General features: G+C 42.5%; 4 protein-coding genes across 6 annotated transcripts in view; 1 reads left to right on the top strand and 3 right to left on the bottom strand.

The window, feature by feature from the left end:
* l3mbtl2 (L3MBTL histone methyl-lysine binding protein 2) overlaps window positions 1-3,903 on the bottom strand; it is a 13,857-nt gene extending 9,954 nt beyond the window's left edge. Inside the window, exons 1-4 of one of the 2 annotated variants that reach the window (XM_080048749.1) lie at window positions 3,849-3,903; window positions 2,602-3,050; window positions 2,349-2,466; window positions 1,990-2,123 (exon numbers count right to left, since the gene is read on the bottom strand). In XM_080048749.1, coding sequence (XP_079904875.1) covers window positions 1,990-2,123; window positions 2,349-2,466; window positions 2,602-2,943 — 594 coding nt within the window. In that variant the 5' untranslated portion in view covers window positions 2,944-3,050; window positions 3,849-3,903. Of the gene's footprint in view, window positions 1-1,989; window positions 2,124-2,348; window positions 2,467-2,595; window positions 3,051-3,848 lie in introns of both variants that reach the window. The other variant, XM_080048748.1, reaches the window with a different exon arrangement.
* A 10,248-nt stretch (window positions 3,904-14,151) lies between these two features.
* ep300a (EP300 lysine acetyltransferase a) lies at window positions 14,152-37,882 on the top strand. Of its 2 annotated transcripts, none has more exons than XM_080049224.1 (31): window positions 14,152-14,407; window positions 16,566-17,218; window positions 18,827-19,006; window positions 19,908-20,238; window positions 20,774-20,893; window positions 21,237-21,476; window positions 21,742-21,838; window positions 21,993-22,118; window positions 22,754-22,871; window positions 23,186-23,327; window positions 23,687-23,761; window positions 24,013-24,098; window positions 24,316-24,468; window positions 24,719-25,204; window positions 25,884-26,319; window positions 26,476-26,594; window positions 26,989-27,052; window positions 27,218-27,393; window positions 28,143-28,231; window positions 29,419-29,499; window positions 29,869-29,925; window positions 30,038-30,115; window positions 30,208-30,275; window positions 31,553-31,703; window positions 31,989-32,135; window positions 32,249-32,362; window positions 32,500-32,665; window positions 32,901-33,068; window positions 33,190-33,351; window positions 33,550-33,831; window positions 33,991-37,882. In XM_080049224.1, the coding sequence occupies exons 1-31, from the start codon at window positions 14,314-14,316 to the stop codon at window positions 37,219-37,221; spliced, it is 8,490 nt and encodes a 2,829-aa protein (XP_079905350.1). In that variant the 5' UTR covers window positions 14,152-14,313; the 3' UTR covers window positions 37,222-37,882. The 2 variants fall into 2 exon arrangements, with proteins under 2 accessions (XP_079905350.1, XP_079905351.1); XM_080049225.1 differs by having other exon boundaries at window positions 20,774-20,887.
* Window positions 37,883-61,603: 23,721 nt separating this feature from the next.
* On the bottom strand, window positions 61,604-66,337 carry cbx7b (chromobox homolog 7b; the record flags this gene model as incomplete). Its single annotated transcript, XM_080048995.1, has 6 exons — window positions 61,604-61,794; window positions 62,942-63,278; window positions 63,474-63,540; window positions 64,434-64,499; window positions 64,752-64,795; window positions 66,269-66,337. The coding sequence occupies 6 exons, from the start codon at window positions 66,335-66,337 to the stop codon at window positions 61,604-61,606; spliced, it is 774 nt and encodes a 257-aa protein (XP_079905121.1).
* A 1,187-nt stretch (window positions 66,338-67,524) lies between these two features.
* Window positions 67,525-72,089, bottom strand: part of josd1 (Josephin domain containing 1) — a 7,695-nt gene continuing 3,130 nt past the window's right edge. The window contains exon 4 of the mRNA XM_080049283.1: window positions 67,525-70,131. Within this exon, the coding sequence (XP_079905409.1) occupies window positions 70,032-70,131 (100 nt within the window). The 3' untranslated portion in view covers window positions 67,525-70,031. The remainder of the gene's footprint in view (window positions 70,132-72,089) is intronic.

Here is a 72,089-nt window from a genome sequence, read left to right on the forward strand (position 1 = left end):
CAGCCCGGGGCCTAGTGGCAGGTAAAGGCAGCCCTGCCTAGATGAAAAATATTAGGCCTACATTCAGTGAAAAAATTATAAGCTCCAGTTTTTTTTTAAATAAAACAAAAACAACCCACATCATCTGATGCTGCTGTGAATTAATTTTCAGCTAGCTGCTACAGGTTTTTAACATGAATCACTTAGGCCGATTGATTTAACTGTCTGATTGTAGGCTACTAGCTGAGTCTTCTCTTCACCATGCCGACCTACCAGTTGATTCGGATAAATGAGGCTGGCGGTGGGGTCACCTGTCACGGGTCTGTGCAGGGTGGGACTGGGAGTGGGGACGGCGGTGGGCTTGAGGAGGCGGCCCCGGCGAAGCGGTTGCTCCTGGGTGTCGCTGTAGTCGTCGGGCTGGAAGTGACTCTGACAGACGAACAGCCTGCCGAGGAAGTACCGCGGGGTGTTGACATCCATGTTCAGCGTAAACAGCCATTGCCTCAATCTGTCTGCGTCCCCGAGTGGAAAACGATGAAAGACGAGGTTCGGCCGTTTGACGTTCCCGCACCCATCTACGCAGCACTTGATGACCATTGGTGTCGTTTCGTTCAATGTTGCCTACAGACCTCTTATTATAATAGGTCCATGGTAAAGACGTGTCCGGTGAAGTGAAGAGCTACACGAGCCCGCACACAGCCTCTCAGTTGTTTTTAAGTCCAGCGCTCAATTCTTCTTTTCTCCCCTTTTTCAGCAATGGCGACGAGTTGACACGGCTTTTCGAAATACTGCCACCATTTGACCGCAATTAGAAATTATGGAAATTAAACTAGCCAGCCTACACCAACAAAAACGTTCAGTGTCGTGGTGCAGAGTATCTATAGGCTAACTATAACTAGCCAGCCTACTACAGCAATAATATTTCACTGAGTGAATAGGCCTACATCATTTAGCGCCAACCGAGGCCTAGCCATTGACATGTGGGGGGGACATATTTCCTGTTTTTAAATCAACAAGTGGAATACATGTTTTCCCCCAATAGTTTACAATATTTTCCATTTGTGCTATTTTCCCCTTCTTTTTCACTCTTTCATCATGCCTCTAGTATTTTGGCTGTAGTGATGTTATTATTGGTATGGTGTTACAATAATAAGTGTCCTGATAGCAACATTAACTCCTGCTTATTCAAACCACACGCATGCACAAACAGTAAAACTAGAGCCAGTTATAATAATGGTAATTTAAATTTACTTATATTTATGATCACATTTGATAATTATTTAGTTCTATGCACGCCTGTCGTAGCATAGCACATTTTTTTCCTTTCTTTTCTTTTTTTCTTGATATTTATTTTCATATCAATATATTTTGAGCAAATTTTAATAATTTGGGGGTAACTACCCCCCTATGTATATTATAAATATAGCCTTGGCAATACTACATCTGAAACATCTAGTGTGTTACAGCTGTTTGGGAACATACTTTATTTATTTTTATAATTTATCCTAAATTCCATTTAAATCTTATTAACATAATCTTTACCAAATCTCTCCGGGTGTTAGCTGACTCCTCAAACAAAACAAGCAATTGTAGGCATCACCTGTGGCTTTAAGGAAATTGTGATTTCAAAATTGTCACGTCAACAATAAAAAAAAAAAGCATGGAATAATATGATTCTTCCCACCATGAGTCTACTTAGAGGGAAACAACAGGGAAACTGGATATGCGTAAGGTAACCAAAGTGCCTAACCCCTAAAAAGTTAGCCTCACCAAAGAGAAAAACTGCCCAGTTGATGCTGCCTGTTGGTCAAAAGTACAAGACTAAGATTGTATCAGCAACAACATTTAGCTTAAGATAAAATTTGGGTTGAAAAATGAATCTCTTGAAAAGAAGTTAACTGAAACATTGCAAAGTTGTACAATCAAACACCAGGGGCTATGTATAAAGAGCTCCACTCCAAAATATGACATCTTCTATGTGAGGTGAGCTACATCAAATCTTTTTCTCACCTGCAGGCGAGCCAGTATGGAGGACCTCTTGGAGTTGGACGAATAGGATCGGGAGCAGGATATAGTGCAGAAACGCTTGGTCTTGGAGAAGAAGTTGCCTATCATGCCTGTAGTGCCGCACATCTCACACACCACTGGGAAGATTGATTGACACATACATTTAGTAGGCCTATAAAACATTATCTGATTCTATTAACAGTACCTGGCTAGAGCTTACACAGGTTTGATTTTTATTGGTTTCAAATGTTTTGTGGAGAAGTTCCATCATTCCTTTCGACACTCATAACAATTTAAACTTGGATTTACATGAAGCCAGAAAAGTTAAATTTTCCCAACCCTCCTTCTTCTCATTTACTCACTTGGTTGGTCGTCTGGTATAATTTCCATATGCTTCCTCCTTTTTCTTGGATTTTGTACTTCGTTACCTCCTCCGTCAGTATCAGTAAACTCAAGGAGTTCACTTTCATTGTGTTCTGCCTGCAAAAAAAAACAAAAAACTGAAGGTAAAGATAAGGCATGAATGCAATTTTGAAAAACCCAAGTGGCAGAAAGTCTTGCCTTCTATGCAATGCAACTGTCCCATTTTCCACAATAATAACTACTCACGCTTACGGTGTCTCTTGGCTCAGCTGCAATGCCCCGCTGTTGGATAGCAGGCAGGCACTTGCTACAACCCACTCCACTGCAGGTGGAGCAGTGCGGGCGGACGAACACTGTAGGAGCAGCTCCGGGCCTCAGCTTCATAGGCCCAGAGGGTGGTCTGGGCTCAAAGTACTCCCAGCCAAAATGATCGCTGCAGAGGTAAGCTTTCGGTGTAGCGGCCCACTTGGGCCGGGTGCGCTTGACCTGCTTCTCCCATATGCGAAACTCCTCAGCATCCCTGGGGAACTTGAACAGCGTCACATTATCTTCGGAAGTTTTGCCGCATCCGTAGGCTACGCAGTGATAAGGCATCCTGTGTTCTGCTCACGAGAGGAAGACCAATGCCTCGGGAGTACAGAGCAGCATCTACAGCTAGTGCATCCCTTCTTATTGTGATGCAGGGTGCCCTTTGATGAACTCTGCAGAAGAACATAAGGCAATGTTACAACAAGGAGACGATTTTCAAATGTTACAGAAGGAAATACATTCTGTTAAAATTTGTATTAGGTAACACCATTTTCTAGACACTAGGGGTCAGAAAACAGTTGGTCATCAGGGGTAAGCAGTGCACACTAGACAGAGCTAAATGATAGTTTATAGAATATCTATGCTGTCTCTTGGTCAAATATGTCTAAGTCTATGCTGCAATACATTTTAAGAGATAGTCATTCCTGGCTGATGAATAACGCTAGGTGTCTGAGTATTATATTCACAATAGTTTCTCTGCATCGTCTGAAATAAACAATTTGAAAATATTGTTTGATTGTTGTTGTTGCCATTAATTGGTGAGTCGATTTTGTCAATAACATCAAGCACTAAACACAGAGCCCATCTACAACAGACAAGGACAGGAAAAACTAAAACTTTAGAAACATTCGTTAAATGAGAGAATACAATGTATGTGCCATTACCATGCCTAGCATGTGCAAAAACGAACCCTTTCTAATCAATTGTGCTGTTAAACTCACTGTTAGGAGCAGTTTGATAAAATCTTACAGGTAAATAAGCAAGTATGTCAAAACATAAACAAAAGTGTGACTATTTCACATGCTACTGCAAGCTAATTGCTAAGGGTGCTAACAGCACGTTTGTCCAGCTATAAAGCAGCAGTTCACGTTGTTATCGCTTTACATTGCTACTTACAGATGATAATGACAATCAGCTACTCGTTTAAACGTTATACTACTTCAAAACTATTAGGAAATTAGTTTTCTCACTGTATCTTCGTTCCCCCCCTGGCACTGTATGGTGGGCTCCTACATTCGACGCACTTCTAACACGTATGAACAAGGCATTGTGGGAGTTGATGTTTGAGGAGATCTGTTAGGGAACTCCAGTCAATTATTCTCCTAATCTCACATCAAGTAGAGTAGACTAATGTACAGGATAAAATTGTTCATTTACTATAAATTGAAGTAGACGTTAGCAGGCTAGTAAAGGTTGTAGGTGGTAATACTTTGCATGTTTTCCATAAGATTCTTACAATATTGATTGATCATCTAGTTCTGCCATATAATTCTACTGTTTTAATTAGCAATTTTCTTCTCTATTGTTGTTTGCACAGTGATCGAAATTATGTAATAATTGCTTATTATAATGTTCTGTATACGTTTGTATGATTAAATATATACAGTATATTTTTGGCAGGCTATTTATTATTAATTTGCCGGGTCTATAAGAACAGAGGATGTCAAATGCTGTACAGATTGTTAAACTCCCTTGAGGCTAATTTGTATTTATGTTATTGGGCTACATACAAATAACTTGACTTTCTCTGCAATAATCCAGTCTGTTTCCTGTGCATCCATCATTCCCTGGTTTAGTTCAGTCACCGGTCACCAAACAGGACATGAACGGACAGTCAAGACTACGGGAAAAAATCATTGCTTCCCTCTATTCAGGACTTATACATCTTCAGTTTCAGAAAACAGGCATGTCACATGACTGCAGAACCATCACAACCTGTAGGAGTGGTGTGTGATGGAGCTGATATGATGTTAGGTATATAGACGCTACATAGCACTTTCCACTACAACAACCAGACACAAGAACAGTTTATTTCCACGCGCCACTAATGAACAGGAAATATGTAATATAGTGTCAATAACATAATAACACCAAACATCCCACTTAGCCAACCTACATGATATACTATGTATTGACAGTTTCAAATATGTACTGTGACTGAACATTTACATAGCATCCATCATTGTCAAGAATAAACCCTATACGCTACACGTGCTGTATAAAGTCATGTTTGCAGTAACTGTACATAACCCGCCCACTATAAACATTTTATTTTGATTCCCATTTGAATTTGAATGTGTTTTTACACTTGACTTGTACATTGACTTATTTCACATAATTATAGATGCTTAATACAATAGTTAAATGCTTACCCACTCAGCTTTATTTCCTCCGTTTTTGGCAGTATGTCTATTCTATCTTACTATAAAATGTTTCTGGAACTTTGTGTGATATTAAATACAACTTAAAACCCACTTTCTTGTATGATTGCACATAGTTGGCCAAGACAGCTGATATTCCCACATTGCTTGACAGATCTTTGAATATAGGTAACAACAGACAACTATAAATATATAATAATGTACCTTTACTGTTCAGTGCTATGTTAAAATCACTAATGTTGTCTAAATAGAAGAAACAATGTTGTATTGTTTTTAATCAAGTGCAAGTGAAAATTCTTAATTGTGTTGTTTTAATAAGAAATGATTGGCTCTGTTAATCAATTGTGAGCCAACATGCACAATATCAGAACTATGAAAGCTTCACCAGTTATATCATCAAAATGAATCATATTTTCACATAAGCATCAGTACAGTTACAAAAACAAGTTTGTGCAAACATATATGCTACAACTACACCCATACTTCAAACATACATGTACAGAGTACATTAACAGGTAATGCAAGGGAAATACAGGCACTGTGATTCACACTTCATTTGCAAGTGTGACATATTGAGCTAAACACAGTAATGTTTGCGCTTAAAGGTGCAACACAGCACAATGGGCATGTATTGAATGGACGGTTTAATTTTTGTATGAAAAAAAGATAGAAGCACAGGTGTTTCCACCTGCAAGACATTTCTGCCTGCTGCACCTCCGCCGGTGCCGATGAGCCAGCCGCAGGGTCGTCAGCTGGGAGCCACCCTTCATAGATGTTTCGCCCCTTTGATCTCAGTACATCTCTGGGTGGTGGGGCAGTGATAGGGACGTCTCCCTACCACTCCCTCCGACTGGCCCTAGGATCCTTGGTTCCCCCACTTGGGGTCTTTTCTTCTGAGCCACAGCCAGAAGCTCCCTTTCTCTGCTTCCTCAGCCAGTTCCCTGAGTGCCTTTCTTTGTTTGCTTCCAGTGATTCCCAGAGTTTTCAGCAGATGTTGGGTGGATTTTCCAATGAAGCCTCTGCATCCAACTTCAACAGGGTAGGTGAAAGCCTTCCACCCTGCTTCTCTGCACGCTGCAGCAAGCTCACTGTATTTGTCCTTTTTCCTCTCAAAGGCAGCCTCCATATTTTCCTCCCATGGTACTGTGAGTTCTGCCATGATGACAGTCATGGCAGGAGTGGACCACAGGATGATGTTGTTATCTCTGGGGGAAACTTAAGCTGCGGCTTTAGGTCAACCCTCATCTGCCACTCGCATCCATGTTTCAGTACAGACCACTCCCTCTGGATGATGTTTCCTGCTTCACCTCCTTGCCTGATGAAGGAAATGTGTTATTTTGTGGATGATGTTCTGGCTCTGTTAGCTTCTAGCCTGCGCTCTTCCACAACTTCTGCCAACTTCTGGAGAACTTGGTCGTGGCGCCATCCGTACCGGACTTGGGCCAACGCTGGTTTGCAGCCAGTGGGAATGTGCTTCAAGTTGGAATTTTGGACATCACAGACACTGCAGATTGTTTCTGTGCCGTACCAGAGATGTATGTTCTGGGGGCTTGAAAGGGTGTCATATGTGGACCTGATGAGGAAGCTAAGCCTTGCCTGTGGTATCGTCCACATGTCAGCCCATGTTATGGCTCTGGTTGTGACCGCCTCCCAGTTTGTCCACCTTCCCTGTTGCCTCTGGCTCACAGCTCTGATCGTGTATGTTTCATCCTCCATTCTGCTGACTTCGGAGACTACCAGCTCTTTCCTTTCTTTCCTTTTGGCTTTGGACCAAATCTGGTCCCCACCCCAGCCCTGTCTTTCCCTGCTGCAACCATCCTACTACCTCTTGATGCTCTAGCTGACTGATGGCCTGGTCAACTGCTTGTTCCATTTGCGTCCTGTTCGGACTGATGGTCTGGCTTGGCTTACAACTGGATCAGTTGAGTCTCTCAGCTCGAACACGAGCCTCACCTTTTCCAGCTTGTAGCCTAGGCTGATGGACTTCAGTGGTAGCTGGAGTGTGTTCCTACCAAATAAGGCAACATTGGAAAGGCAGCGAGGTAGACCTAGCCATTTTCGGATGTACTTGTTGGCTTTTTGGTCCATCCTCTGTAATGTTGACGCAGAGACCTCGGACAACTTCAGTGGCCACATCAGTCGATGATAAAGGGTGAATTGATAGCACCAGGTCTTGAATTTTCCTTGGAGGTGGCTTTCGTCTATCTTCACCAGGCCTTCTGAGAGTTGTGTTATGACAGAGTGAGCCATGTGTTTGTCTGAGAGGTCAGCGGTGTATTCTCTCCCAAGGCTTCTCACTGACTGCTCTGTCAGCAGTGGAATCTTCTCTCCGTCAACAGCGAAGACAATGTTGTCATTTCTAGATCCTTTCCGGATTGACAGGCTCCGAGATTTGGCTGGTTTGATTTTCATCCTCGCCCAGTTGAGGAGCTCCTCCAGTCTCTTTAACAGCCTTGATGTGCAGGCAGCAGTTTGTAGGAGTGAGGTGACATCATCCATATAGCTTCTGAGGGCTGGGAGGCGCTGTCCTGACTCAGATCTTACGCCTCTGACCATCTGTCTTGCGCCAATGAGGATGACTTCAAATGCTGCTGTGAACAAGATGGGTGAGATCGAGCAACCCATTGCTATACCTTTCTGGAGCTGCTCCCAACCGGTTGTGATTTCCTGGGTTGTGTAGAAGGCATATAAGTTATTGAAGTAGGCAGAGACAAGCTTTTTGATGCAGGTAGGTATGTGGAAAAAATTGAGAGCAAAGGTGATGAGCTAGTGTGGAACTGATCTGTATGCGTTTGCTAGGTCCAGCCAAACTACATGGAGATCTAGCTTCTTGCGCTTGGCTGTCTGGATTTGCTCCCAGTCCCAGATCATGGCTGAGTGCTCAATGCAACCAGGAAACCCTGGGACGCCTGACTTTTGGCAGATGGTGTCGATATAGTTGTTGGCCAGAAGATAGCTGGTCATGCGTCTAGCCATTACTGAAAAGAAAATGTTCCCTTCCACGTTGAGCAGGGAAATGCCTCGAAACTGGGTGATGTTATGGGAATCTATCTCTTTTGGGATGAAGGTGGTTGCAGCTGTACTCCATGCCGATGGGATGGATTGAGTTTTCCAGGCAGCTCTCATTAGTTTCCAGAGTAGTTTCAGCACCATAGGGCAGTTCTTAAATACCTTGTAGGGTACGCCGTTTGGTCCAGGTACTGATGCGGATCTTGCCTTTTGGACGACCTGGTTGATCTCTGCCCACCTGGTTGGTGTGGTGTCGAATTTGGTGCCAGTCTCTGGTGGGCAGGGCACATGACCTGGTGAGCCAAGGGGGGTGTTTTGGTTACTGTCGCCAAGCTGTTCCTTGATGTGAATTTCTAGCTCCTCTGCGGTGGTTTCAAGCTTTCCAGACTTCTTCTCTTCGAGCAGATCTCGGGCATACTTGAAGGGGTCTCGGAAGAAGCTAGTGCGTGCTTTCTGCTTTCTCCTTCCTGCTCCTGCGTTTCCGAATCCGCTCTGCTCTCCTGAGGTTGGCAAGTCTGGATTTCAGTTGATCCCAGAGACATTTTAGGGCCTCTTTTTCTAGATCTTGTGCTTTCCTCCATGCTTTCCGAAGAAGACGTCTTTCCTTGACTAACTGGAAGATTTCGCTCTCTCTCCTTCCTTTCTGCTTGGTAGGAGGCTTCTTTTTGGGCATTTCTCCAAAGCTCTGTCTGCCTTCCTCATAAATGATGTTCCCAAGGAGGTTGAGGTTGGAGGTTGTTTTTTGGCCACCTTACTTTGGCCTGGCGGGTTGGCTTCTCCCTTGGTGGTTTGCTAGTGGGTTGGCTACTTGCAGGTTCCAAGTGCATCCCTGGCATTGGGGCATGTTCTTGCTGTTGCTCTTCCTGCAGGGATGGCTGATGCGGCTCCTCTCTCTCTCCATCTACAATAGTGGACTCAGCAGCACTGTGGTGCTCAACCGGGCTTAGAGTCCTCCTTGTCTTATCTGCCGAAGCAGTGCAAGTTTGCAAATGGGTTCTCCCGCTGCACTTTGCCTTCCCTTGGTGAATGCACAGGCCCCGGTATGATGTCACTTTGGACCATCCGCAGCTGCATTTCCTAAGGATCTTGGAGTCATTAGTCGTTTTCGTTCCAGTCTTTTCCGTGTTATCCGTCCTATTTGGTCCATCTTCCATCCCGCCTCTCGGTGGACCGCCTTTGTATTGTGCTTGTAGTTTGGTTAGGGTGTCCATGGAGTGAGGAGATCACTTTGTGGGCATGTGGAGAAGGGTTACTAGCCCGTCCATCCCTGGTGCAGTCTTTCCTGTTGCCAGTCAGTCTTCCCTGACCGCCCTCCAGTCTTCCATGGATGCCAACTGCCCTATTCGCAGTAGTCACTGTTGTTACAGATACATTTATTTTATTTTATGATGAGTAGGTATGTCTTAAGAACGTTAGGCACAATTTGATACATTGTTGGCTAACCATACATGGGCCACTTAAGAACTGTAGACTTTGCCAATTGTGAACGTATCAGTCAAGCTCTTGAAAAAAAAATCTGAATTGTTTCTCCTCTTATGATTAAGCTGTTGGTATTCAAAGTAATACTAAATGTGCAGTACCACCGCCCACGGCTCACTAAATCTTCTTAAAAACATTCCTCTTTTTTCTTTTATTTATTTACAAAGTCTTGCATTCTCACAATGCACTAAATTGATTTACCTAATGCTAATATTTGCACAGATGAGCCTTTGGCTGATTTTGTCACCTGTAGGACTCAATACATTTTGCCTGTGTCTTAACAGCAATTGAAAATCATAAGAAATCGATAAAAATAAGTAGGATAGAAATGTTACGCTGGTTTTTGTGTTATTCTCTCTACTTTTTGCCTCTTTGAAAAGTAAAAAAAAAAAGCTTTTTACATCCAGGTTAGGTGTAAGGGAGATTATCAATTCTTGTAAAATGTAGATTTAATGTTTGTATTCTAACCAAAGTTTCAACAGTGGCTCCTGATTAAGGCAAGATTACTGACCCTTCCAGGGTTGGCAACTGCTGGTGGACCTCAAAGACCACATGGATCATTTGCAGTAACGACGAGCTTAAGTGGAAAACAAACAGTAGTAACAGACACAATAAAGTTGTGCTTAAATACTTTGTCATGTTTATGTTCAGTAAATACACTCACTACACTATGGTAACTTTGCTTTGCTACAAAGTAGGTAACACTCTCATCTGATCACTGGCAGAGTTGGGGGCATAGTAGATATTTGCCCCTGGGACCCCCTAGTGGCTTAATACTGCCATGTTCCTGCTCCTGTGACTGGGTAAGATACCTGTGTGCCAGGGTTTAACTCAACACATGCATTTATGGTATTGCCCTCAACTTTCATGGTTCACTGATGTGGTAATTAATAGCAAAGGTTTGATGAAGCTTTCGTATAGATTATTTCATGCAGAGGAATACCATTTTATTTGATAGCAATAAAGAAGTTCAGTGGATGGGACGGGCCAATAGCATACGGTCGCCTGCAGCAACACAGTTCAAGATTGGCTGGAAGATCGATGAGATTGTTTTGTGAGATATTTAGATAGACTTCTGATTGTTATATAGTTACAACTAAAGTTTTTACTTTATTAAGATACATTTATGATCTATAGACAGAGGACCTTGGGCCTTGTAGCCATGTGCTGAGGATATTTATAGATTTGAAAATGTTGTTATTTTTCATTTGTCACCAGACTTTGCAGTCTTACTTTTGAGTTCACTTTCAATATGATTACAGAATGCATTCCCAAATGCCCTTATTGAACAGTTTAAAAAAGACCAACAGTTTAGGGCACCACCAGTAGCTCACCTGCAGTGCATTCCTATTTGTTGCAGCGGCCGGGGTGGCTCTCTGATGCATGTCTTCCTCCTCTCTTCCCTGTGTCCTATCTACACTCAACAAAAATATAAACGCAACACTTTTGTTTTTGCTCCCATTTTTCATGAGATGGACTTAAAGATCTAAAATTCATTCCAGATACACAATATTACCATTTCTCTCAAACATTGTTCACAAATCTGTCTAAATGTGTGATAGTGAGCACTTCTGCTTTGCTGAGATAATCCATCCCACCTCACAGGTGTGTCACATCAAGATGCTGATCTGACATCATGATTAGTGCACAGGTGTGCCTTAGACTGTCCACAATAAAAGGCCACTCTGAAATGTACATTTTTTTGCTTTATTGGGGGTCTGGGGACTCAGAACCAGTCAGTATCTGGTGTGACCACCATTTGCCTCATGCAGTGCAACACATCTTCTTCGCATAGAGTTTATCAGATTGTCAATTGTGGCCTGTGGAATGTTGGTCCACTCCTCTTCAATGGCTGTGCGAAGTTGCTGGATATTAGTGGGAAGTGGTGCACGCTGTTGTATACGCCGGTCAAGCACATCCCAAACATGCTCAATGGGTGACATGTCCGGTGAGTATGCTGGCCATGCAAGAACTGGGACATTTTCAGCTTCCAAGAATTGTGTACAGATCCTTGCAACATGGGGCCGTGCATTATCTTGCTGAAACGTGAGGTGATGTTCATGGATGTATGGCACAACAATGGGCCTCAGGATCTCATCACGGTATCTCTGTGCATTCAAAATGCCATCAATAAAATGCACCTGTGTTCTTCGTCCATAACAGATGCCTGCCCATACCATAACCCCACCACCACCATGGGCCACTCGATCCACAACATTGACATCAGCAAAGCGCTCACCCACACGACGCCACACACGCTGTCTGCCATCTGCCCTGAACAATGTAAACCGAGATTCATCCGTGAAGAGAACACCTCTCCAACGTGCCAGACGCCATCGAATGTGAGCATTTGCCCACTCAAGTCTGTTACGGCGACGAGCTGGAGTCAGGTCAAGACCCCGATGAGGACGACGAGCATGCAGTTGAGCTTCCCTGAGACGGTTTCTGACAGTTTGTGCAGAAATTGTTTGGTTATGCAAACCAATTGTTTCAGCAGCTGTCTCAGTGGCTGGTCTCAGACGATCTTGGAGGTGAACCTGCTGGATGTGGAGGTCCTGGGCTGGTGTGGTTACACGTGGTCTGCGGTTGTGAGGCCGGTTGGATGTACTGCCATATTCTCTGAAACGCCTTTGGAGACGGCTTATGGTGGAGAAATGAACATTCAATGCACGAGAAACAGATCTGGTTGACATTCCTGCTGTCAGCATGCCAATTGCACGCTCCCTCAATGCTTGTGGCATCTGTGGCATTTTGCTGTAAGACAAAACTGCACATTTCAGGGTGACCTTTTATTGTGGACAGTCTAAGGCACACCTGTGCACTAATCATGATGTCAGATCAGCATCTTGATGTGGCACACCTGTGAGGTGGGATGGATTATCTCAGCAAAGCAGAAGTGCTCACTATCACACATTTAGACAGATTTGTGAACAATGTTTGAGAGAAATGGTAATATTGTGTATCTGGAATGAATTTTAGATCTTTAAGTCCATCTCATGAAAAATGGGAGCAAAAACAAAAGTGTTGCGTTTATATTTTTGTTGAGTGTATATATCTCTCTCAACCTATAGAGCATGGAAAAACTTATGAATTCTCCCGTTACAAACGGCCTTTGTCCCATTGGCCAGTCATCAGGAATAAAGGCTACTAAGTGGACAAACACATTTCACATTCACAAATCTTTATTGTCGAATCATGTAGATATTGAAGTTTAAAAAACTTAAACGCATGCTGACCATAGACACATTTTTCCATTTGATGTAACTGTAAAGTAATTTAAAAATGACATGTTTCGGCATAGTGTCATGACAAAGAATTTGTGGAACAAACAGATGAAGCATATACAGAAAATGTGACACTCAAAGTTAAATCTTAAACTTGTATTTGTTTTGGAGGATGTTTTGGGAAACATTTAGAGCCTGGTGGTTTAAGATTTACCTACTGAATAAGAGAGAAACCGAATAGCTATTCATCCATATTGAGCTGTGATCACTGTAACAGCTGGTGTAGGTTGAGAAGAAAATGGTGGCATTTTAAACCGATAATTTGCTATGAAGTAGGAAACTTCATAGGTTATATGGGACGATTTTGAACTCTTTTGTTGAACTGAATTATTTAGTGTTCTCCATAAAAGAAGAAATACGGCTTTGGACTCCAGCAATATATTTACTTTTGGCTGAACTACTAGAACTCAACAAGTGACAGAGATAAGGCTGAGGACTGCTTTGGTGCATGAACAAGAGAGAATATTGTTTTCACTGAGTGAGACAGGCCATGGAGCGAGCAACACATACAGGCTCAGAGTGCCATATGTGCTGTATTGATAGAGGATTTGCATGCAACCATTTGCTTAGGAGAAAGCGATCAAATCAAAATAAATATGACAGGATTGGATCTTTAATTTAGACTTGTGAATGTTTATTATTGAGATATTACATTCTATAGCCTCTATCTTTCCATTCTATAGCCTCTATCTTTCCAGTTATGCACAAAGTGTTTGTAAATCTACCTTGTTCTTCTGCACTTGAAGTGACTGTTTAATTGAGCTATTGTGGCTGCAAAAGCAATTAACAAATAGATAATTTGCAATTAGGAAAAGTGTTTAACATAATCCAACTTTATTTTTTGCATGTAAACCTCGCCAAACAGCATGTGTAAATTCAGGTGGCTGCATAGATGAATTTCGTAATTAATAACTTTTCTTTCTTTTTTCTTTTACACTCACAGCATATATAATAACCATTATACTTTATCCAGCATTGCAGCTGTACATTTGTCAGCTTTATTTTTTTTATTTGCATCCCCTCATCCTTACCCGCTGCCACCAGCAGCACCATCATCACTTCGCAGGCAAACAAGCCTTTTCTGCCCGACATTATCTCCATCCAGACTCCGCTGGAAAGGGGGTTGAAATGACGGATGCAACCATGGGAGAGAGACCCGGGGACGCTTTATTTACATCCAAAGGGGCCGTGTAAGTTTAGAGGGAAGCCGCTGCGTGTGTCTCCCTCTTTACTTTCACCGACCCCCTCCTCCTCCGCTGGCAGAAATTTATAAAGAACAAAAAATCCGACGAGGGAGGGAGGGGGGTTGATATACGCCGAGGCTGAAATCGAGAGGCGAACCCAGGGAAAGAGGAGTAATTCGCACACGGGACTTTCCCCCTCTTAGTCCCCCAAAAGGAGGGGGAAAAGTCGCAATATTGGAAACGAAAAGGAATGAGCTTCTAAGGGCGTGAAAACGTCTGCAATTGTGGATACTTTATATATTTTTATTTCGAAAAAATATGGCCGAGAACGTTCTGGACTCTGGCCCGCCTTCAGCCAAGAGGCCTAAACTCTCCTCTCCGGCACTTTCCGCCTCCGCCAGCGATGGAAATGGCAAGTATTGTTCAAAGATATCATTTGTGACGGTGTTATTAGTTCATTTTGTCATTTATGGGCGGCTTGGGTTAACTTGGGATAGGAGGAAGACGCGGGATTACTCCTCTGTTTTTGTCGTAGCTCGCTAATGTTAGCCTGCTAGTAGTGAGTGTGTGTGTCGGACGTGAAGAGGAGCTCTCCCAGCTAGCTCGCATGCTAACATCCATTTTAGCCGGAGGTAGCTCAGTTAGCCAGCGGGCTAACGCTAGGCTAGCTAACTGAATGCGGGTACTCAACTGACGGTCCCGTGTCTAATGGCTACTTTAGCCCGGCTGATAATAAGCTCAATGCCAAGCCAACTTATGATAAAGTTGTCTGTGTCTCACAGCTGTACCACATTGATAGTCAGCTGTAGCTTCCCCCGTTGTGTTAATTGAGTTTTATGGCTTCTAACGTCTGAAACAGTCTGTTGTGTTTGCCCCATCATAACTCGGACCCTTTTCCCAACTAACGTTAGCCGCCGTGGATAGGGTTAGTGGAGGCATTGGCTGCCGACGGTGGTGGGGATATCCTAGTGGGAGACCAGGCTAAATGTAGGCCCATGGGTCTGAATGATTGTTAATTTGTCGTTGTTGGTGTGTGTGTTTTTTTGTTGTTGTGGATGGCGTGTGACAGCAGCTGGAGTAGTGGCCTGTGAACCAAATTGTGGAGCATGGACAACGCCATGCCCAGCCTCTGCGATATTAACCAGCGAGTCAAGTTAGCTAGCAAATTCTGCTCTAAGCACGGAATAGTCACCCAGATTTCACCACTTAAATCATCCACTCAATCATTTAACCACAAGCAGCTGCATTTTAGACTGTCAAGCCCGCTAAGGTTGACAGTGGCAGTCAGTATCTGGGGAAAAGGGACTTCTACTGTTAAATCACCCAGACATTGCCATCATTTATGTTACCTTGCATGCTATATTTTGACGATCAGTGCAGCGCAGTGCTGTCATGAAAAAAGATCTGTAGAGATGCATTTTATGCACTCAAATGTATTGTCTTTCCAGATTATCTGTGAAACTGCCATGCTGAGTGTGTATGGTTAATTTGACAAAAAAAAAAAGCGTAGCATAGCCCTATGAATTGAAATGTGTTTTTCTATACTATTAGCCTACTTGTTTTTTTTGTATTACCCCCAAAAAGCCTACTGAAAGAATAATTAAGTGTGGTGCTTAGGATTTCAATTAATTCATTTTCAGATCAAGTTGAGTACAGGTCAGGGCTGCACTGCTGATTGTGCATTCTAGATCAATTGTTTAAGGCATCAACATGTAACACAATTAAAAATAAAATAATAATTGGCCATCATGAGTGACCTAAGCCAAAAGTCTTCATGGTGCACTTAATCTGACCCTTAAAGGGACACTGTGTAATGTGACATCATCAAGAAAGTTCTAGAAAGTTCTAGAATGCAACGCTCCCTGGGTAACCCCACCACTTTTGAATAATAACAGAAGCTACAGTGGCCTTCAAGGACAAGAACAATTCTAAATTTTAAACAATGCACCTGATGACATTCCAACCAACATGGATTCCTCCATAAGACTTGCCCGCTTAATGGACAAAATGTAATATTAATATTTGTAATGCTCCGCTCAGGAGGATTATTCAGATTATTGGCAGAGGTGATTTTACACCAATGAGGACATATTTATGAATGAGGATATTGATTTTAGCTAATAAATTACTTAAAATGTTACACTGTTGAACTCTGTGAATATAGGTATTACATGGTGAGTGTGCGTCTCTGCCCACTTTGCCCCACTTTGTGGCGTTACTTCTATGAAATGGTCCATTTGTCACCTTGTCTGTACAAACCTGTCTTGGCAACATGTCGAATCACTTTACTGGTCAGGGTGGGCGTGTGCATATACCTTGTGCGGGCAGCGTCACACATCTTACTTGTAGTTCACTGCTCAGCTATGTTGTGCTTGATTGCATGTTATTAAGTTCTGATGGAAGAAAATTGGTCATAATTTTTTAATGTCAATCATGCAATTGCATTTTCACTCACTCATGCTGAAAAATAAAGGATTATATCAGCTTAACATGGCTTTTGCTCTCACCTGTTTGCTGTCTACCATCTCACTGTCCCCTCTTCTAAACTTTGTATTTCTTCTCCATTTTAGATTTCGGCTCACTGTTTGACTTGGAGCATGATCTCCCAGACGAGCTCATCAGCTCTAATGAACCAGGCCTGGTCAACGGTGGGGACCTCAGCCAGTTACACACGACACTGGGAGGACCTGGGGGGCCAGGAGGAATGGGTCTTGGGCTTGGCCCTGGAGGGGGTCCTGGGGGTGTCGGTGGAGGTCAGGATGCCGTGGCCAAGCACAAACAGCTCTCGGAGCTTTTGCGTGCAGGGGCACCCACCTCGACCCCACAGGGGCACCAAGGAGCCATGGGCAGCCCAGGAGGCCCCACCACCATGGGGCAACACTTGGCCAACATGAAGGCATCTCCTGGCCAGGGGCCTCAACAGATGATGGGCCAGGGGCAGCAGCACCTCTCCCCTCAGCAGCAGGCCAGCATGATGCAGCAGCAGAACGCTGGAATGATGGGCGGCATGAACAGGGCCATGATGGCAGCGCAGCAGAAAGGCAATAACGGACAGCAGCAACCAGGCATGATTGGGAGCCAGGTGATGAATGGCTCCCCCAGGATGGGCTTTGGGAATCAGGGAATGGGTGGCAACAGCACCATGTTGGCTGAGACTCTACAGCAGCAGGGAGCCGGGGGCCAGGCGGGGATGAGAGGCCAGCAACCTGGAGCAATGAACAAGGTAAGAAAATCTGATGGGATTTATCTACAAAGAAGGCTGTAAATGCTATGCGTCAGTGGGGCTTTAGATTTTGATACATTTGTAATCATTTAGTAATAATTGATCGTATGTCAAGCTATATGTTTACAGTATGTGCAAAACCTATTCAATTTTGCTGTTTTGTCTTTAACTTAAGTGCTGGCTCTAGTTTGGCTACTTACTCAGAAAGGGATGTTTGTACAACGTCAAAGTACAGATCTGGGTCTACGACCGTATCTATTATAACTACTGTTATAACGATATGGGTTTTCAATGGCTGATGCTGATATTTAGAGAGCAGTTCTCCCGATGGCCATATACTGCTGATATCACGTTTATTTTTATAAAAGACAACAGTTTAATTATAATAACAAAGAAAGAAGAAAAAAATTTAACTTAAAATCAGCATTTGTTTAATAAAAAAAACAGAATTTTTTAAAATAAAAATGCACTTGGCTTTCCCTGGCGTTGGCTCTGTAAAATATTGCCATGAATGACTTCGGAATCTCCAGCAATCTGTAATTAATTAATTAAGGGAAATATTGGTAGGTTAAAAATGTACAAAGCAAGAACATAGCGCCACAGCAGCCACACTGACAGGGCTGCCTACAGTGTCTGCAGACATTATTATTCATTTTTTTTAATCGAATGGCAGATATCGGCTGCTGCCGATTATCGGTCTGATTACTCACCCCTATTTTTATAAAATTTTTTGAGCAATGAGCGATGCACAACGTCATGCCATGAACTGAACTGAATTGGCAGAAAACGGCTCTGCTTGTGTGATCCACAATCCCACAGGAGTGACAGTAAAGACGTTGCAGTGGCAGGCTGCTGCTGCTGAATGAATGTGTGAAGACGCTTGTTTGATTCAGCCATAGAGATCAAAAGCAGTGAGAGATGTTTCCAGTTAGGAATAGTGAGGATTGGACAGAATTAAGAGCAGAGGGAAGATACCATTGGTGATTGTGATTGACAGTGTAGGGAGAAAAAGGGAACCATTAAGTTCAGATCGCTGTTACACATTTTAATGGATGCTGTTGCTACATTTGGTTTGCATTTGTTTTTAAAGTGGTTTTCTAATATTTTATTTACACATGAATTAAAGCTGTTATCTGGTTAAGTGATTTAAAAAAAAAATCTTCATTCGGTAGTTCCGGGCTGCAGACTGACTTTTTCCTCTGGGTGCACACCGGCATATATTTTGGGTGCACCCAATATTACATTTAATATGAAGTGATACATTTCAGTTGCACTGGTGACCAGTGAAAACCACGCTCTAACCACTACACCACGGGTGCCCCCAACACATTTTCTAACACTGTTTAACTTTGATGGAGTTCATGATGTGAGGAAATATGCAAAGCTCATGCTCAGAAGATTAGGCTGCCAGAAAACAAAATACCGTTACATGTTAAAATCAAATGCTGTCTCGGGTTGGGTTAGAGAATTGTGCTTGCAACTACGCCGCTGACATTTTGTCTTACTTTACCTGATGCATCCTACATCACTCTCTACTCTTACTCTCCATATCTTTCCATCATTCTCACCAACTTTCTGGCTGTCCTCCTTTTCCTCCCTCCCTCCCAGATGGGGATGATGGGGAACCCTGGGGGCCCTTTTGGAGGTCCGTATGCAGGGCAGGGGAATCAAGGTCTGGGAGGCACAGGGCTGGGCCCTCAGCTCCAGAACAAAGGTCCCATGACGAACAGCCTGGCCCAGTTCAATGTGGACAAGAAGAACCAGCCCATGCAAGGAATGGCTACCATGGTAGGACATGCATACAATTCGACCGAAAAAGTGTTTGTTTCAGATGTAAGAATAAGATGTCCAATAGTTATTTTACCAATTTGGCAGGATTAAAGGGATAGTTCAGGATTATTGAAGTGGGGTTATATGAGGTACTTATGCATATTTGGTCTGTTACCCTATTGAGATGGAGATCAGCACAGTCAACTAAAAAATGAATATCTGCTCAATTTTACGCTAACTGTAGGATTTTTTTCCCTGCTTTAGTTTGCCGCCAGAAAGCAGTTTATTTTTGCACTTTTTCAAGCGTAGTTCGTTAAGCTATTACTACACCAAGTCCCATAGCTCTGAGTAGAACAGCTGAATGGCGGATTGATACACTGTACCCCACCAGCATGAGTTGGTGTAGGAATACATGGCCGAATTGCGCTTGAAAAAAGTGCAAAAATAAACGTCTGTCTGGCAGAAACTAAAGCAGTCGGAAAAAATACTACATTTAGTGTACAAGTGAATGGATATTTACTTTTTATGTAAGCATTTATATATGTGGTCAAACGAAAAAGTTTTTCTGCTGACCCTGTCTGCAACAGTACATTGTTGACTTCTGCTACAGCACCGTCTCCCCAAAAGTCCTTATAGTGAGCGCACTGATCTTGCTCTCCATAAGGTAATAGACTAACTATGCATAAGTACCTCATACAACACCACTTCAATAATACTGAACTATCCCTTTAAGAAATAAAAACACCTCTTCCCTCCCATTGGGGAACCCCCCCCCGCCCCCCCCAAAAAAAAAACCCCACCACCCTCCTTCCGCTCCCTACCCTGCTCTCTGTTACCATCTTAAGTCTCCCTATTTCCTATATATTCACTACGACTTTCTCAACCATGGCACCTCTTCTCATTCCTTCCATTTCAACAGGGCTCCCAGCAGTCACAGGCAGGTGTGGGCGGTCCCTCTGGTGCACCTGTGGGAGGGGCCCCGGGGATGGTGCCCAACGCTCAGGCCGGTCTGGTGGGTCCCAGTGCCCAGGTCTCTGCAGCATCCGCAGCCGCCGGAGCACCGCCCACCGCAGACCCCGAGAAGCGCAAGCTCATCCAGCAGCAACTGGTGCTCCTGCTCCACGCGCACAAGTGCCAGCGGCGGGAGCAGGCCAACGGTGAAGTGCGCCAGTGCAACCTACCCCACTGCCGCACCATGAAGAACGTCCTCAACCACATGACTCACTGCCAGGCCGGCAAGTCCTGTCAGGGTGAGTAGAAGGGACGCTGCATGCTCCTGCACACTGGATGGTTATGATGTGTCTCTGTGTTTGTCAGGCAGGGTTTGTTACAGAGAGATTCAGGTGTTATCAAGGATAAATCAATAGTTATTTTATCTTTTTTATTATAATCAACAAATAATTCATATAACTGCCATCAGGTTTGTATCCAATTAACAAATATGGTTTGCTGATGACCCACTTTGATATTGCTACAGATCTCCATTGTTGTCCAAAAACTGATCCATTTGCCATATTCCTTCATTACAATGAAGCTCCGAGATGAGGTTCAGTTGTTTTGCACTGATTTGCCAAGTGAATGTTAATGGAACAGCGTGACATGCATAAGCTATAAAAGGTTGATGCTAAACGGACAATACTTGTTGGTAGATTTTTAGGATTTCTAATTTATCTTTTTTCCCCACTTTGTTTCATCCTTGTTTTTCTGCCGCTCTCCCCTCCCTCATACACCTCTGTGTTCGCCAACGCTTCCCGTCTTCTTCTTCTTGCCCTGTTTCACCCTCAGTTGCTCACTGTGCATCATCGAGGCAGATCATCTCCCACTGGAAGAACTGCACGCGGCATGACTGTCCTGTCTGCCTGCCGCTGAAGAATGCCGGGGACAAGAGGAACCCGCAGTGTGAGTGTCTGTATCTGACCTGTATCTACTTGAACATTCCTTTTGTTAAAACTACACAATGATATTATCATATTGTGTCATTGTTACATCGGTTTGACCTTACTTTGAGATTGACCAAATATGTTGCTGGATTGAAACCTGCAGCCTTGGCAGTATTAGTTTGCTAAACATAATCCATGTGTACTTAACAGTCATTTGATATGCAGCATGCATTTTTGGAGTTTTGCATGAATGTCCGACAAATGGTTCATAAGCTTTCAATTTTATTTTTTGTTTTGTTTTTTATTCTCAATAATTTCCTAAATGGATTAGATTATTATTAACCACCTCTTCTCTTGTGTCCTCACAGCTCTACTTAGTGTTGCCGGGGCAGGTCTGGGCAGCTCTCTGGGGGCATTGCCTGGTGGCCCGTCAAGTGCTTCAAACATCAACCCTCCGAGCCAGATCGACCCCAGCTCCATAGAAAGAGCCTATGCAGCCCTGGGCCTCACCTACCAGGGCAACCAGATCCAGGCTCAGACTGCCACGTCCAATATGCCCAACCAAGGTCTGCAAGGCCAGCCTGGCATGAGATCTCTCAACCCAATGGGTGAGTTAGGTTGCATGTTCACGTCGTACACGTCGTTCAATCGTAGCACGTGACACAAGTTCGCATGATATCAACCTCGTTTATTCGCGAACTCTGGGAGCAGAACTACACCACCCATGTTCCTAGAGCTTCTCTGTGACGTCTCTGATTGGTGGAGCCCACTGTTACCATGGAAATGTTTACCACTAGTGCAAAATTGGGCAGAGTAGAAAATAAGGTTAAAATAAAATGCAAACTTATAATGTCTTGTCTTTTCTATGCACAGGTGCAAATCCTATGGGAGTCAACGGAGGCGTGGGAGCTCCCACACAAGCCAGCCTGCTGCAAGATACCATGATGCACCTCAATGTGAACAGCCAAAGGTAACAAGGAACACAAACACCATAACTTGCCTTCTGGTGGGTCCCTTGATTTGAAGCACCTATCAGAGCTTAGATGCCTTAGACTTTTAGCATTTTAGACAGACCTGCATCAGAACTTTAAATCATTGGAATGATGCCCTCCTATCTCTCCCAGTATGATGAATGATGCCAGTGGGGTCGGCTCCATGCCCACAGCAGGCCCTCCCTCTTCCTCAGGCATGAGGAAAAGTTGGCATGAAGACATCACACAGGACCTACGAAACCACTTGGTACACAAACTGTAAGTATGAAAGGAAAAACCCCAAACTAAATGTTTTGTTTACACTGTACATTTGATTGACAGTCCTGTTGGTCATTTCTGCAGCAATATGCTTATTGTGTGTACAAAACAAAAACACTATTTCTGCTCAAAACAAGATTGCTTGTCTTCTTGGATTAGAAACTTCAGCTAAGCTGTCTGACCATAACCGCAGTTTGTGGCTCTCACAGATCAATGATAGTTATCAAGCACTGGCGGGGAGATGAGATGGTACATGAACAAGGGGAATTATTCCTCTTCTGTGGCAGTCATCGTAACACACGTGCACACTGATAATTACACAACATTCAGAGTTTGATTTATTTTGTTTAGGACCAAAAATTATTTGAATTTAACCATGATAAACAGCAGGGTTATGACTGTGAACTGGCACTTACCAAACACACATGTACAAACCGTGGGTAGTGTGCCACTAGCCGGGCTACAACACAGACCGGCACCCACACCGAAACTCTTTGAAAAGGACTTTGGGTTTAGAAACCATAACAACATAAATGTGAAAAAAATAAAAATAAAAAAGGAGCTAATAATAACAAAAAAAATTCCCCTCTTCTTCCTCCTTTTTCTTTCCTCTTGGTCTGTTCTCTCACCCATAGTGTCCAAGCCATCTTCCCCACTCCGGACCCTGCTGCTCTCAAGGACCGCCGGATGGAGAACCTGGTGGCCTATGCCAGAAAGGTCGAGGGAGACATGTATGAGTCAGCAAACAGTAGAGTAAGTTGTTCTCTCCTCTAGCTCACCGTGTTCATTTGAAAAAGAAGGGGAAATTGTTGGAAAGTTTGCTTGTTTGTCAAATCTCAATGCATGTGCCATTGAGGGGTCGTTGGTGAAAACCTAGAGAGTATGAGACTGATTAGTGAATATTAAGTTTACTGCAGCAGTTTCATGCTGTTTCATTCTTGGTAGAGGTCCATTATAAAAGTTTAACTGTAGTTTATTTCAACTCCTTTATTCTACTACTTTTCCATTTTCAAAGCCTTTACACATTTAACAAGTTTTCCTTATTTTGTTACCCTTTTTTTTGCCAGGCTGAGTACTATCACCTGTTAGCGGAGAAGATCTATAAGATTCAGAAGGAGCTGGAGGAGAAGAGGAGGACCCGGCTACAGAAGCAGGGTCTGGGCATCGGGACTGCCAGCATGGGTCAGCCCCCCACTGGACTGCCAACAAGTCAGTTTGTGTGACTGATCATTTAATGTGCAATGTTACATTTTGACATTTATATATTGTTTTGTATATACAACACATATCCGAATGGAGTAGCTTGTGTCTCGTCATGCTCACAGAGTTCACATTATAAATGAACTGTCGTACGGAATTTTTTATAGTGTCATTTCCAGGTGTCTATGTTAGCTTATTTTTGACCACACAAACCCCAATGCCACTTCTATATCCTGACAAAACAAACAGAAGAAACATTCCAGAGTCTAACCTCTCCATACATACTTGGTTGTGGCATTTCCATTTCTTGCTCTCCTCTGCACAGATGACAAATTGATTTTCTTAATCTCCTGTCTCTGTTTTTACAGATGGCCCACTCCCTGACCCGTCAATGGTGCGACCAACTGGACCAAATCAGATGGTCAACAGGATGCAAGGCCCAGGTAAAGAACCACTGGGAACGTGGACACCTTATTTTGATTCTTTAGCTTATGATCGGACCAACATTTGACACATTTGTTGCAACAGCCCAACATGTTATGGAAGTCAAATACTGAAAGCTGTAGAGGCTTGTGCTATTTTTTACACTATTACAGAACATAATAAACCTGTATAGTATGTATGGGAACTATTTAAGAACAAAATACAATATGACATGTTAAGTGTTGTATCATAACAATCTGTGTTTTGTCAGGTATGAATCAGTTTAATCAGATGGGAATGCAGTCTCTTGGCCAGAGGTCCACACCTCCTCTCCCTATGGGAGCATCTGGCAACCAGGTCAGTACTGAACACACCATGTGTCACATAGTTTTGTTTTTAATATTCCAATACTATAATTAAGAACTCTGCAGTAGCTAGCAGAGGGTATCATTTGAACTCTTTTCAGGACAGGTGTATAACAAAACACACTTTTAATGGATTGAATATACTAGCTTGGCAGAAAAAGTTGTATAAGCATTAACCCTTGCTCTTTTATGACATTTCCCGTTTTTAGATGGGGATGGTCGGACCCAGGATGGGGCAGCCCAATGTTAACCAACTTCAGAACCCGTATCTGTCCCAGGGACAGTTTCCTGGCCCAGGACCAGGAGTTGGATCAGCTCAGTCTGGAATGGCTCAACCTGGAGCACAGGCAGGCATGGCACAGGTGAGGTGGCTTCAAGTTAGATTTACTGTTAGTCAAGCATATCATAGTAGATCTGTGACATGTTACACTTAAGCCATAACAGAGATTAAGATTGATTCTGAAGCGCACAGATTCTGCTGTTTTTTTAAAGCAGTGATTGTAAAATGATCCCATATCATACAAGGATACTTTTCTTCTTGAACTATACCTGTAATTGACCCTCTTCATGTCTGTCACCCCTCTCTCTACCCTCATGCTCTTCTTTCCTAAGGCACAGATGGGCACTCCTCCCTCTCTTCCAGTCGCTAGTCCTCTAGCTGGTCCAGGTTCAGTCAGTGGTCCCGGCAGCGTGTCCTCAGTGGGGCCCATGGGTCCGCAGAGCGTAGGTGGTGGGGGTCCCAACTCAGCTGCTTCCTCAATGACGTCATCTAACACAAACCAGCAACCCAACTCCATCCCCCATTTGTCAGCCATGCGCGGCGGCAGCTCGCCCTCCCCTGCTCACAGCCGATCTCCTACTCCTCACCAAACGCCCCCCAGACTAGCCGGCTCCCAGACCCCACAGCCACACACCCCCAATGCTCCACAGCTGGCCCCCCCTTCAGTCCCCCAGCAGAACCAGCATGGCCAGGGCCCCGGCTCCAACAAGTCCCTCCAACAGCAGCAGCACATGGGGCAGGCTGGTTCCACCACTCCATCTCACCCCGGACTGGCCTCCAGCTCAACCCCGCACAGTGCTCAGCTGCCACGCACTCCGGTCAGTCAGATTTAGCCTTTTACATGTTTAAACATAATAACACTTGAGACTGATTGAGTTCATCTTATTTCACAGATGCTATTAATCCTTGAGCAGTAACTCATGTCCTTTAAGGTTTATTTTAATCTCCTGCTTCTACTTATATTGCTTAAAATATAGAGTCTTTGTCATGAAACCAAACAATTTACTGTTGCCTTATCCATGACTAAACTGTGTTGTGGGTGTTTGGGTTTGTCTCATGCTTTACCTTTTGAGCTATTAAAAACCTCTTCAGTGTATCCCTTCATTTAAAGGCGGAACCAGCGATTCTGGAGAGTGCTTGTTGCCTGTGAAATCAATCAATATCTCCTCATGATCCGCTACCTGTCCGTACTGTGTGGCCTGGCAAATAAATCTTGTGCTAATACACAGCCTAGACTCTGTACACAGGCATGTTGCTAGCTATGGTGCCCACTTTGGTTTACATACTAATTCACAGAGCCCGGGTTGTGTATTAACACCTGATATGTTTCTGCACTGAACTGATAGGTATTCATTGATTTTGACAAACATTGATTTTGACAACAAGCATTGTTGACTCCACAAGTGAATTGCTGACTCCACCTTTTAATTGTCTCGCATCACAATATCTTATTTACCTTTTCGACACACCTGACTTTGTATCCATGTCCGTCTCCAGCTGTCCCAAAAGGGTTCATTCCCCGCGGACAGTCAGGCCCATACGCCAGCCTCTGTCAGCAGCCTGGACACCTCGTCCCAGCAGCCACAGTCCAACACTTCAGCCGCCAACCTCGACCCCAAGATGGAGATCAAGCAGCAGCAGGATGATGATGATGATGATGATGAGGAGAGCGACCCTGGCAGCTGCTCCAAAGGAGGGAAACAAAGCCACATCAAAATGGAGGAAAAGCCTGTAAAGATAGAGATGAAGAAAGAGGAGTGTTCTGGAGAGGGAGGTAAAGGGGCCTCCATGGAGACTTCCTCGTCGTCAACAACAACAATGTCGACTGTGAGCGTGAAAATGGAAGACAGGAAACCGGAGGTGAAGAAGGAAGTGAAAGATGAAGAGGAGTCGTCGGATGCAGCTTCAACACAGGCCCAAGTGAAGAAGAAGAGTAAGGAGAAGTTCAGCACTTATATTCACCTTCCCATCATTTCCTCATACCCAAACATTATTATTGTTTTTTTTTCAATTGAATCAAAATGTGTAATTGAAGTTTTTTCGATAAATCTTACATTCCTGTTCTTCTCTCCGATTTCTATTTCTTCAGTCTTCAAGCCAGAAGAGCTTCGCCAGGCCCTGATGCCCACGCTGGAATCTCTGTACAGACAAGATCCAGAGTCTCTGCCGTTCAGAATGCCTGTAGACCCACAGCTGCTGTGTATACCTGTATGTATCCCTGCTAGGGTTAAGATGCACTTGTTCCTGTGCTTTGTATAAACCTCATTGTCCCTGTCACTGTCTGCAATGTCTGTATGGTCTTTGGTGTAGTTCCCTCACAAACATCTCTTAGCACCCGTTGCCCTCGCTATATTTACCAGAATGTTGATTTCCTACGTCTCGCTTCGTTGTTTTAAAGATTAACTCACAAAAACCAGGACGAAACCTTTAACGGCTAATGGGATACATTTTTATTTAATTTAGGAATTTATTGAGCAACAAATACATTGTACATTGTTTCATATAAAATATAAAATAGATGCCATGCATACAGGTTTTTTAGTCGAGACTAATTTGCAACCCCTCTCCTAATCTTAAATATGTGCTCATTGTGCTCTTTCAGGACTACTTTGACATTGTGAAAACCCCCATGGACTTGTCTACTATCAAGCGGAAGCTGGACACAGGTTAGTACTTGCTGCTTCATATCACCAATCACCAGATTGAGCTATAAGATATAATCAAAAATAAAATAGAGACCACTTCAACAGCCAATTAATAGACAATGTTCCACTGAGCCAACTCTCTTTAATGTGGAGCTGGTCTCACCCATTGCTTTGTTTCGGTTGTAGGTCAGTACCAGGATCCCTGGCAGTATGTGGATGACATCTGGCTGATGTTCAACAACGCCTGGCTGTACAACCGCAAAACATCTAGAGTCTACAAGTTCTGCTCCAAGCTGGCGGAGGTTTTTGAGCAGGAGATTGATCCTGTCATGCAGAGCCTTGGCTACTGTTGTGGGAGGAAGGTGAGACACATTTCTAGATGAAGCCTGCCTTACATGGGCTGATTTTCCCTTATGTCCAATTGCACTAATCAATACACTGTGTCCTGTAGGACCGCTCTATTTACCACATCAAAACTTCACTTTATAAAGTTACAGGCTGAATAGTAATGCCAATTTTAGTTTTGGTTTTCCTTAGCCCCTGGTGAACTTAGCCTAGCTAGGAGGTATAGAATGTGTGAAGTCATGTTTGTTGATAATGTATTTACTATTTCGAGTTAAGGTGGTGTGTATGAATGTTTTGAGTATGTTTCAGATGGTGAAATTAGATCCCGTCATTCACATCTGAAAATGGAAGCCGTGGAGATGGTTCATAGCTAAATTTGGCCTCGGTCATACCACTATCATATCACATTTCAGCTCTCTGTAGACTCTACTATTTTTGGTTTTGCAGACAAATAGTGAAACAGATTGTCCCTTTACAACCAGAGGCTGACTGAAGGCTTACTTTTGACAGCGAGACAAAGAAAAAATAGCTTTTACTTGTTTGATATTTGCTGGAATCTTTTTAAAAAACAGATCAGCTCCACCCAACTGTGGAGGTTTTCCAGCTTAATTGTGGATGTAGGTTCATCTCACATTGTAGAACTTGCACTGTCCTGTTGTGTTTGTGTTGAACATCGTTTAGCCAATGTGTGTGTGTCTGACTTCAGTTAATAGAGATTCATATTATTATAATATTAATATTTTCCCACTTTTTTTCCGCCCATCAGCTGGAGTTCTCACCTCAGACACTGTGCTGCTACGGAAAGCAGCTGTGCACTATTCCCCGAGACGCTGCTTACTTCAGCTACCAGAACAGGTATGAAGGGAGTGAAACCCGTGAAATAAAGGTTAGGGCAGGATGACTAGATTGGATGGATGTGTCAGTCAAAGAGGAAGAGTTCATAGTAGAGATATTGGAAAAGAGTTAAACAGAAATGAAAAAGAATTGAATTGAATTGTATTGTATTGTGCTCCCTGAGAAAATGGGCTAGATGGGAGATGTTTTTTATCAAAAGTGTTGATCTGATGACATTTGTTTCCCTGAACGCTTCCCGTCACTTCACGTTTCCCATTTTTAAACCTTCATTAATGCACTTGTATTTTGACAGTCGGTCCTCCCCTCACATTCCTACTGCTTTTCTTGGTGTCATTTAACTAATCTATTAACAACACCTCATCCAAAGAGGTAACTCTTGGTGTACTGTTTACACCAGAGATCTGAACAGACAAAGCCTCCCTTAAGGCACAGTCAATGGCTGTTTCCTTTTTTGGAACAATCAGAAATAATGCAAAAAAATACTATTTTATTTTGCTGTTTTCGCATCATAGTTCTTCTGTAGATATGTCCACACTTCCTCTTATTTTTTTTTTCTCCATCTTACTGTCTTCAGTCGTCTTGCACATCCTTGAAAACTTTACTGGAATGTGAAAGGACCGACTTTAAAATGAACCGCTTGAATGAGTGAACCGCTGAGCAGAGTTGTGTGCGCTTATTGTTCATAGTTGTTCAGCGTCTCTCTGTAATACGTCCTGCGCTGCAACTTCCTGCTCCAGTTCCCTCCTCATGTTTAGTCCCTGTTGCTCTGCTAGCTCTGACGCTGGTTCTGTTGCTCTGCTCGGCTCATGTCCTAATGTCTAACCTGTGCTTTGCTCTCGGCTCTCTGCTTGTGTGTTTGTCTTTGTCTTGTCCCTGGTCCATATGACTGTGTCTGTCCTCCCGTTCCAATGGCTGTGTGCTCTCAACATTGGCTTGCTTTTGCCTTGACCAACCATGCACCTCCAAACCCATCCCCTCACTCCTCAAACTCATGACTGGCTGTTGCGATGATGACTCCCTGCTGCGCTCCTGCTTCCTGCTTGCTCATCTTGTGGCACCCTGCCTTGCCCTTGTCCTGTACCAATGGGCGACTGCACCCGCCTCCCTCTCCCGTGCGCTGTCTGTGACTGACTATGCTGTGGGGGAAAACGGTTTAGATCACCAACAATGCGGCTTGTTGCTGACAGGTACCACTTCTGCGAGAAGTGCTTCAACGAGATCCAGGGAGAGACGGTTTCCCTGGGAGACGACCCGACCCAGCCACAGACGTGAGTATTTGTCCATTCAATAAGCAAGAAAAAGTCCAGTTAAAAAACTGATTTATTTGAAAAGTGATCATCCTGGCATTTCGAAACGTAATGTTCAATCTCCATGAACTAACTAGCTAGCTCTTTTCCTCTCCCAGCCACACTCCTGATAGGATTAACTACGCATTTTTCTAACAGTTTCTAACTTATCTCAAAATCATAACTTAACTTTTACAGCAGGCAAAGTTGATGAAACCTGTACTCAACTTCTGTTTAAGCGTCTTTGAACTCTGGGAAAAGCTCTATATGAATTTGATCTATTATATTGCTATCTTATCTTGACAATTTCTTTTGTGCTACACATTGACATACTGTCTCTAATCATTTCAGATCGATTAACAAGGAGCAGTTTGAGAAGAAGAAGAATGACACACTGGACCCTGAATTGTAAGTTAACCGCTGACCAAATCTCAGTCTTAGCATTGAGCAAAAAAAATTATAAAATTATTTTTTCAAAGGCTTCAGTGTGTAATTTGTATCTCCATCCGTCTCTTTTCAGGCTTGTAGAATGTATGGACTGTGGGCGCAGGATGCATCAGATTTGTGTTTTGCACAATGATACAATCTGGCCAATGGGGTGAGTAGCAATTTCTACTTCCAGTCGTTCTTATTGTCCCTATGATGGTTTTTAATGTAATTCCACTGACTCAACCTCTTTTTTTTTTCTAGTTTTGTATGTGACAGCTGTTTAAAGAAAGCAGGAAAGACGAGGAAGGAGAACAAATATTCTGCCAAAAGTAAGTGGCAATGCTTTTTGTGGTTGTAACCTATTTAATCCGAATGTTTTGTTTTGTGCTTGTACATGCCTTTCATACAGGAAAAGGGTGTGCTGAACGTGTGGTCAACTTTCATTTGACCTATTCATATGAGACTGCTGTCAAACATTGATATGATTTTGTCCCCCTTTACTTACTCGAAACTGCAGTAAAAGAATAACATAAAATCAGTACCAAAAAAAAAAGTTGTAGTTCAGTTTATTTTAGCTAACTTGGTCCCCTACACACACACACATATATATATATATATATATATATATATTAGTGCTGTCAGTTTAACGCGTTATTAACGGCGTTAACGCAAACCCATTTTAACGGCGTCAATTTTATCGCGCGATTAACGTCATGGCCTTGCAAACGTTGTGGTTTTTTCACATGCTGTAACAGCAATGCTGTTGTATCAACTAGTAATGCTAGAACAACTGAAACACCAAAAACTATACATATGGCTCGCATTTAAGTTACTGTCAATTCAAACGGAACATGTCTTACAGCGTAATTTCAAATTAAAATCATTTAACTGGCGAAACGTCAAGTCAATTCTGACTTTTATTTTGAAGCAGAAACCGAAACCTAGCACTTCCTAGCTCAGCTGCGCGAGCTTCACTAGTCTTCCGTGTGTGACTCGGGGACTACGCGGAAAAGAACAGAAAAGAAAGCCTGTCATTTGCAAAAGTCCTACTTATAACCCTGCGCGCACACCAAAACCTCCATGAATGTTAGTGGCAGCCGCCAGTCATTCATTTTCACTTTAATGTTCCCTTATGAAGCCTCGGCTGCAGCAGCACCATGGCAACCACCTGCACGCAGGCATAGTGTGTCCACTCCACACACAGTCTGAAATAAGCCGTGGATGAAAGACTCCTAAAACATTTAGGCCTACAACAACCAGTTTCATTTAGCCTTAATACTAATTTGTTTTATATACCCTATGTTGTTTTATGGTTTGGTTTTTAAATAAAAAGAAATAAGTTCCAATATGTTTGTGAATGCTGTTCTAGGGGTGGGGTGCATGGGGGGGGGGTCTATATTGTTATTTGCACTGAAGAGCAAATTATGATATTTTAGAAGAAATACACTGAATTACAATGGTGTAGACATCATTCTAATTCAGTGTATAAATATCATAATTAGAATGGGTGTGATAAGAGCATTAAAATGAGAACAAATAATGGGAGTTGTCAAGTGAACTAAAGTGATATTTAAAAAATGCTTTGCCCTGCTCTCCCCCCACACAGGATTGCCCCAGACAAAGTTGGGCTATTACCTAGAGACGAGGGTGAACGACTACCTGAAGCGCATAAGCCATCCTGAGTCTGGAGAAGTCACCATCCGCGTGGTCCACGTGTCTGACAAAGTGGTGGAGGTTAAGCCAGGCATGAAGTCCAGGTAAAAAGAACAAAACACATTGTTGGATGTACACATGAACACATCTTTCTCTTACCATCCACAGTGTGAGATGCCTATGTAGTTTGGTTTCAAATGCATTTGTTTGTATAAACCTATATGATCATTTTCAGTTTAATGAAGGATGAACAAAGTATTTCCCTTTTTTAAGAGTATTACATTCGATTTAAAAAAACAAAACATTTTTTTAACAGAATGAATACAGAAATGTTTTCTTCTTCCTTCTATTCTACAATCAGTCATTTTGACTCATGTCTTTCTCTCCAGGTTTGTGGACAGCGGGGAGATGTCGGAGTCTTTCCCCTACAGGACGAAAGCCCTGTTTGCGTTTGAGGACGTTGACGGAGCAGAAGTCTGCTTCTTTGGTATGCACGTCCAAGAGTATGGATCTGACTGCCCTCAGCCCAACCAAAGGTGAGGACATCACCATTCTGGAAACATCATTCTACCAAGTGCTTTGTGTTTCCAATGAGTTCTATTACATCTGTTGTGATACATTTTATATTTCCTCTTTCATTCCCTCTCAGGCGAGTTTACATCTCCTACCTGGACAGTGTGCACTTCTTCCGACCTCGCAGTCTAAGAACGGCGGTGTACCATGAAGTCCTCTTGGGCTACTTGGAGTATGTCAAGAGGCTTGGGTGAGTTTTTGCCCAAAGAAAGACACTTGTTATGGTCATGCGTATTTGTGTAATCTTATGACATTAATCCTGACATGTCCCATAACGTCCATTTGCCTTTGTCTTGTACATAATTTGGTCTCGTGTGTCGTCCTCAGCTACGTCACTGGCCACATCTGGGCCTGCCCGCCTAGTGAAGGGGACGACTACATCTTCCACTGTCACCCTATGGATCAGAAGATCCCAAAGCCCAAACGTCTCCAGGAGTGGTACAGGAAGATGTTAGACAAAGCTTTGGCAGAGCGGATAGTGCATGATTACAAGGTATAGTGACAGAATTCAAATGTTTTCTTTCAAGATGACTGAATTTCTTTGAGTGTCAGAGACCTTTTCTTTAACTGACATACGTGAATAACCCCACGGCTATATTTGCTATCAACAGTGGGTGTTGTACAGCGATAAAGATTAACATCAATACATGTAATGGTATAGCTGATTGTAATGACTTGGATGCCATCCATGCAAAACAATAACTTTTATTTTCAATTTACCCCAAAAGGATGTTTTCAAGCAGGCGACAGAGGATCGTTTGACCAGTGCCAAGGAGTTGCCTTACTTTGAGGGCGACTTTTGGCCCAATGTGCTGGAGGAGAGCATCAAAGAGCTGGAGCAAGAGGAGGAGGAGAGGAAAAGGGAGGAGAACAGCACTTCCAATGAGAGCATTGATGTAAGAATGCTATGATATATAATATGCTCCTGAGGAGTCTATATTTATCATTGATTTGTGTTGTTGTTGTTGCTGCTATATGTGTGTGTGCTCACTGATGGCCCTTTCCTTTCTTGTGCAGGACACAAAAGGGGACAGTAAAAACGCAAAGAAGAAGAACAACAAGAAGACGAGTAAGAACAAGAGCAGCCTGAGCCGTGCCAATAAGAAGAAGCCAGGGATGCCTAATGTCTCCAATGACCTTTCACAAAAACTGTATGCCACTATGGAGAAACACAAAGAGGTATGAGACAAATAAATGTCACATTGCCATCATTTCACACACTCTATTAAAATGCCTGCATTTTATCACTCTAAAATGACTTGCTGATTGAGTGGACTGAAAGCTAACTCAATCATTGACTGGGTTAAGCTGAATAAATATCAAAAGACCACATTTTCCCATTCCCGATTTGCTCACTCCTCTTTTTCCATGTGCTAGGTATTCTTTGTGATCCGGCTTATCGCAGGCCCCATGTCGAATGCCTTGCCCCCTATAGTAGACCCGGATGGCCTGATGGCATGTGACCTAATGGATGGCCGTGATGCTTTCCTGACAATAGCCCGGGACAAACACCTGGAATTTAGCTCGCTGAGGAGGTCCAAGTGGAGCTCCATGTGCATGTTGGTGGAGTTGCACAATCAAAGCCAGGACCGCTTTGTCTACACCTGTAACGAGTGCAAACACCACGTGGAAACTCGTTTCCACTGCACCGTCTGTGAGGTGAGATTGGGAACAGTTGTTTTGGTGGCTCTGATTGTGGTCAAATCCAATTATGAAAGAAACTGTATAGGTTTTAAAATATAGTCTGTAACTGTCCACATATTGCTTTGAAGCCTTTTAAACTGTACTAACTAACTTTAATTCTACCATCTCCTACAGGATTATGATCTCTGCATCACATGTTACAACATCAAGACCCACGTGCACAAGATGGAGAAGTTAGGCCTTGGTTTGGATGACGAGAGCAGCAATTCGGCTGCTGCTACCACTCAGAGCCCAGGAGACTCTCGACGCCTCAGCATCCAGCGCTGCATCCAGTCCCTCGTCCACGCCTGCCAGTGTCGAAATGCAAACTGCTCTCTGCCGTCCTGCCAGAAGATGAAGCGTGTTGTCCAGCACACAAAAAGCTGCAAGAGAAAAACCAACGGTGGCTGCCCCATCTGCAAGCAGCTCATCGCCTTGTGTTGCTACCATGCTAAGCATTGTCAGGAGAACAAGTGCCCGGTCCCGTTCTGCCTAAACATCAAGCACAAGCTCCGCCAGCAGCAGCTGCAGCACAGGCTCCAGCAGGCCCAGATGCTTAGGAGGCGGATGGCCAGCATGCAGAGAGTGGGCCAGGCCGCACCTGGAGGGGCTCCCGGGGGAAACGGTCTGCCCTCTCCGGGAGCCAACAACGGAGCAACTGGTCCTGGTACGCCGACATCTGTGGGCACTCAGCCTCCCACCCCACAGACACCCACACAGGGAAACATGCCCGCACTTCCTCAGCAGCAGGGAGTTGGTATGGGGGGAATGGGAAATCCAGGCCAGCAACAGCAGGTTCAGCAGCAAGGTGGCACCATGCCCCCTCAGCACCATCTCCATCAGTTCCAGCAGGTGGCTGGAGGAGGGGGCGGGGGGATGATGAACTCTCCTCAGCAGCAGATGGTGCCACAGCTCCAGCAGCAGCCTCCCAACGTCCAGCAAATGCAGCAGCAGCAGCACCCTGGTGGATTGCCTCCGTACAACCCCAGACCCCCCGGAGCCTCTCCTCTCCACCAGTCAATGGGCAAACCTGGACTGGGTCCCGCCACCCCACCCCAGCAGCAGCAACAACCCAACCAGGGCCAGGGCTCTATGCCTGGACAAGGCCAGCAGCAAGGGCCCCCTCTGGCTGCTGTAGAGACGGCCCTCAAGATCCAGCGCCTAGCAGAGACCCAGAGACAGATGGCTCAACAAGCCCAGATACGCGGCATGGGACAGGGGGGGATGATCCCCACACATCCTCACCACCAGACCCAGGCCCAAATGGGCATGCCCCACATTGGGCCCCAGGGCATGCCCCCCCAGGCTCAAGGAGTTGTTGGCAGGACTATGTTAGACCAACAGCAGCAGGGAATGCTGGTAGGGATGCAGCAAGGCGGCCCTCAGTCGCAGCTGCCTCCTCAAGTTCAGCAGCAGCTCCAGCAAGTCCAACAGGGAGGTGGTCAACCTCAGCCGGGAAACCAGCAGTGGGGTGCTGGCGGACCCACCATGAACCCACAACAAAGACCGGGCATGATGGGTCATATGGCAGGACCGCAGCAGCCAGCAGTTGCTCAGCAACAGCAGCAGCAAATGAATCAGCAACAAGCGCAAGCAGCAAACCGTGGGCTGATGCAGGCCATGGGAGCAGCAGGTGCAGCAGGGTTACCTGCTTCAATTGCAAGTGTAGCTGCATCAGGAAACCTGCCCCAGGCAGCGCTACAGGACCTGCTGAGAACACTGCGCTCCCCAAGCTCACCCCTCCAGCAGCAGCAGGTCCTCAACATCCTTCGTTCCAACCCAACGCTCATGGCTGCATTCATCAGACAGAGAGCGGCCAGGTATCAGGGTGGTCAGGGCGGCCCAGCAGGAGCAGCAGGGCCTCCACAGGGGGGTCCTGGAGGTGTGAGGTTCCCAGGGGCTGCTCCAGGTCTGCCTGGGGCTAACCAGCTGGCTAACGTTGAAGGACAGCAGCAGGTTAATGTGAACCCGGTAGGCCAGCCAGGGATGAATATGGCTCAGGGTGTAGCAGGGGGAGGGAACATGCACACCATGGCTCAGCTTCAGCAACTCCAACAGCAGCAGCAGCAGCAGCAGCAGCAACAACAACAACAACAGCAACAGCAGCGCCCAATGTTACCTGGGAATCTACAGCAACAGCAAATGGCTGCATTACAACAGCAGCAACAGCAGGGAGCAATGCAAGCAGGGCAGCAAGGCAACATGACCACCATGAATCCACAGTTCAGAGAGCTGCTGATGAGGAGACAGTTGCAGCATCAGCAGCAGCAGCAGCAACAACAACAACAACAACAACAACAGCAACAACAGCAGCAGCAGCAACAGCAGTTCCAGCAGCAGCAAGGTCAGCAGAGCTTCATGCAGCCTGGACAGGGTCAGCCAGGGATTCCCCCTTCATCTCAACCCCAGCCTGGGGGTGGAGTTGTGGGAGGTCCCCAGCAGCAGCAAGGAGGGCCACAGGGAGGGCCAGGACAGCAGCAAGGCTACCCCAACACCATGTCACAAGTAGCTGCAGCGCTCCAGCAAAGGCTCCAGCATCAGATGCAGATGCAGCAGCAGCAGCAGCAGCAGCAACAACAACAACAACAACAACAGCAGCAGCAGCAGCAGCAGAATTCAATGGGTGGACTTCAAGGACGAGACGGAGGACCTGGCGGAGGCGGTGGGGGACCAGGAGGACCTTCGCTTCAGCCCGGACAAGGCGGACCAGGACAGGGGCAACAGCAGCAAGGAGAAGGGGGCGGTGGACCCCAGCTACCGCAGACAGCCCAGAGTATGCTTCACCAGAACATCCACCAGAGGCTCCTGCAACAGCAGCATCTGGGCGGGGGCTCTCCGGCCCACCACAGCAGTCCCATGAGCCCGCAGCAGCAGATGGCGCAGTCCCCCCACCCCCATCAACTGGGCCCAGGAGGGTCGCTAAGCAGCCAGGTCAGGTCGCCTCAACCCTCGCCGAGGCCGCAGTCGCAGCCTTCGCACTCCAGCCCGTCCCCGCGCATGCAGCCCTCGTCCCAACCTCAGCCCCAGCCCTCACCTCACCGCATCTCCCCACAGACCCAGACCGGCTCACCACACCCGGGCCACCTCAACCAACATCACCCTAGTATGGCACCGCCCCAGCCTCCACAAGCCCAGCAGCAAGCGTTATCTCAACAGCAGCAGCAAGGTAGTTCTGTAGATCCCAGTCAGTTCAGCTCAGAACAGAACTCTATCATGTCCCAGCTGAGCGGGATGACTGGTATGCACAGTGGGCAGGGCGGACAGTCGGACATCTTGGGTGGGAATACTAATAACAACAGTAACAACAACAACAACAACCAGGATCTGGGCACGAACATTAACCACAACAGTTTAGACCTTATGTAGCCTTGACTCCATACTGTCTCTCTTGTCTTTGACGCTCTGATCAGTTGCCCCAAAATGAGAACCTGCCATGAACAGGAGAGAGTGAGGCAGGACTACGGCGTTGGGGTTTTAGAAGTTTTTATTTTTTATTTAAATATTTTTGTGATGTATAAATAAGAACTGAAGCTTTCTTCCTATGGGAGATGCAACATAAATCTTAGAAGTCAATAAATGAATAAATTAAAAACAATGGTAAGTTATTGCTGTTAATATATATCTATATATTTTTGCCAATTGTGTACAAAAAAGGTGGAAGGGCAGTGTTTCAGGTTGAAGATATTTCTTCCTTAGTCTATGACACAATATTTTTGGGGACTGAGAATTTTTGCCTTTTTATGAATATTTTTAAGATTTTAAATGTGGCTAAAAATTAAAAGTGAGTTGACACGATGTACCTTTTTTATCGTTATGTTTTCCTCCTCAAATACCCGGTCATAATTGTATTTTTTTGCAGAGAGTGAGTATATTTTATTTCTGACTTTTCTTTTTTTCCCCTGAATGGATGTTAAAAACAAGCGTCATACATATCCTCTGTTACAGGAGCCTTCTTCTTGACAGTTTTCACCGCAATGTACATTTTTACAGCGACTGCAACAATTCACATATATAGAATTTATTTTATTTTCTGGGTGGGTGGGTGGGAGGGTGCGTTAAATACAGTTTGGTTTTGCCAGATTGTTATAATTTTTTTTTTTAATTAAACCTCAACAGTGTTTTGGGGAGTGGGTGACACTGACCGCAGGTTTGGTCGTATTTTTCAACGGCCAGATCCGCCGAACAAATCCTTGCACCCTTGGGCCACCTCTCCACCTTCCATTTTCAGTTCTCCTATGAATGTGCACACCTTCCTTACCCCACACCCCCCCCCCCCCCCCCTCCCGAAAACAATGGAGGGATGAACTGTTGATGTCCGACCGTTTAGCTGTCAGAGGCGTACTGTGCCTCTGTCTCAAGCTGGCTTATGTTAAAAGGTTGTGCGTGTACATATATTAACAACCTTGTTTATGAACTGTGATGTGGACAAGAGTCGGATAAAGTTATCTGCTTTTTTTTTTTTTGGCTGAAGAAAATCCTGCCTGTTTCCTCAACGACCAACGGTTTCATTTTTCCAATAGTCTTTTCTCTCTTTCTCCTCATCCTCATGACTGCCTCTCAGACACAGAACTTAATTCAATGTTAGAACTGTACAAAGTAAGAAACTGTTGAATTAGATGCCGTTTTTTTGTAATTAAAGTGAAAGATGTAAAAAAAAAAAAAACTTTAAAAAAACCTGTACATACTTTAAAACCTTACGAGCAGAGAAAGTTTTTCTGCTGCTTTCCCCCCCTCTTGTTTCATTGGATATTCGCTCTATCTGTTAAAAAAACAAACAAAAAAAACTACAAAAGTACTCCTGAGCTACTGTACAGTATTCAGATTTTTTCTAAAAGGTACAGTATGGGGTGTTGTAGGTCACAAGCACCAATGCGCCTTTTTTGTGTATTTTTGACAAGGTTTTAGGGCAGGGAGGGGCTTATCGCAACATGTCACACACCCGAACAATCTTTAAAACTTAAGCGTGAAACCCGCACCAAGTAGAGCCGAGGCCGGGGGTTAATTAGAGGTGTGATCTGAAAGAGTTTAAAATTGGGTTATTTAGCTTTTTATGGAGAGGACTGAAGACACAATATTCACATGCTCACTATTTTTCTCAAAAGGTTGGGCTTGCTGGGTATGGGGTAGGGGATGCATCAGAACCAGGTGGCAATATATCTTGAGACTTATTTTATAAGAAAAAAACAAGGAAAAACTGTCTTTTATATATAGATATATTATTTAATTTTATTTTTTGGAAATAAAACTTGAAGCTACAGGAATTATTAGATACAACTTGTTTTGTTTTCTATTGAAGATGTTATGGTGATGCAAAAAGACACTGCAGACAGTCATTCAGTTTGCCCTGGGGGAGACCGTGGAGTATATTATACCATCCTTTTTAAGAAATGTTTCATGTACATTGAATATAGTTGTAAACGTACTGAATCACTGTACAAACCGATGGCAACTGAACAAATAGTTTTGTTTTAATCATTTCTTCTCCTAAAAAGAGACTGGAAATAAGACTATTTAAATATTTGTTTAGTATTCAAATGGAGTCTTTGACCACTTTTTCGTTCCTCTTGTTAACAATTTTGGTGCTTGCTGAGAGAAAGCAAAAATAACTGTTGCTCCATTTTCATTAGTTTCCTTTTTTTAAGTTATTTTGGTGGTCTGATTGTTTTTTGCCAATAAATTAATTGTACAATAAAGTATGTTTGTACCATTGGAAAAATACTCTACTGCTGCCTCTTTTTTCACTATTATGTAAGCTGTTTTCTGCAGGTGAATAAATGATTATAAATAACAGATCTAAGTGTTATTCAATGCGCATTCACGATTGGAGCTATATCTATTGATGTACAGTACCAGTCACAAGTTTGCACTCACCTTCTCATTCAATGGTTTTTCTGTATTTTTTTTTTTACCTTGTAGATTAATATTGAAGACAGATCTAAACTATGAAGGAACATATGGAATTATGTAGTAAACGAAGTGTAAACAAACCAGAATATGTTTTTTATTTTAGGGTCTTCAAAGTTTCAACCTTTTGCTTTGATAACAACTTTGCACACTCACCTCACAGTCACCTGGTAGGATGTTCAATTAACAGCGGTGCCTTCTTAATAGCCTCGTTAGAGATGTCGCCGTCTTGCTAAGACCTGCGAAATTATGACGCTCGGCTTGCTGAGCGCACAGCATTTTTGCAGCATTTTTTTTTTTGCGCTCAGCAAGACGCGCGTCATAGCTTTGCGCAGGTCTGAGCAAGACGGCTCCAAGTCGAACGAGGCTAATGTTGTGTTGAGCAGAGGCAGGGGCCTTTCTAGGTTTCTGAAACATCTGGGGCTTAGCCCAAGAGGGAATAGGACAGTGCGCACGCGACAAATTTTGTTGTATACTTTATTGCGCATGCAAAAAAAATGTCATAATGCTTTACCTTTATAGCTTTAAATAGCTACCTGACAGTTGCTTATCCCCAGACATCTAAAGTTTCATTCAAGTTATTTCAGCGTAAAATTAATACTAGTGAGACAGACCTTATATTACCTATATCAGGGGTGTCAAACTCATTTTCACAAAGGGCCACTCTAAAATGAAATGATAATCACACTAAGGGCCGACATGGAGTTTACTGACGATGCCTTCTTTTTAATCCAAAAAGTAAAAACAACATATCTATGAATAGCCTATATTGTATACAACCTGCGTACAGGGTCATATAGGCTAGGTTTCATTTCAACATTTTGGGGGACAAATTATAGTTGGGGGTATGGGGGTGCTCCCCCAGAAATTTTTGAGCGATAAACACTTAATTTCCTGCATTCTGGTGGATTTTTATTCATATATCTGTGCCTTTTCTGCATCATTTTATAGTGGAAATATTTTTTTTTTGTGAAGGAAAAGACAACATTCAGGTTCCTAAAGAAACAACTATTATGGAATATAATGCAGTAAGGCTCTCAGGCATCCTGGATTTTTCAAAATGTTCTGCAAATTGAAAACATATCACATGTTTTGGGTATTTCTTTTTTTATGAATCATGACTCAGCACCAGTGTTAACTATTTATGACACTTAACATTGGTAATGAAATGACAGCCACGAGCCACCCACCATTGGAATTGAAAAGGGTGGGCAGCTAGCTAGTTAGCTAAATTGTAACTTAAGGCAAAAGTTGGAAACAAATCATGTTAGCATTCATCCTTAGACATTTGACACAATCAGTCATCAATATTGGCATGCTATTTAGCCTCATAGATTGGCCTATTTACAGCCCACAGAAAACAAAAATATTTTCTTCAATGCAAGTTCATCAATTCATGCCTTAAAATCTTGAGCAGTAGAACAGAAATTCTTAGCAGTAAGCTACGCAAGAGTCCTAACAAAGGGAGCATGTGCGACGTGCGGATATAGCACAGGCTCTGCATGCAGCAAAAATAAATAAATAATAATAATTATAATATATAGGGGAGAACGGGGGAATCTGAGGTATCGGGTAATGTGAGCCACCCCCTGTATCTAGGCAACGGAAAACATTTGTGGTCATGTGAGATATATGTTTTCAAGCCCCTCTCATTTCCCCATGGCCCTGAAAGAGAGGACCTCATGGTGCTGTGGTAAGCATGTTTTTTTCACCAAAATAGATATTTTGCATGTAAAAGTACATTTTCTTGCTGTCAACTTAATCAACTGTTGTGCCAAAGCAAATGTATTCACAGAAAAACTTCTATCATACGTGTTGATGAACTACCAACATATGAAACCATGTGATGCTGATAACTGAAGATTAGCCTGAAATGCTAAGAGAGGTAGTTTTTTCTCAAATTGTGGTGGTGGGGGAAAGTGAGCCAAATGATGTGGGGGAAAGTGAGCCACTGTCTCACTTTCCCCCACCATGTATGACAGGTTGATGTTATGATCAAGTTGGGTCTTCTCCTGTGTTCTGAGTCCCAGGCTGTTCTCGCTGGTTCTGATTTTCCTATGCTTTGACCCCCAGACACTAGCTGGCTCTAAGGGTCCTGTGTTCTGACCCCCAGACTGTGTTCTAATCTAACTGGTTCTATCTTTCATTTGAATCTTATTAAAACCTTTTGAATTATAATATGTTGTATTTGATTTTGTTCAGAGTTACTTTCAAGTGTTAAGAAAATTTGCTTTGCTTAATTGACCAAACCCCATCATTCTTTTACTAGTCCGACATTAGTTCTGGAATGGTGTGGCTAGCTTTCAGGATTCTTACTGTTATAATATGTGTTGTTATGGTAGTTTCAGAGTGGAAAAAGTAAGTGGATCAGTTTACCCCACAGCTGGGGTAAAGTGAGCCACATGACAACTTTTTTTAAAAACAATCATATTTTCACTTCCCTTTGTCTTGAAAAAATTCTGCTAATGACCATATAGGAAACATCCTGAATTAATGGGAAATGTGTAAATTTGAGTGATAAATCATTTTAGCTCGCTTTGAGGGGAGCAAATGTAAAAAGTGGCTCAGATTACCCCGTTCTCCCCTATATATATTTTTTTAAACAAAAAAGATTCGGGGCTAATCAAATTAGATCCGGGGCTTTAGCCCCGAATAAAACAGCCAAGTGACGCCACTGAGCAGAGGTAGGGTTGGTACCATGGGTCTCTACAGTGAATAGCCCTATCCAGAGGCAGGCCGTACTATGAGGCAAACCAGGCAATTGCCTGGAGCCCCGGGGCCCCCAAAATGCCCTCTTTATATTTTGTCCCCATATTTATAGTTTTTTATAAATATTTCTTTGCAATAGTATCATCAGGATGTCTTATTACTCACGTTTTGACGGTCTTTCTGACAACCGTGCACCCCCCTTCAGTCTGCACTACATGGACTATTCCAATACGCATCACGCTCATGAATCTGCCCAGTTACGGCGTAAAATCCAAAAAAGTAAATAGCGGTAGAAAATAGAGAGATAGGCTACAAGATAAACCTACCTACCCAGGCGGCAAACTGATTTTATGGACGTGGGCTGTTGTAAAAGGTTGTTCACCAGAAATTATATGTAGGACCTTCAAGGATCACAACCTGGGTGGACAACCTGCTAAAACTACCTGCTGGAAAGCTACAGGGTGCGGAAATCGAAAATCGTGAACACGGTTTAATGCAAGGGTAAAATTGAACATTTTTCACATAAATAAATCATCATGAAACTTTGCAAATTGATGACTGGCAGTAAAACAATGATTTTTTATATTGAAGTTTTTTTCAAAAATCTTTGAATATACAAATTTAGCACATTTCACAAATCAGCATTTCATCACTGGCTGGCTGATATCTAAGCCAACCACCAAACCTCTTTATAGTATGAAGTTCAACTATAACTTAACAGGGGGATGTTTGCATTAGAGCTGCAACGATTAATCGACGAATCGATTATTAATCGATTATTAAAATAATCGCCAACTATTTTGATAATCGTTTTGAGTAATTTTTTAATAAAAAAATTCCAAATTCTCTGATTTCAGCTTCTCAAATGTGAATATTTTCTGGTTTCTTTAATCCTATTATGATAGTAAACCAAAATATCTGTGTGTTTTGGACATAACAATACATTTGAGGACGTCAACATGGGCTTTGGAAAATTTATCAAAATTTTTCACCATTTTCTGACATTTTACGGACCAAAACACTAATCGATTAATAATCGATTAATCGAGAAAATAATCAACAGATTAATCGATTATCAAAATAATCGTTAGTTGCAGCCCTAGTTTGCATGTCCACATACTTTAGACAAGAGATTAGACCAGCAGAGAAAAAGGTAGACCATAGTACCTTCTATTCTAACTTGAACTGAGTTTATACCCTTGATTTTTCAGTAAACAAAAAAAAGGAAGTCCAAATGTGATGCAGTTGTAGACGTGTTTTATTATCAGATCACAATTTCAAACCCAATAGGAATAATTTGGTATGTGGGACGAATGATGGATAGTTTATTCATAATAAAAATTACTGTGTTCCAATACAGAAATAGTAGAATTCTGATCTGCATTGAATACATTTTGTTACAACTGTCTTTATTTACAGCGGGTCTGGTCCATCCGCCAGTGGTCATTGTTATAAGTTGATCTGGCAAAACACTGGCCGGCCTCCCTGTCACACTCACAGAGGACATTCATACATTTGTCATTTTCCGCTGAGGAAGATAAAGTAGAGAGCACAGTGTCAACAACCATTGCTGTAAAATAAAAAAACTGAACATTTAACTGTAACAGTATTCATATAACTCTTATAACTAAAATGTATATCAAAAAATAATGTTCAACTTTGAGACAAAATTATGAACTACCCCTTTAAGACATCTAAACATGGCCCAAAATACATACAATATAGGCCTATATACAACATTCTGATCTGTAAGATGATTTAATGTAAATATTCCCATTGCATTTATATTAGAATAATGTTAGAAATAAAACTAACCTTGCATTGCATGAATCATCGCATTTTGAGGGACTGGTTTCTCAGCAACTTGTCAGTAACCTAGGTAATATCAGTCCGCCGCTACGCTGCGGCTGAGAAACAGCAAGTCCCTCAAAATGCAATGGCATGCAGGGTTGGTTTTATGTTTTATTTTTTAAGATTATTCTATCAACACATACATTTACATCAATAGTCTGGCGTTATAATTGATTTGCTTCGGGTGTACTGTGTAGAGTGGGTAAGCCTGTTTTATTAGCAGGCTAGGTAACAACCGTTGCTCAAGCCTAGCACCAGCGAAATCTGAAACTAGAAGGACTGATTGAAATTTGTTGAAAACTGTCTCCAATGATAAATAAAACGCTGGCTAACTTGGAAATGAGGCCATATGGACAGAATTCCGAACTACCCCTTTAAAGACATCCAAACATGGCCCAGAATACATCCTTTCAAAATAAGATTACAATATACGTAGCCTATATCCATCTCTCCACCTATCTATCTTAGGAACAAATTAGGGTGTAAATCTCTTTTGTTTCAGTGTACTCACAGGAACATTTGGCCGTCTCCCTCATCTCATTACAGGTGTACTTATAGGACCTAATGTAAGGAACAGACGACTTCCAAACGTAACCACTGCAGTGAGGGTGGTTCTGAACCTCGCCGTAACACTTATCGTGCACTCTGCAGCACCTACGAGTGAAGACAAACAAATGGGACACTTTTTAAAACAGTAACATGGAAACATTTTATTTTAAGTGTTCTGAGTATGAAGCAAAGTAAGTATATATTTGTTTTTGTTATTGATGCTATTTTTGGGGAGAATGAGAGCCTGTGCATGTGTTTGTCTTAATAGTTTGTTTTGTGTATTGTATTACTGTATGTTTTTCTGAGGACCCACTCGAGATGCTACAAGTGGCTTATCCTCAAATAACAAACATTTTAAATTAATAAGTAAATCAGTACCTGTCCGTTTCATCCACATGTTCGCCCTTGCCTCCCTTTCCACAGTAGCAGCCGTAGTTGGAGTAGTCCCTTATCGGCCAGCTTTTTGGCATGTAGCACAGCATAATGTTTCTGAACTGCCAGAGTGCCGTCCTTCTCAACACGTCACCAGAAAAGGTTTCTAAGCACAACAAGCAAGTAGCAGTCAAAATAATGTGTGTACACCATGTAGAAGATATGTTTGTGCACAGCCACAGTGTGTAAGGGTGTAACAAATACACATATTAGTACCAAACCACACAGCCTGTACCGTAGCCTACTGAACTGTACCGTACCGCACCTTGAATGAGGTGAATATGAGTTCGGCCTGCAGTCACGGAGTGGTCTAAGAAACAACAAGCAGAACAATCAGTATTCCAGTAGAATATGATCTACAGTGCGTACAGATGAACTGCAGTGGTACTCACCAAAAGAGAGGACTACGGCCAAGAGAAGCAGAGCCTTGAGGGTCTTCATCCTGTGAGTTAGACAGCCAGTCAGGGATTTTTTTTATATGTTTTAGCCATTATTTATACATGTAAATACCATTGAGATTTGAGACTGTTTTTCAAGGGAGGCCTTTTCCCATTCACACACACATTCATATACCGATAGCAGGCTAACTATAGGGAGCAATTTAGGGAAGTGATTTTGCATCCAGAGTGTAAGTGTAGATAGGCAGGACTCGATGTGGGAGAGGGGGGGTTTGGTGCCGGTTTTAAATTTGGCTGTCGTCAGCCTAGCAGTGGATGTCCATGGATAAATGGCTGAGTAACTGACCAAGGGGGAGGAGGTAAATGATGAAGAGGAGGGGGCCGAGAACTGAACTTTGGAGAACGCCTTGTGTGACGGTGACTGTGGCAGATGTGTGGTTGTGGAGGGAGATGAAGTGAGATCTGTCGGAGAGATATGAGTGAAGCCAGCTGAGTGCAGTACCTTCGATACCGAGGTTGCTGTGTCTGGTGAGCAGGATGGTGTGGTTTACAGTATCGAAGGCTGCACTCAGGTCAAGGAGGATGAGGAAGTTGAGGGAACCAGCGTCGGCAGAGGTGCGGAGGTCATTGAAGACTTTAAGGAGAGCGGTTTCTGTGCTGTGGAGGGGGCGGAAGCCAGATTGGAGGGATTCAAAGAGGTTATTGGCGTGGAGATGGGATTGGAGTTGTGTAGTGACGATGCGTTCAAGGGTTATGGAGAGGAAGGGGAGGTTGGAGATTTGGCGGTGGTTAATGAGGGAGGAGGGTTTGAGGTAGGGGCAGAGAACGGGGAGGCAGGACTTCAGCAGGGGAGTGGGGAGGGGGTCAAGGAAGCAGGTAGTAGGTTTGGAGGACCTAATAAGTTTGGAGAGTGCAGGAGGGGTAACCAGGTCGAAGTGGGAGAGACGGCAATGGGGAGAGGGCGTTGGGAGGTCCAGAGAGATGGGTAGGGGAGGGGCCATTGTGTGTGGGTAAATGTAGGGTTAGGATTGACAGGACAGCTGGGCCAAGGGAAGACTGATGTAAGACTGAGGGAAGAAAAACCTATACTATAATAGCGATTTTATAATGATAGAATGCTGGTTCTGTATGGGTGAAGTATTCCTTTAGGGGTGCTCGTGGGTTTTTTAAATTTGTTTTGCCTGCATGGAGAAATTTCTGGTGCGCCCCTAAAGTGCAACAAAAAGAATACGAATAGTATTCGAAAACCAGGCCAATTTAGGCCAATTACTCCCCTATTTATTGACGTTTCTGCGGTTTCGATCAGTAATAAATTATCACATTGTTTAACAGATTAAATAAATAAATATATGAAATTTATATTTTAGTAGCCTAAACAAAATATTTTTAATCCAGTTCTACTATGTTGGGGTTCATTTACTAATTAATTAAAATACTTATTTTGTTTTTTGATAAAATTGCAATAAATGAACAGACAATAAGAGAACAGACTTATTCTGTTTACTGTTGCACATAGTTGTGAACCCCAAAAATAAATAAATGCCAAAAAAATTAAGAATTGTGTGTCATTTTCCTACCTTTTGCAGTTGCTTCCAGTTTTCATCTGTTATGTTAAAAATAAAAATGTAACTAAATAAATTACATCTATTTGATTACCTGGATATATTTCACTACAATCCTCAACAGATTAATTAGTTGCAGCCATAGTTCACTTTACCCAAATTATTTAAAAATTCCACTTTGTATTGCACAAACTCTAAATACTTTGGTTGACATTTGACAATTGCTGAATAATCCTCAGTGCTTAAAGGGAAGGTGCTGCTGCTAAAATTCACTGTCAGGAAATGACTTGTTTATTTTATACAGTCGGTATCATAGACTACATGGCCAATCCCCTCAGCATTCACCATACCCTTCTTTGAACATGTCACTCAAGAAGGAGAATTTAAAAAAAAAAGTATGTGCCCCTTCTTAAATTGAGAAAGAGAGAGAGAGAGAGAGAGAGAGAAGTTATGAGGAACTTACAATGTAAATTGTAATTGACACCATGAGAGCATATGTTCACATTCTGTACATCACTAAATGTTGAATATAAACCTTAGACCTTAGATAAAACATAATTAAATAAACACTTCAGGCTCAACGTACAAGCTTTACAAGGCTTTTTTGTTAGCTTGCTCTGAATGGCATTTTCTCAATAGATAAAGGTTAAAATGACACAAAAATGTGTGTCCTCTAAAACTGTATAGAAATGGCATTGCATGCGTTAAAGTAAAAAATATCTACTGTAAACATGGGTCACATTGATACTATGTACATTGTCAGTGTAATGCTGTCCAAATTAAATTGCTTGTCTGCTTAAAGGTGGAGTCAGTGATTCTGTAGAACGCTTGTTGTCAAAATCAACTTTTGTCAATTTAGCGGATCACAGCTTCTAACAAAGCGTTTATTTTTTTTACAAGTGTTCTCCAGAATCGTTGACTCCACCTTTAATGAAGACCTTTTTCATTTGGGGAATGCCCCCTTGTAAAAAAAATAAAGCTAATATTTGTACGGCTACAATAACGCACAGACACACAGAGCACCTTAGAGTGTGAGTAAAAAGTCAGTTTCTTTTACCTGTCTGCAAAAATAATTCTCCCGTTGGGTGAGCTAGAGCGGTCCTTCTCTCTTCAGGTTTCCTCTCAGTGTTGGAAGGTGATGGAGTGAAGACAGTGTGAAAGGGTACATGCTTTATAGCAGAGACACCTGGGACACTCCCTCACCATCTCACACACACACACTCCCTCACTGTGTGGCACCATGGCCTTAAACGGTTTATCTCAACAGTTAAATTATTCCAACTTTACTGACATTAAAATGAGGAACGGGAAGTGGACGTGGCGTTAGCTGAAGGGTGGATAGGGGTTGGGATCAAAAAAAAAGGAAAGGAGTTCTTGGATGTAGCATAGCATGTCAAAATCATAAATCACAATTGCAACAGGTTACATGTGGGGTGCCCCAGGGCTCAGTGCTAGGGCCATTATTATTCATTCTGTACATCAATAATATATGTGAAGTATCAAAAACTTTCAACACTGTTCTTTTTGCGTATGACACAAATTTACTCTGCTGTGGAGACAACTTGGAACAGCTTCTGGATACTATGGAAAAGGAATTGAACAGGATGAAGATCTGGTTTGATGAAAATAAACTTACATTGAATCTAAGTAAAACTAAATTTATAATTTTTGGGAATAGACCAACCAACACAGAAAAGAAACTCATGATAAATGGCATAGAATTAGAAAGAGTATCTGAAATAAAGTTTCTGGGAGTATTAATTGACAACAAATTAAGTTGGAAACCTCACATAAATTATATTAAAGCTAAAATATCTAAATCAATAGCAATACTGAATAAAACCAAATACCTACTGAATAAAACCTCCCTGTATACATTGTACTGTTCCTTCATACTTCCTTACATGACCTACTGTGTGGAGATATGGGGAAACACATACAAAACAAATATACATCCGATCTTCTTCCTTCAAAAAAGAGCTATACGAATTATACATAAAACCGCTTACAGAGAACCAACAAATCCATTATTTGTTGAACTAAAAACACTTAAATTTCTAGATTTGATTGACTATAAAACTATTCAAATAATGTTTAAAGCAAATAATCACCAATTGCCTCATGGCATCCAGGAGTTGTTCCAACTGAAAGAGAGCAAATACAATTTAAGAGGAACCTGTATATTCAACAAACCATCTATAAGAACCAATACAAAACTACACTGTATTACGACAAAGGCTGTAAGTCTGTGGAATAACTGCAATGATGAGCTGAAAAAATTTAAAACAATATCAAAACTAAAAAAACTCTTCAGAAATCAAACATTGAATTGTTATGACCTGGAGCAGTGAATTTCTGTTTTGCTGTTTTCAATTTGATGGTTTTCGTTCATCTGTTCCATTATTTTATTTTGTTATTGTTTTGTCGAAAAGTTTTGATTTGTTTAACCCACGAGCCAAACATCATAGACACTGACTGATTCACACTGAACATTTATTTTTTTTGTAAACAATTATAAAAAAATAAGAAGGGGTAGGACCAGAAAAGTTTTTCTTAACTTCTTCCTATCCCTTTTGAACATGAACTATGTTATTTGAGTTATGTATTTGTTGCTTAGGATCCTGAGGATCCCATTAGTTTGTTTTTAATTTATTTCTTTCCTTTTTTACTGCTCAATCGTTTTATTTTTGTTTGTATTATTTTTTTTTTTAACCATGTTCAATAAAGACAGAGAATTTTTTTTTAGCATATACACAGCATTTACAAAGGCCTTCAGTTAAGTTATCCTTATTAGTCAGTTTACACAATTTTGTCTTTGGACCTGTCCCTCAAAAGGAGACATACACACAGAAACACACATACACACACCATCTCTCTCGCACAAACACACACTCACCGTCTCTCACACACAGTCTCATACACAGTCTCTCACACACACACACACACACACACACACACACACACACACACACACACACACACACACACACACACACACACACACACACACACACACACACACACACACACACACACACACACACACACACACACACACACACACACACACACACACACAGCTATAGCAGAGAGAGACACCACAGACACTCCCTCTCAGTGTGGCTCCATGGCCTTAAACGGTTTATCTCAACAGTTAAATTATTCCAACTTTACTGACATTAAAATGAGGAACGGGAAGTGGACGTGGCGTTAGCTGAAGGGTGGATAGGGGTTGGGATAAAAAAAAAAGAAAGAAAAGGCCTTCAGTTAAGTTATCCTTATTAGTCAGTTTACACAAGGCACAAGTTTGTCTTTGCTCATCTCTCCTCTCAAGTTAGACTACTCGTCATCCTTCGTAATTTCAAGGTCTTTGCACCTGTCCCTCAAAAGTGGGCATACAGACAGAAACACACATACACACACACACCATCTCTCTCGCACAAAAACACACACACACACACACACACACACACACACACACACACACACACACACACACACACACACACACACACACACACACACACACACACACACACACACACACACACACACACACACACACACACACACAGCTATAGCAGAGAGAGACACCACAGACACTCCCTCACTGTGTGGCACCATGGCCTTAAACGGTTTATCTCAACAGTTAAATTATTCTAACTTTATTGACATTAAAATGAGGAACGGGACAAGTGGACGTGGCATTAGCTGAAGGGTGGATAGGGATTGGGATGAGAGATTAAAAAAAAGAAAAAAGGAAAAGGAGTTCTAGCATGTAGCATATACACAGCTTTGACAAAGGCCTTAAATTACACACTCCAAAGGGGGTCAGAGCACAGGGTCAGCCATAGTACAGCGCCCCTGGAACAGATTGGGGTTAAGTGGACACAATAGCTCAACAGCTTAAGGACACAATGGTAGAGATGGTGGGCACCGAAGATGTAATAGCAGCCACCACTAGTTTTACTACTAACACCCTCCTGTCCGGTGCCGGGGATCGAACCAGCCACCTCATGGTAACTGGGAGAAGGCACCTCTCAAACTCTAGATAGAACATTCTAACAACCCCGGTAGACTTGACTATAATTGATTAAATCTCTATATATCGGTATACTGTATAAAGACCACATTAGAAATCTTATTTTATTTTTGTCAAATATAAACTAAACATCCAAAGCCCTATTTACTTGCACCTGTCTCTAGAAATGACACACACACACACACACACACACACACACACACACACACACACACACACACACACACACACACACACACACACACACACACACACACACACACACACACACACACACACACACACACACACACACACACACACACACACACACACACACACACACACACACACACACACACACACACACACACACACACACACACACACACACGGTTATACCTCATGGTTACTGGGAGGAACCTCTGAACTCTAGGACATCCTAACGCCATATACTGCTGTCTGTGGCATTAGCTGAAGGATTTTCGATTGGTAGATTGTCTCAGCCTTCAGTTCTGCGCTGTCTTTTATGAACATTCAAATTCATTCGGCAAACATGGAACAGAGTAGAGAAGAGAAACACTTTTATCTTTACAATATGTTGGACCGTTTGGTTTACAGGATCCAGACAGTGAATACACACACACACACAACACACACACACACACACACACACACACACACACACACACACACACACACACACACACACACACACACACACACACACACACACACACACACACACACACACACACACACACACACACACACACACACACACACACACACACACACACACACACACACACACACACACACACACACACTGCTGCGTATCTGAAAAGGTTTCCTTAGAAAGAGGCTTGCAATAAAAATTAAGCACTAAAGGTCGACTTAGCTGAGTAGATAAGTGTCATAAAACATTCATTGACTCACCTGTATAAGGCCACATTGTAAGGTAGCCACACACACACACACACACACAATTCTACAGAACATATACAGAGGTGACAGTGGTAGCTTACTGCTAATACCAATGTAATATACCATACAACTTTACTTGTTATTTATACATTAAAATAATCTCTTCACACACATAGACACACACAATACTTTATAAAGGTGATATTAGTAGCCTAGTGTAATTACAGATTTTAACCACCATACAACTTAACTTTAAAGATCTCCTATTATACTACTTTTCTGGTCTTAATGTCTTGTTAAAAACTGCTATAGACCAACCTGACACGAATCACATCACAAAAAACTATGTAGATTTTCGGGAGGCTCTTTCTCTTATTTTGGCGATCCAGCATGCCCTGTCAACACTGCTTCTGCCATCTCTGCTCCCTCCCCCCCTCCTGCAAACCCCACTCCGTTGTGATTGGTTACCTTCCTTCCAGAACACTTTCAGTGGCGCGAGGCGCGAGACAGACTTGAGCAGCATTACCATACATGGAAACATCCTCTTGTGTGACGAAAAGAATGTCCGTGTGACGAAAAGAATGACTGGAAATTCTGAACCGATTTGTCACGTTATTTCTCGACCGGCTGCCGTAGTGTTTAGTGCTCTGCACAGACACCCAAGACGGTCAGCAGGGAATACGTCGAAATGCATGTACGTCATTATTTGATAAGCTAGTATGGTTAAACATGACTATAAATCATTATAACAATCATACATCATACTTACTTACTTACTTAGGCCTTTAAGTTCCCTAGGGAACATAGGCCATCGATGAAAACCCTCCATCCTCTTCGGTCTTGTGCCATCCGATCTAGTTGTTGCCATGACAGCCCTTTCGACTTCATCTCCTGCTCTGTGGTTCTTCTCCAGGTGGCTCTAGGTCTTCCCCTCTTTCTCCTGCCTTGTGGGTTCCACATTAGGGCCTGTTTTGTAATTGATTTGTGTTTTCTTCTGAGTGTGTGGCCAATCCATTTCCATTTTCTTCTCCTGATTTGGGTCTCTATTGGTTCTTGTTTGGTGAGTTCCCACAGGTTGGCATTTGATATGGTGTTGGGCCAATAGATTCCCAGGAGGCGTCGTAGACAGCGGTTGCTGAATGTCTGTAGTTTGTTGAGTATGTTGGTGGTTGTCTTCCAGGTTTCGGATCCGTAAAGTAGAGTGGATTTGACAGTTGAGTTGAAGATTTTAAGTTTGGTCTTCAGTGATATGTTTTTTGTTTTCCAGATTTAATTTAAGATGTTAAATGTTGTCCTTGCTTTCCCAATTCTGGCTTTGGCATCCTCCTCCGATCCTCCTTCTACAGTAATTACACTCCCAAGGTATGTGAAACTGGTTACATCTTCTAGCTGGTTTTGATCCATGGTTATTGGTGTGTTGTTCTTGTTGTTGATTCGCATTACTTTGGTTTTTGATGAGTTGATTTTGAGTCCGAGTGAAGCAGCAGTTGTCTCTAGTTTGTGTGATTTTTCCTGCATCTGTTGGTGGGTGTGTGCAAGTAGTGCCAAATCATCGGCAAAATCCAGATCTTCTAGCTGTTCGGTCAAGCTCCACTGTATGCCGGTTCGGCTGTTGTTGGTTACCCGTTTCATAGTCCAGTCTATGCAAAGAAGGAAGAGGAAGGGTGAAAGCAAGCATCCCTGCCGCACCCCAGTCAGGACCTCAAAGGCCTCTGATACGCATCCTTCGTGGATAACTTGGCATTGCATCCCATGGTAGGTGTTCTTGATGATGCTGATGAACTTGGGTGGGATGCCGTAGTGCCCCATCAATTTCCACAGCATCTCCCGATCCACACTGTCAAAGGCCTTTTCAAAGTCTATGAAATTTATTAAGACAGGAGAGTTCCATACGATGGATTGTTCGATGATAATCCTGAGGGTGGCTATTTGATCTCCACAGGATCTACTGCTCCTGAAGCCAGCCTGGTTTTCCCTCAGTTTCTCGTCCACCGCCTTCTGGAGTCTCTCAAGTATAATGCGGTTGAGCACCTTCCCAGGTGTGGAAAGCAGCATTATTCCTCTGTAGTTTTTGCACTCCCTGAGGTCCCCTTTCTTTGGAATCTTTATAATGTTGCCATCTCTCCAATCTGACGGGACATTTTCTTCCTCCCAGATGATTTGCATGAGATGGTGAAGCATGTTGGTGGAGGTTTCGATGTCTGCCTTGAGGCATTCGGCTGGTATCTCGTCCGGCCCCTCTGCCTTGCCTCCTCTCAGGGCCTTGATGGCCTTCTTGATTTCAGTCTTGGTGGGGGGGTTGCAGTTTATCTCCAGCAGGTTTGCGGCTGGTGGGATCTCTGCTGTTATTTGAGGGGGGTGTCTGTTAAGCAGTGCTCTAAAGTGATCTGTCCACCTCTTTAGTTGGTCTTCCTTGGTTGTGAGGAGTGTTCCCTGTGAGTTTTTAATGTGTACTTGAGTTTGTTTGAACTTGCCTGTGAGCTTTTTGGTTGTAAGGTAGAGTTCCTTGAGGTTGTTCTTTCCTGCTGCTTCCTCTGCCTGTTGTGCTAGATCCTCGATGAACTTCTTTTTGTCCTTTCTGACACTTTTCTTCACTTCTTTGTTTGCTGCTTGATATTCCTTCTGCGCTGTTGCCTTTGTTGCTCTGGTTTTACTTCTGTTTAGTACCTCCTTCTTCCCCCTTCTCTCGCTCACTTTCATGATCGTTTCTGTGGATAGCCAGGGTTTGATGTTTGTTTTCCTTCTCCCTACCACTTCTTCACATGTCTCTTTCCATATGCTTTTCAAACCTTTCCATGTATCCTCCAGTGATCTTGGGGTTTCTGCATCCTGGTGTTGTAGGAATTGTAGTGCTTGGAACCGGTTGTGTAATGTGACTTTGTACAGTTCCGATGTGCCTATATTCTGAAATTGCTGTACATTGAATTTGACTCTTCCTTGTCTCGGTTTCATGCGTTTCAGTTTCAGCTGGATCCTTGCTGTAACCAGGTGATGGTCAGATCCAGCATCAGCTCCTCTTCTAGCTCTGACATCCAGCAATGAATGCCTAAAACCTTTGGCTAATGCAGATGTGGTCGATCTGATTTTCTGTGATATGGTCGTCAGAAACCCAAGTTGCTTTATGTATGTCCTTGTGTGGGAAAATGGACCCACCGATGACCAGGTTGTTGTCTGCACAAGCCGCTGCAAATCTTTCTCCATTTTCATTGATGGATCCTAGTCCATGTCTTCCCATTACTAGTTCGTAGCCATTGTTGTTTCCACCTATCTTGGCATTCATGTCTCCCATCAGGATCACAATGTCCTTTTCTTTCTTGGCCTGGAGTATGTGGTATAGTTGATCGTAAAAGTGATCCTTGGTTTCATCAGCTGCGTCGTTGGTGGGGGCGTAGCATTGCACTACCTGGAGGTTTATTTTCTTGTGTGTAGTATGGAATTTGGCTGTGATGATCCTTGAATTGATGGGTTCCCAGCTGATAAGGGCCCTCTGTGCTTCTTTAGAAAGCATGAATGCCACTCCCTCTGTATGTGGTGCAGAGTCATCTGGGTGCCCGGAGTACAGTATGGACTCTCCGCTCGCCAGCTTGACCTGCCCTGTCTGAAGCCATCTGGTTTCACCCAGACCAAGGAGAGATAGATTGTACCTCCTCATCTCCTCAGCTATCACTGCCGTCTTTCCTCCTGCATACATGGTCCTCACGTTCCATGTTGCTATGGTGGTGGGTCGTCTAGGGGTCAGAAGAAGCTTCGGACGCACTGTCTCCTTGCGGTTTTCCATGTGCGTCGTCATTTTTTCTTTAGCTTGGGACGCTGAAGAGTCTTCCTTTCCAAGACTTTGGGATTTTTTAGTTTTCATCAACGTTTCTGTAGCATGTAGGATTTTGCGAGTTGGGGTTGCTAGCCCCAAGCCCAACCTTCCACCATTTCTGGTTTCTGGAGTTTTGGAGTTGGTTTGTTAGTCCTCTCCCCTATCCTATTGTCTTCCAGGTAATAGATTACAGTCTCATACCACATGAGGCCAGACAGGGTTTGGGTTGTGTACAAGCTGTCTCGGCACTTCAAGCCCAACCAACTCCTGCTGCTGTGTAGTAAAAGCTGCAACCGGGCAAGCATTTTGTACCAGCAGCGCGAGACAGTCATACATCATAGGTCCACTTTAAGTTAATATTGTAGATTCAACACACACACACACACACACACACACACACACACACACACACACACACACACACACACACACACACACACACACACACACACACACACACACACACACACACACACACACACACACACACACACACACACACACACACACACACACACACACACACACACACACACACACACACACACACACACACACACACAGGCCTTGAAGAAGTGAGGACCAGGCAAAATGTCCTCACTTTCCAAAAATGTGCTCACTCCGATGGTCAAAAGCCAAAACTGGTCCCCACAGAGACATATTGCAATACTTCCGATAGATAGGCTAACAAATTAATTAACCTGCAATCGGCAAGATACACCATAGTCTCTCTTTAGTGTCTAAAAGCAACTGCTGACACTCGTGTGTGTGTGTGTGTGTGTGTGTGTGTGAGAGAGAGCTTGTAAACGTGCAATTTGTGCTATTTGTACATTGTGCACAAAATGCCTTGAATATTCTGGCTGTAGGGACGATCATCGAAAAATAAGAATAAAAAATATAATAAAAACAAAAGATGTCTAAAATTAAGATTTTTATTATGTTTTACACTCCCAAAAGACTGTCAAAAACCATTTCAAGAGGCTACCTCATGAACCTGATTGAGAGAATACCAAGAGTGTGCAAAGCTGTCATCACAGCAAAAGGTGGACACTTTGAAGAATTTAAAATAAAAAACATTCTGGTTCATTAAACACTTTTTTGATAATTAAATAATTCCATATTCAAAGTCTGGATGTCTTCAATATTAATTTACAATGTAGAGAACAAAGGAAACTACATGTTGGATGATAAAGTAGTCTCGCAAAGCCAGACCAAACTACAGCAAGTAGATGATAAGTAACAAGAAATTGCAGGACCCTTAAATCAAAGTCCTTAAGTGACTTTTGTCCACCAGAGGGCACTGTCGGGTTGGTATTGATAATTTAAAATGTCGTCTGTAGAATGTTTAAAATGCATCCTCTTCAAATGACACAAAAGCATAACCACCTGGCTTTTCTGACCTCTCCTCATAACTGTTGTATTTAAAGGCTTGGGTGAGAAGAAGTGTTCCTCACTCTCTGTTGCTTTCTAATTGGTTGCTTATAGGCTTTAAAAGGGTCACTGTTGCAGACTCATAATATTCCAACACAATTCTATCTAAGAAGTGTCTTTGTCATTTCAATGACAAACTGAACAACAAGTTGGATTTGAAAATGATATTAACCACGAGCTACATTTATTGCAGTATTACCATAGAAACATTCTATACACAATAACACTTTGAAGACTGGAGCAGGTAAGGTGCAGGTTAACATCACAATAAAGTGCATGGTTCTTCGCCCGGCGGTGGACCAAAGCAGTACAAGCGACCACATCATCAGGCAACGTCAAATGCGGATTCTTGTTCTAGTCATGTCAGTACATTTAGACATGGCACCAGCTCAGTGCTTATCACAAACTATCAAAAATCCTGTTCAGTCATCTGTGTGACAAATATACAGATCTTTTTTTTTTTCAAAGAATAAATATACATTCAGGTCAATGTAGAAAAATAACCACTTAATAAAATTTACGACTAAAAAAAATTAACGACTTAGAAAAATACATGTCTCTCCATGCTGTCCACTCCATCTCCCAGCCCCCTTCGAAACGACTCATCATATTTCAAGTCGTAGTATCATCAGCGGACGATTGTGTATCGTGTATTCTAGACTTACAGAAACCAATGGTGTGTCCGTGTGTGTGTATGTGTGTGTGTGTGTGAGAGAGAGAGACCTACAGACAAAAAAATAACAAAATAATGCAACATCAGGCACTTCCATTCCCTGCAGCTTCATTTTCACACAGAGACAGTTTTCTAGATGGCCAGGCCGCTGAGCCATCATGTGGGATAAACAATGCACAGTAACCACTGTGGGACCTTCCACACACACATCAGCTCCTGTGTCCACTGGACAGGGAGTCAGCAGGACTTTTATTTCTTTTTTTAAATGAGGGATTTTTGGTCTTGTCAGTGTTTATGTCCTCACAAGTATATGGTAATCTAAGCATTTCATTGTTGGATCATCAGCCCATTAACTATGATTTACACATACTATCTTAGCTAACCATTTTTCTAAAGCATCATCTCTTTCCTGGCCATTTGACAAATAGTAATGGGATTGTAGATTTGGAAATTGTGTTTAATTTCATTGAGCTATTTTCCTATACATGTATCATTATATAATGTTTGGTTATATTTAAATCTATTTGGATATCTGTCATTAAACTCTATTTGCATTATCTACTAATACTTATCATATGAGTGATAGTCCATGAGGTGAGAATGTTTTGCACTTTAAAAGATCAATAATTAACTTTGAAACTCAACCTTTAGACAAATCTGAAAAAATGGGAAAACAACTCAATGGGCAACTGAGGAAACTCAGACTATGTGTTTGATGGAAAGCTCCAGAGCCTCTGCTTAATGGACCCTAACCTCTGACGGAGGGAGAAGGTAGGATTGTTTTTCCACAGTCAAGGAGAAGCCTCATGCTGCCTATTCTTTCTTAGCATACCTTACTGCATTACCGTGACAGGACGGTTTGGAAAGCTCTCCTTTGTCGGCACATTCAAGTGTTTTTGAGAATGTCACATCTGAGATGTAAAGCTCTTTGCCCTTTTTTGTTTGTAAAAGATTTCAAATCCGTCTCATAACAGTAGCCAGGTGCCCGTATGGAAACTGGTAAAAGATGTATGCTTTCTGCTATTATTCTTTCTGTTCACACTGGCCATTAAAAAGTTCACTTCCAAAATCCATAGCCCTTCTTGTGAAAATGTTTCAGAAATAAATTATATTTATTATTGTTTCAATCCTTCCACTGCAGCTCAACAAAGAAGAGAGAAGACATTTTACAATAAAAATAATAACTATAACATATCCAACTGAATGGATGCTTCAGCCTCATATTAGAGATACACTTTGGACAGTCAGGACTGTCGTTTGTCCGACAGGTAGGAAACTCTTGATAGCCAGTATGAACAGGGGGAATGATCACAGCAAGCAAAGACTGTTACCCATAGGTTTAACAAATATTAAGAGACAGGCTTGAAATATTGTGTACCAATCCTTTAGTTATAAGGATAGTCTGTCGTCTTTTAAGTTGTGAGCAGATTGTTTAATTTGAAAACTTTCTACCTGGAAAATGCACTAGATTTGTCTCACTTCCCCATGTTTGAGTGAGACAAAAAAGGAAAAAAAATTCACATGATCCTCGTAAAGTCTGAGTTGCTTATGCTTTGTCTTGATTTATGGTTTCATTTCACGTCAATGTATCTTCTGAATGCGATGCTTTTTATCTGCCAACTGCGGGGAAACAATCTTAAATGGTTCCTGCCTGGACCTTCTTCTTTACTTGAATATCACACAGCTTAATAAATCAACTAGGTGTATCAAGGGGTTTGTTCCTTTTTGAAAGGTAACAGGAAGGTAGGATAACAAGGAAACCTTTGGGTCCTTTATATAAAATAGCTGTCAGTGATTTACCCTGTTGGTCACACTCTGATGGACACGCAAATCCTTATGGAGTGTAGTAAATACGATGCAAACTCCATAATACATTCTGTTATCAAGCCTCTTCTGGTTTCCGAACTTTGGTACAATCCTCATTTATCACTTGTATGTGTTGTATGTTTGTATAGATGAAGAGCTGGATGGACAGAACTAACTGCACTGTGTGCGTCTTTGAATTGATATAACTGTACTGGAGGAGAAAGGCATGCAGGCGGATCTAACCGTCGATTTGTAAACACATACTAGACTAAGCCGCATGTTGTACAGTAGTAATAGTAACATGTTCACAGGTTACAGGTTCAGCACTACGTGTTAGTATGGGGCCGACAGCTATGCTCACCTCACTGTGGCTTGGAGTTTGTACAATACGGATGAGTCCAGTAATGAACGGTTAGCTTAGTTTGGAAGAGAGACAGAAACAGCGTCTATGTTTACATGCACAGAGAACTTCCCCTTCTTTCTCTTCCTCACATGATTACTCACATAAACGTTACTTGTTTTCAGTTTGTGACATGAAAATGTCATTGCTGTGAACATATTTGTGCATAAGCCCATTCTGTTAAAGGGACCCTGTAGAGTTTTAGACCACTAGTGGCGCTGTGGAGCAATGTTTTGATGATTGGACGACTTGATACACATTCCTGCTGCTGGTCTCACACCATTCCACTGATCTACAGATGACATCAATGTACCGCATAAAGTAGCATTGGACCAACAAGGAAATACAAGGAATGAGAAGGACCGCAAGCTAGCTAACACAGGTGTTTGCATGGCAGGGTCCAATTAAGTCTGAAAAGTCAGCATTGAAAATCTTTCATGAAGGAAATGACACGTTTGTTACATCTCAGTGATACACACAATGATTTTGCTGGGTAACTAACACTGAATTTAAACATTACTATGTTTGATTAGAAGAGAACTCTACAGGGTACCTTTAAGGTTGACTTAAGGTTGTCTGAACATTTGAACCAATAGTAACACGTCAAAAATTCCTCTTTATGATTCGTATCTCACTTCACTTCACCTCACTCACACACTCTATTTGACACATTTCCAACTGTTTGACAGTGGAAAATGTGAGGGCCCAACAATGGCCCAGGGTTAAGGTTAGCCCAAGTGCTGAGCCTCACCAAAGCCTGGAATGGACCTTAATAGTGTGCAGGCCACAACTCGCTTGGCGGTTCCAATGATTGCACCTCAGTTAGGATGGCGTCGTAAGTCACACTTTCTGTTCTATCTGTTCCAGTTTTACTTCTTCGCATGTTGTTTTGGTTGGGTCTTTTGTTGTGTTTTTAAATAGCTGAATTGACTGTTTACTGTGGGGGTTATTGGAAGTGTTTTTTAAAAGTCCTCACTCACCAATACTAGTCATAACCGGTCATCGCTAACTGTACCAAAGGAGAACAACCTTACTATGACATTAACCAGAGTTTGGGCGGATACCCAAGTGACTCTGTGCATGTAAACGTACCACTGACCATACTGGAAGTGGCTGGGTGAGAGGGGGAGCTTAACAGGGGGAGGTTAACAGAGAGGGAATGGAAACACCAGCCCTGGCACTCAAACCACCATTTGCACGCTTTGATGAAACCAGAGCCTCCGACTCCTTGTCACGGCCCCTCACCCCCACCAACCCGTTTGGACTTCTTCACAGTTTCACACCTTCAGGCCCAAGTCTCTGAAGAAGCCGCTGGCCACCCTCGACTCTCGGAAAGTTACTGTGAGGGAGTTGAGGGTGACGTCCGTGATGGTCACCTCCCCCGGGCCGCGGACAGGTATCCAGACATGTTCCACCTTCTCCAATGCGGTGAACTGTTCAGGTCGGATGACGTCCGTCCTCTCCAGTCCTGAGTGGGACCAGAACATGGAGACGGGAAAGGCAAGAGCAGGGGGGAAAGAGGGTAGAGTGGCAGTCAGACAGCGATTGCATCAAGCCCATCACATGTGTGCCGTTATTGAGTTAACCGCCCTTTGACTGGCCTGGATAGGTTATCTCTGCTGCTCTGATAGATGTCTTAAACTGACAGAGGCAGATAGGCTGCAGGGACAGACAGCTCTGAGTGCTTCTGAGGAGATAGGGAGAACAGAAGAGTCTCACAACATTATCTTGAGAAGATTTAGTTATGTCTCACGTTTAAATGGATTAAACCGCTCTTTCTTGAACCCGTCACACAAATAATTCATGATTCACTTATTAAAAATGTACATCTGCCAGGTGTCAAACATTCTAGAAAAATGATGCTACATCACAGGAAAGACTGTGTGGTTATCAGGGCTGTGCTAATCAATCGTTTAACGATATATCCTGTTATTTTTTATTTACGAGATATCAGTATAATATCGTTAGCTCCAAAAAATAATATTTAGAAGGAAAAAAATCTAGTTTTAAACGGGTTGTGAACTACTTCTACTACTACCATAGATATTACGGCTAGTTGCCTTGAATTCACAGGTTTTAAATTTTAATTAAACAGTTTTGACACAATTCATCCACTGCATTATGGATAAAACCCAATGTGATGCATAAGACTACCCAGCAACTTGATTCAGCTATGTTTTAACATTTTCAGTGAACAATGTGGAATATCGCAATATGCATCGTATCGCAATTATTCATGATATACCGTGTAGTGACCATCGTATCGTGATGTGTATCGTATCGTGAAGTCCTTGCCGATACCAAACCCTAGTGGTTATAAAGAGATCATGTTGGTTGCAGTGTAGATAGTAAGGTTTCTTCCTTCTAAAGTAGCTGTTGCTTTTACATTTAGATGTACAGCAGCAGCAGCTTCAATTGTCTTTAATGAGCCCATGTGTTGACCTACGTGTGATTTAGCTCTTTAATCAGCTCAGGGTGGAGGAAGTTTAATGTTTTTGGATGCACGCCCGGTGAAAGAAGCCTGTGCACGTCCGAGCCTACTGGAAAAAGGCTCACTAATCTGGGTCGTGATGCTGATTAAGAGTCTGTACTGGCTGACCGACTGACACACTTACCGCTTAAAATGCCTCCGCTCTTCTCTGTTGCCTCCTTTCTAGACTCCCCCTTCCCTTCCTCCATATCCTCTTGGTCTTCTACATTGTCATCCTCTTCTTCTTCTTCTTCCTCATCCCCCTGGCTCTCCCAGTCCTCCTCTGTAGGACTTGGAGGGTTTGAGTCAAGGCACTTGAACTGTGACCTCAGGGGTTTGCTCAGAAGGTGGCCACAGGCGCTGTACGGCGGCTGGTTCTGGTCCTCGGGGAGCAGAGAGCGCGTGAGGGAGAGACGCAGGCGAGGCTGAGGCATCTCCGGAACCTTGTGAGCGCTGCGGAGATCCATGGTGTAGACCGTGTTCTGGAATAAAGAAGAGAGATAGCCGGAAAGATTGAGGGGTCGAACAACTTGAAAATGTAATGATTTTAACTCACACTGGAGATAAAATAGAGGAGGCAATAAAGAACAATAGCAAATGAACTAAAGGCACAGAGTAAAATAAAAAAATAAAAAAAGATAAAGTCATGTTTGAGATTGAACGACTCCAGAGCTTACCTCCAGAAGCACTTTTTTAGGTTTGGATCCTTTTCTCCTGTGACTCAGAGATCTCTCTCGCTCCTCTCTGAAAAGCAAAGCACGCTGTTAAACCGATGGCCAAGGTCTCCTGTACATGTTCTGTTTGACAGTCTTCACAGCTGTTCTTGGGCTCTGTTTGAACACTTTTTTGGGTTGAATTGGATTACATTTTCACATGACCTTAAGAAAAAATGTATCCAGGGTTATGAGGTAAGCACGTTCCAAGGTTGAGCATGCACATAATTTCTGCAAATGGTTCTACATTATTGCACTGATCCACAGTTGGCAGCAAAGGTTGGCAGAAAGCCTGCGAAAAAAACACAACAATGCACTAGGCAAAGGCAGGGACGAAGACTGCTCCAAAGTCAAATGGATATGTGGGATTCAAATGCTAAAAACAAATTGACTTTGCAATTCAATCAATCCATGTTTACTGTCCCAAAGAGGGTGATTCGGTTTTGCTACCATTTGAAATGAGTCCCAAAAACAAAACTATTGCAACAATCACACATAAAGTACAACACTGAAGAAGAAGACAGACCAGCCTATCAAGATTGAAACATTTACACAGTCCACTGAATGTAGAATGGAAACAATTCTTTGTTGACAAGAAAACTGGACAGGGCACATTAAAAAAAAAAAAAAAAAAAAAAAATCAGACTTGTTTTCCAGAAGACTGAAAATTAACACGTAACGAAACTTTAACATCATTTCACCGGAGTAGCGTCATATTTATGGCACCTCTGGATGTGTTTTTGGCATATCTAGTTACGGTCCAATAACCCTGGACACATGTTAGCTGCCAGCTGGAGCCAGGTCTTGCAATTGGAGACTAACTAGCTCTTTAGGATTTATAGAATGGAAGAAGAGAACTGATTTTATTCTGCACATTCCTGCTCCGCTACGTGTCAAATGTCCGAATTTTCAGCGGAGCCTTACTTCTCTTCATAGGCCTGCACCAAGCGCTGGTCCAGAATGTGTTCCTCAGGCTCCCATGTGCAGTACCTACAAGACATACGCGTTGACATATTTATGGATATTTCCTATTTCTCAGAACTTTGCTAATAAATCAATCTGTCATATTACTTTTCAATAAGTTATCTTTGTTAATTGGCATATATATTTCTCATGAATTTACTTTTGATATGGCTGCGGTACATTTCTGTGTACATGTTTGTATGTGCTGTACATTTCAGTGTGGATATGATCAAGTCTTATGTAATCCATCCGTCCATCTTAGCAAGCCTATATACTCACTTTGGAGGCCACCCTTTCCATTTCAACAGATACTCCACATTCCCCTGTGGAGACATAACATTGGGTCAGCCAAGAACACATCACAGAATATTCTGTAGCCTTTCTAATAGGGGGCGACTGCGGCTCAGTTGGTAGAGCGGGTCGGCTGATTAGGTTCGATCCCCGCCCTGCCACCTGTGTCATGGTTGTTGTGTCCTTGGGCAAGACACTTCACCCACCTTGCCTCGTGTGAATGTCAATAGTTAGCCTGCTATCGGTGTATGAATGTGTGTGAATGGTAACGTGGGAAAGGAAAACAGGTCTCCCTTGAAAAAGAGTCTACGGTCTCAATGGGATTTACCTGTATAAATAAAGGTTAAAAAAATAATAATGATAAATAACACCTTAAAACAATCTGTGGTTAATCATTGTCCCATATGCAGTATATTCACTATTTGTGATGTCTTTGCAGATGCCTGTGACCCTACATGTCAGATTATTATACTTGTGTATGAAAAAGAAATCTGTACTCGTCCTCCCCCTCTTATTTATTTTAAATGTGTTTATTCCATTATGTTCTTGCTACTGAATGGAGGTTATGTGTAGCAGGATGTTTCCATGCCATTAGACAATATCTATAATTAACAGATAATGTACAATGTACAGTATGCTTTCCATTCACCAGCAGAGCCACTCAGGGTTAGTCATCCTGGGTGAGATCATCCAGACCCTTGAAGGTATTCTCAGTGGGTGAAGTCAGCTTTTTTCCCCGAATTCGTCTTACTCACCCAGGTGCCCATACAGAGTGAAATGCTAAATGAACCATTTAACCAGAAAGCCTGTACATATCCTTGCCTCATAGCAGGGTAGTTAAAGAAACATATGTTGAAGTATCATCTCCAAAGGAACATTGGTCAGTGTATATGCTCATTGTCTTCCAAACCTAAACTGTTAGAAAGCTAATTAACAGAAAATAAAGCAAACGGGCATAGTGTCTAGGCTTATATTAAACTACCTTTTTATCTATCTTTGTATATATAAAACTTAGCTGACATCAATCTTTGGCTACTATAAAATTATGAAACTATTCTGTTTACTCCAGTGTGTATAGGCTAATTGAACAGTGGATTATTGCGACATAGTTTAGACGTGGAGCCTTAATATCAGCGTGCGCATCTGTCAACAATATGGCAATTTAGAGCGACAGTTAATTAGCTAGCAAACAGGCCCAGAATTAATTATATTTGGTCGATAACATCATGCCCAGTCTTCCGGTTTGGCCAAACACTTGCCACGCTCAGCTGTAGTGCAATGACAACACTCTCCACGTTCCGTTGAAAGGGACAGCCTCCTGCAAGCCGCCTCCTTTATTTATACAAACCCGAATTAGATGACCTGCTTAGAAGCCCTAAGCTCTCAAGATTTTTTTTAATAGCATCCAAAGTAGCATGCCTTCCCCAGTTCCTCCAGAACAATGTGCCGACAGCGTCAAGCAGCTATTCGCACTGACACATTTTGGTAAGACGTGTGAGGGTTACCTTTTTAACTCTTTTCTTGACGATTGATTCCACAGCAAACACCTGCTCCCCGATAGCTGACAGCTCCATCCCTGCGCGCGCGCCGCAGTCCGCTGCCTTTTAACTCAAAGTAGAGTATCTCTCTCTCTCCTCCAAACTAAGCTAACGCGGTAACTGCTTGAGACAGCCGTCCTCCTCCTCCTCCTGTCCTCTCTCTCTCTCTATGTCGCCTTGTTCTCCCGACAGTTTAGGGGCCCATTTGTCCGGAGCGACTTCCTTGTGGTGGTCTTTTCGAGCGTCCAGTGACTTTACAAAATCTGCGACACATCTGCACACCGCTCCGCGCGCGCCCCCATCTTTGAGAGCGCGCGCCACTTACGATGAGGCCACGCGCGCCGCTAGCTTCTTCTCCATCACCACCATCATCATCATCATTCATACAGTGTATGGATGGAAACCTAAAAAGGTGCTCGATGAAGCCTTAGGCCGTTCACTTGGGTAACAATACAAATTATCATTAGCCATTTAAGTTGCACAAACATTCAAAAAAAGGAGAATCATTAAATGTTGCATTACCACTCAACTGCAAAAAGTAGCATTTAACTGTAGAACTTGATAGAGGTGGAGCTAGTTCCAACTACTTCATGATATACAGTCGGGCCCCCTCCAAAGGCACCCTGGATGAGTCTAAGCTGTTGGGAGATGATTAATGGGGTAGTGAAGAAAAATGTTCTGCTTCACAAATTTGTTATGGCTTTAGGAATGAAGCCAAATGAAAAATTCAGAGCACAAATCACTCCTTGGCGGAACTGTAAACTATGAATATAAAACTCTTAATATATATTTATATCTATAAAATACTCACTAACATCTGACACTTAGCAAAAGGGCCCCAACCAGAAAACCCCAAATAATTTGGGAATAATTTTTTACGTACAGGTAGTGGATCGTGAGGAGATATTCACTGATTTTGACAACAAGCATTCTCAAGAATCACACTGATTCCACCTGTACTTGTTGATGTAGATTTAAAATAAAATGAAGCAGAGTAAAGAATGCAAGATGTACCTCTAAACTATAGTGGAGTAAAATAATAAAGAACTTAAACATCATCTAAAGTTTAAGTACCAAAAAACTGTATTTAAGAACGGTACTTGAATAAACATACTGAATTACCATACTGACCCATTTACTACACTCACACTGTAGCTTATACATATAAAGTGCCATTATAAGCATTTTATTTCTATGCAAAAAAACTTGACAACAAAAAAAACATTAAAAATAAAAATACAGTGACAATCAGTATTCCTTAAGCAGGATGGGCTGAGAGATTGTCATGGCCAAAAAAAAATAGCAAATTGTCATGAAGTGATATCATATATCTCAGTCAATGAATGGCGACCTCTCTGATGTTTTCGATGCAGGATCACGTGGATATGACATTAAAAGGTCAACAGACTGGGCTGGAGTTCCAAAAAATAAGACATGCACCATTGAAAAAAAATAAAGTGATCTTTACATGTGGTCTTAATAAAAATCACACTATATATCAAACCATAGTAAATAACAGAAAAGCCCTTGGCTGCAAAAGTGAGAGAGTCGTATTAAATGAGCTTCAGCTGCTTCTCCTCTTTATTTACCATAAATTAAATTGGTGCTTTTGGAATAAATCTCCTGAAATGGCGTCAAAAATGCACAGCCCCGCTTCATCTTTCAGAGCAACAACATTTGAATTGTTTCTTTATGTAAACAAGTTAAGGCCAATATCGTCATAAACAAACAATACGAGTAAAAGTATACAGTTTCTCTTGAACTGACGGATTTGAAAGCTACAAACTGGAATCTCTGGTAAGGCTCATTTCACAATAATCAACCACAGCGACACAACGTGGCCGGACACTGTAGCCAGCCCGTCAACTTTCACTTTGCTTTTCCTATACATTCTTTTTTTCTACCTATAGGCACATTTGCACTCCATCTTGACAACTTTCCCTTCATACTGCCAACCCACCAAACGCCCTCCTCACACATTACAGAACCCTGTTGACAAGAAATTTGTCCAGAGAGTTTAGAAAAAAGAAGGGTTAATCAGCTGAGCTCCTGGGCTACAGAGAGCTGCTGTGGTGGTGACCCTTTGGACCAAATCAAATATAATATGAATAAAGTATCCTCACTTGTTTTTACTTTCATCTGTTTGTGTGGTGTCATCTACCACTGTGCGACAAATGATTCTGGCTCCTATTTAGCAGGAGTGGTCGATATGGACTTATAACAATAATAATAATAAAAAAAAATCTTTGTTTTGATATGATGATTTTTTAACAACAACTTTTGAATTACTCCAATTATTTGTGACAATCTTAGTGACTTTCTCTGGTGCATTTGAACGCATCACACAGTACTCATCAGCAGATTAAGTTTACTCAGTTTGCCATGGAATTGCACACTGCAGAGTAGGGCTGCAACTTATTTGAATTATCGATTATTCTGATGATTATTTTCTTTATCCATCACTTTGACAGTAAAATGTCATGTAGTTATAAACAACATCTACACAAAATAAATGCTTATAATTCCTAGACGTTACCGTCAAAAAAACAAATATACCCACTTGACCATCGTTACTGTTTTGGGCATTTTTGTCTAGAAAATGATATTTGAACAGATTATCATTATTGTTGCCATTGGATTGATGAATCTGTTTTAACATAGCAACTGAGCCAACTCAATCTGCCCACCGATGAGGACCGTGTGATGCGGTCAAAAAGCTCCAGAACAAGTTTGTGTGTACACCTTGAGTTGAGAATGTTTTGTTGTTTCCTCAAAGCCAACAAACATACCGTAATGCTGCACCTTGGCCTGGCAATCAAGCAACATATCTTGATACAGTCTGATTCTACTGAAAGATGATAACCATTACTATAGCATTGCTTCCTAAAAACTGACTAACCATTGAAATGTGAAAAAAAAAAAAAATGGATGCATGGTGCTGTTACTTCTTCCTGGAAAGGGAAAGTGAGGCAAACATCCACTAGAGGGGAGTGTTTGGTCTGGGTGTTTTGCATTGCTTTGTTGCATATAAAACGGGGTTGTGTCGGCACAGCCTGTGTGTGTACGGTACAGGCTGAGTTTGTGCCACAAGTGTTTGGGCAGTGGATGAAATACAAAGTTGGCATCGTGGTAAGTCACCGGTTCGGACTGGTGATATGGAATAAGGGATAGAGAGGCGGAGGAGTGAGGCATAAAGAGGGCACGCTTTGGTGAAAGTGAAGGGACGGAGGATAAGGACAGAGAGAGATTCACCACAGTAACACAAAGACACATCAGTGAACATTAGGACTGAAGCAGGGAGGATCACTTAGGGAGACAGGCACATAAACACAGCATTTTTTCATAAAGCCTGAACTCCCATGACTTTGGAAACTTCAACAGAAAAAAAAAAAAAAAAAAAATCAACGGATCAAAACTGACATTGAAAAATAAAAATGGCAGAAACAGAAAGAGTAACTTTTCTTTTTGATAAGTCTTTGTTTGTGAGTAAAGGACTGTGATTATTTGATTCTCCCTGTAAAGTGTTTGCCTTCTTCATTGCTTTTTGCATCTTATCAGATTAGAGTCCAGCAATGGCTGTGTAAACAAAACCCAAAAAAAGGGGGTGGGGGGTAAGGCCAGAGTGCATCCATTTGATTGGCTGTGCACCACTCTCCTTTCCTCTCCCGTTCATCCTGTGACTGGCCCGTTCGGCCTTGGTTGAAGCTGTGATTGAAGGCTGCTTCAAACCTTAGCTGTCGGACCGCCATGTTTGGTGTGCTTCCACTTCCTCTGAGACCACCAGTAGCAGTTCACAGTTCTTCCCTCTCAGCTGCTGGCGGAGAAACTTCCTGGGACACACAAACAAACAAAAAAGCTGCAAACTCATTTTTTTTATGGGTCAATTTGGTGCAGCAAAAACACAACACTATCACATTATCTCTTTCTAAATTACTTATGGCAAACGTGTGAGCAAAGAGTTGCCTATTGACAGAAAAAAATTAAAATCTTTCATGTTGGCTACTTGATATGTTTCATCCTTTTAGCTTTTTTTTTAGGTCTCTCCATTAACTCCCATCTGGCTCATTAGCTTTTTAATGACATACTGTAAATCACAAGTATGTCGATAGACTCTCTACTATTGTCTATCTGGCATGTAGCATACGGTGGCTTTATTGTAGCTTCATTGCTGACAACAGTTGCCTGCTGCTGCTGGAAGTGTAAGCTGAGTGTGCATGCCACAAAACCAAAACAATGAGCTAAAAGTTGGTAAAACGCTCCAATGATCGGGGAGCAACTGCACATTCTGTTGCTCATACAGTGTGGGTTTGTCTTTATAGTAGGGCTGTCAAGCGATTAAAAAAATTAATCGAATGAATTACAGGCTCTGTGATTAATTAATCTAAATTAATCACATACTTATATGACACTTTTATGCCTGTTTATAAACAACAGTAGGCCTATAGGCGATCGTTCGTCTCTCTCTCTCTCTCTCTCTCTCTCGCTCTCTCTCTCTCTCTCGCTCTCTCTCTCTCTGTCTCTCTCGCAACTTCTGTAGCGCCGAAAAAAAATCACAAAAAAACAAGCAGGCTAAATGACACACACACACAAACAAAGGAGGAAAAAAGACAGGCATATCTAGGAAGAGTGAGAGGGTGTCAGATTGAGTGGGACGATCACAGCTAGCAAACAAAAGTGAGACACGGAGGAAGATTGAGAGATAGGTCTACTGTTATGAACCTACATTGTTAATTAGGCACCCACTAAATCGATAATGCACAGACACTGCGGAGAATAACATAACACGTATTCCTACCTTCATGCTTATTTGCCCGGAGCAGCCCATAACACATCCATAGAGACCTGGCCCCTTTCCCCTGCTTCTTTCTTTACTCTTTAATCCCGTGCGGGCCGTGTCAGCAAACTACAGGTGCAGCCCCACTATCGCCTCACCTCTTTTGCACCGGGTCAAAGGGCAATATGGAAGTGCGATTAATCTGCGTACATTTTTTTTAAAGCGCGTTAATTTTTCTGTGATTAATTAATCGAAATTAACGCGTTAATTTGACAGCCCTACTTTATAGCCATTTCACATTACACAAATAATAATAAAAAAATTATCTTAATCTGTTGTTTGTATAAACATATTTGCAGTTTAAAAAGAATAGTTAGACATTTTGGGAAGTAGTTACTTTCACTTCGTTTTGAGGCTACTGTTAGATTAGTTTAGCATATCTTCATATACGCATTTCGGTGTATTTCACTAGATTAGGGCAGCCCTCTGTTTCCATCACCCTTCAGTACCTCCATCACAGTTGGCTTTGTGGTCGAGCCGTTTAGAGATAAGACTCATATTGTAAGGTCAACCTTGCTATTGTCTTTTGAAATTGTGAAAAATGCGAGGTGACTGGAGTTCTTCTAAACTGACTCGACTTATCTACCTTTAGGGGGATGTTCTAAAAGACAAAATTTAAAAAAAATTACTTATTTAAAACAAATGATGTGTAAAGGGATACACCAGGATTCTGGGGATGTTAAACATCTCAACATTGACATTAAAATGTCCCTTTTGTGGCCATGCAAGCAGCAAGACAGATTTGGCCAATCCAAAAAAAGTAAAAAATATTTCCTTTCCCGGGTGAGCAGAAGAGCTGAAATTCTTCGTGCTCCTGTGTTAAACTGCTGTTAATGCAAACTCAACACTTCACGCAGCTGCTTCACAGGGAAGAAAGGCCTTCCAGCTGTCAACAAAGTCAAGCCTTTTACTGTGAAACAGCTGCAGAAAGCCGAAATTAAATCACAGATGTGA

The sequence above is a fragment of the Ammodytes marinus genome, assembly GCF_949987685.1.
Source record: "Ammodytes marinus genome assembly, chromosome: 20".
In the NCBI taxonomy this organism is placed as follows: Eukaryota; Metazoa; Chordata; class Actinopteri; order Uranoscopiformes; family Ammodytidae; genus Ammodytes; species Ammodytes marinus.

Excerpts from the sequence above, each read along its gene's own strand:
- ep300a (XM_080049224.1), top strand. The coding sequence starts at position 14,314 with ATGGCCGAGAACGTTCTGGACTCTGGCCCGCCTTCAGCCAAGAGGCCT. Across the intron at positions 19,007-19,907 it reads TGCAAGGAATGGCTACCATG|GGCTCCCAGCAGTCACAGGC; the intron begins GTAGGACATGCA and ends CCATTTCAACAG. Across the intron at positions 23,328-23,686 it reads CCCCACTGGACTGCCAACAA|ATGGCCCACTCCCTGACCCG; the intron begins GTCAGTTTGTGT and ends CTGTTTTTACAG.